Source organism: Miscanthus floridulus, chromosome 3, assembly GCF_019320115.1.
Source record: "Miscanthus floridulus cultivar M001 chromosome 3, ASM1932011v1, whole genome shotgun sequence".
Taxonomy (NCBI): domain Eukaryota; kingdom Viridiplantae; phylum Streptophyta; class Magnoliopsida; order Poales; family Poaceae; genus Miscanthus; species Miscanthus floridulus.
The window spans coordinates 66446552-66507942 of NC_089582.1; the positions used below are offsets into that span (position 1 = coordinate 66446552).

At 43.2% G+C, this 61391-nt stretch overlaps 2 protein-coding genes, 1 long non-coding RNA gene and 2 pseudogenes across 3 annotated transcripts; 4 read left to right on the forward strand and 1 right to left on the reverse strand.

Moving 5' to 3' along the window:
- Positions 1-11538: 11538 nt before the first annotated feature.
- On the reverse strand, positions 11539-13126 carry LOC136545905 (uncharacterized). Its single transcript, XR_010781183.1, has 3 exons — positions 12830-13126; positions 12059-12187; positions 11539-11765 (listed from the first exon to the last, which is right to left on the reverse strand). It is a non-coding gene; the product is annotated as an uncharacterized lncRNA (long non-coding RNA).
- A 931-nt stretch (positions 13127-14057) lies between these two features.
- On the forward strand, positions 14058-14859 carry LOC136545907 (mavicyanin-like). Its single transcript, XM_066537876.1, has one exon. The coding sequence runs from the start codon at positions 14191-14193 to the stop codon at positions 14710-14712; it is 522 nt and encodes a 173-aa protein (XP_066393973.1). The 5' UTR covers positions 14058-14190; the 3' UTR covers positions 14713-14859.
- A 138-nt stretch (positions 14860-14997) lies between these two features.
- Positions 14998-15973, forward strand: LOC136545906 (major pollen allergen Lol p 11-like; annotated as a pseudogene).
- Positions 15974-34760: 18787 nt separating this feature from the next.
- Positions 34761-35390, forward strand: LOC136543845 (auxin-responsive protein IAA1-like; annotated as a pseudogene).
- A 4242-nt stretch (positions 35391-39632) lies between these two features.
- LOC136541758 (triacylglycerol lipase 1-like) lies at positions 39633-45330 on the forward strand. The gene is made up of 9 exons (XM_066533838.1): positions 39633-39903; positions 41129-41239; positions 41433-41573; positions 41861-41971; positions 42043-42186; positions 42267-42307; positions 42394-42473; positions 44426-44521; positions 44734-45330. The coding sequence occupies exons 1-9, from the start codon at positions 39712-39714 to the stop codon at positions 45057-45059; spliced, it is 1242 nt and encodes a 413-aa protein (XP_066389935.1). The 5' UTR covers positions 39633-39711; the 3' UTR covers positions 45060-45330.
- Positions 45331-61391: the final 16061 nt, after the last annotated feature.

Below are 61391 nucleotides of genomic sequence, written 5' to 3' on the forward strand. Positions count from 1 at the left end.
ATGGTCGATAACTATAAGGAAAGAATCAGAATTAGAGATTGAATATCATTTTGGGAAGAGGATAAATTATTTTCCCTGAGCAGTCGATGGCCTTGTTCTATGAAGTCTTTTCCTAGTAATGGTTTTCTAGGTTGTCCCTTGGGCCGCCTTGCGCTTTGAAGATTGATACGTTACAATTGTAGAGGTAGCATGAGTTTTCATCAGCTTCTTCAGTGGAGGTGCAGCTGATCCTATTCTTGAGGCTGGGCATGGTGGTTGATAATCTATAGGATGCCCCTTCCTGTCCAAGCTTGGGAGATCGAATTTGGTGTCCTAAAAAGGTCTGTTAGAACAGTTGGCAGGGTGATTCATCAAATAATTTTTTTGAAAAGGAATGATAAGTTACCTCACTGTCGGAAGCAAACTCTCCATCTAGAGCTATGCATCTAGGATGGACCGACCCATAGAAGAGATGGGATTGCCATTCTTGCCACCAAGAGTCAAAAAGGTTGGAAGTGAAGTTGACTTTTATCCAGTCTTGCAAGCAAAAGGAAGGAAGATCTGATCCTAGTTGAAAGACTCTAGAGGCTTCCAATACTTCACTAATACCCTCTCTTGGCTTCAGTATATTCTTGAAGAATAGTTGAGGAGGCAGTTGACCAAGACCAAACTGATGAGCTACAAAAGAAGGGTTGTAAAACTCATAGGTTGGAAGGTTGCCTGGAAGGAAGGAACCTATAGACATTTTGCCACGGCCATAATAAAATTCGGCTAGAAGAATGCAAGGTTTGATGAAGGAATTGAAGATTATAGTTGTCGTTTCATCTGACCAGTCTGATTCAAAATGAAATTTAAATGGGAAGACCAACTCATTGTTCTCATCCTCATCATAAGGTAGCCAAGTTAGAACATCTGCATCAAACCCTCTATAAAATTTCTTGAAGAGATGGCCAACATCGGTAGCAATTGTTATGGCTAATCCAGCTTCACCATAGTTCATGCATTGACGGGTTCTTCCTTCTTCGCCTATGTATTCCTCATCAAAGTTGGAGGAGGGAAAGCTCAAATTCTAAAGATTTGGTCTCACAATCTTATGCATATACAAATTTAACCACATTTGTATTAACCACCAAGGGCCATTGATGATGTACACTGCTTCATTCTTTAGAAGCTGAGCGGCCACCTGATGCATCAAATGGTAAGATGATCCCAACAGATACTTTCTAAGAGGAATTTCAGTGCCTACTGTCAGATGCTCTGCCATGAGTTTATGATTGTAAGTTGGGCCACAAGATGACACACAGAAGATGAATCTTTCTAACCACATGTTCAGGAAGGCCACATATTCTCTCTCGCTAACAGTTGATCCATCCCTAATGTAGTTCAGAATGTAGCTTCCCATCATGTACAGTCTGATATTTTAGCCAATTTCTTCGATCTGACACTTAAGAAGTCATAAGGTTGCATTGATCCTGTTGTTCTAAGGCCGCTCAACATATAAACATATACTAAAGTGATGGTCATTGGGCCATGACAAAAAATGAAGGCATTCAGGGTGTTAGACCAGAAATAAGATTCAGAAATCAAGAGTGAATCATTCCTCTCCATTTCAGACAACGAGAGTGTCAAGTATTGATTCAAGACATAAATCTCCCAATCTCTAGCCTTTTTCCCTGATACCCTGTGGAACCAATCTCTCCATCCCCTAGGCATTTTGGGCTAGTTTCTAAAGGGAGTTTTGGTGTTCTAGGAGGAAAAATCCACTACAGATTGTTTGAAGGGGACTCGACTATTTTCTTAATAGACAAAGTTAGAAGGATCAGGGTCACCCATAGGCACAAGAAAATAGACATTGGGAGCAACTGCCGATGGAATCAAAATTTCATTCCTCATTTTCTCAAAACCAGATAAAATTAATTTGAGGAGAAAGGAAATGTAGGGCAGCGGCTGGTACTTGGAGAATGGGAACTCGAAAGCATACCTCAAGGACATGGTTGCTGGTCGCCATTGCAGCTGAAATAGGTTTGAATCTAAGGAAGATCGCTTGAATAAAAGCTTGATAGGGTAGAGGATTTGCTAGGGTTGAGGCTTTGGTGATGGCGGCGTCGGCTGTTAAGATTTGCTTGAGAAAGAAGGGGAAAGCAAATGGTCCAAGTGAGTTGAAAATGATACTATTGGGATATTATATAAGACTCAGACCGAGAAGTCAGGAGTCACGCATATATCTTAGAATAAAATGGTTGCAACATGGTAAACAGGTAAATAGGTATTTTGGAATAAAATCATTTTTATCCCAAAATTGGGGGCATGTGTTTACACCAAAATTTGGGAAGAAGAACGTGGGAACTCGAAGCTTCCAAGATTGTGTCATCAAGGAATCGATTGCATAAGGATCGATATCAGCCGATTCAGATGCGGCACTGGAATCAGCTCTCTTCGAATGACATCAGCAGATAACGACAATGAGCTACGGTTGGCATCAGGAAATACATGTCGGACTCTACAAAAAGGGAAAGATTAGGGTCTAAGTTATCTTAAGTTAGGAATGTTTTCTTTTGTAGCAAAGATTGTAATGAGTCATACTTGGGTAGGATTCATGCTTAGGTTCTGGGTATAAATATTAGACCCTGGCTATTGTAAGGAGGACATCTAATCAATCAATACAAATTACTTTTTGGCTTGACGCCAACCCTTAGGAGTAGGAGTAGTGTAGATCTCGGTGAACTCTTCAACAAGCAGGGCTACATCGGTCTGACCGATCTCCAGCTTGTCTGTAAGTACCATCATGGCATATGCTTTGGTTTGTAAGGCTACATCTGTTAAGTTCGACCTCCATTGCGAGCTCTAGCATAAGCTAGTTATCGAACTTTATCTAGTTCAAGTACGGCTACATCGGTTAAGTTTGACCTCCACTGCTCGAATTACATTAAGGTTAAGTTATCGACTCTACCTAAGAGTGGCATCCTTTAGGTAGATTCATTAAGTTACTAATCTTGCTGATGTTCTTATTGTCATTAGTTTTTAGCAACATCAACCTGCCCGGTCGAGATCGATTTAGATCAGCTTCATATCCTTTCAGTCTATCATTTGCTTTATTACAATACGATGTTTCTTACTTTGAGCGACGGGTTATGTTTCATCAGTTGTTCTATTTTGATCTTGATCATGCATAGTACACAGTTAAGGCATGTCTGATCTTGAGGAGGTTTGCTTGCTAGTTAAATCTGGTCTATAGTTCGCTATTATGGCTGTAATGATCCGGTCGATCCCCACTGATGGCACTTTAGATCAGAGGATGCTAGTTGGTAGATTTGTTTTTGACCAGGCGTGACCTCGACTGTTTGCTATGCCTGCATCGGCTAAATAGCCGATCACTCTCACTTTAATGCCTATAGTGTGTCTCCATAATTCTGTTAAATGTAAATAGATCTGTTTACTTTGAAGGTTTGATTTGTTGTCTTTATCACGGCTACCATTGATCCAGTCGAACCCCATTGTTAGAGATAGCAGGTTAAGTCTAATGAGTTCATAGATTTGTCCATGTTAAATAGTCGATTATTCACATGTTGTAGTCCCTTTTCCACCTGAATCGGCTATTTCAGCCTACCCGCTTGAGATTTCACACATATAGCATGTCTTTTGGAAAGCCTGTCAATGTATAGATGGTTTTACGGATTCTTCGGTTTTTGTTTGTTATTATCATCATAGCTGTCATCGATCCAATCAAACCTTACTGTTAATGATAACAGATTAGATTCAGAGCATTTGTAGATCTATTTGTACTAGATAGTCGATTTATTCGCATGTTATATCCTTTCTCTTTAGATTCATCGGCTCAATGCTTTACACTGCTAATGCACACCTAGCTGATGATTTTATTTATATCTACGTGCATTGTACTTGTCAACATAAAATCAATCACAACCCACGAGCTTTATAGTCCGTAACAACCGATTTCTTTGCGTATCGGCCGTTTAGTCGGTTTTTCCCGTCTGGCTGCTCCCAAAGCGGCACACTTGAAACTGTCTAGGCAAGACCGGCATGTTCCACCTTAAATTATTGATGAACTTTCTCTCCTTGTCAATTGTAGATCAAATTGACTGGCATACCTTAGGAGGAATTTGTAGGGTTGACGGGTCCTGTGATTGATGCCAAGCGGATCTCCAGGCTCATCCTAAGCAGATCCTTTCGGCTTGCTGTGTGCTAGGCGCATTGACACGTTTTTACGCTGACACCATTAGTGGTGTTGGAGGATGTGCTCATATCCCTGTCAGAGGAGTTGCTAACATGGAACTCACCATTGGAAGCAAGACCTTGCCTATGGCATTCTTCATCGCCGACGTGCAAGGTAGCTACAACTTGATACTTGGGTGTGATTGGATCCATGCCAATCGCTGTGTGCCATCTAGCTTGCACCAATTTCTCATCCAATGAGTGGGAGATGCTATTGAGGTTGTGCATATAGATTCATCAGCTGATGTTGCTACAGCCGATGCTCCTTCGCTCGGGGGAGGGGGGCACGATGCTATTGCTTGCTTGTCTAGTAGGGATCTTTCTAGCTATGAATTTATTAGTGTTACCAGGCAAGGTTTTGTTCCTGTATCTTTGAAGTCAATTGATAATCGGCTCAATATCATCATGTAATCAATTTATTGTAATGGATGCCAACATTGAATGGTTAAAACATCATGTTGAACAGTGTTAGGCTAATAAGACCAATGCCTATGAAGTTATTGATGATTTTGATGAGCTCGATAAGTTGGGCTAAGGTTTTACATCAGCTGACCCTTTGGAACAGGTTGATATTAGGGATGGCTCTGTGCCCCGGCCGATGTTTATTAATCAAAACTAGGAAGCCGATTACAAAGATGAGTTAATCGCGCTTCTCAAGGAATATGTTGATTGTTTTGCACGGAACTATACAGAGATGACTGGATTGAGCTGAGAGCTTGTTGAACATCGGCTCCCCGTTAATAAAGGATTCAGGCCTTTCAAGCAAAACCCCCACCGATTTAATTCTACAATTTATGATAGGATTAAAGAGGAGATTAATTGACTATTGCAAGCAGAGTTTATTCAGCCATGCATGTATGTGGAATGGGTCTCTAATACTGTGTCTGTTGAGATGAAAGATTCTGGGAAGATCAGAGTCTGTATTGATTTTAGAGATCTGAATAGAGCTACTCCAAAAGATGAATATCCTATGCCTATAGCCGATATGCTTATCAATGATGCTTCAGGACACCGGGTTATTAGCTTTCTTGATGGTAACACCAGTTATAATTAGATTTTCATAGCCGAAGAAGATATGTCTAAGATGGCCTTTATATGTCCTGGGTTTGTTGGTCTTTTTGAGTGGGTTGTGATGACATTTGGGCTGAAGAATGCAAGTGCTACTTATCAAAGAGCTATGAATTTGATTTTTCATGATCTAATTGGGGTGATTATGGAGGTTTACATTGATGATATTGTGATCAAATTGGCTGCCCATAAATCTCATTTGGCCGATTTGTGTCTTGCTTTTGAGAGGATGCGCCATTATGGTTTGGAGATGAACCCACTCAAATGTGCTTTTGGAGTATCGGCTGGAAAGTTTTTAGGCTTCATAATTCATGATAAAGGCATAGAGGTTGATCCCAAGAGGATAGAGAAGATCAAGAAAGTTTAGGTGCCTACATGCAAGAAGGACTTGCAAAAGTTCTTGGGAAAAGTGGACTACTTAAGAAGGTTTATTGCTAACTTGTCCAGGAAAATTATTCCTTTCACCCCTATATTAAAGCTAAAGGATGAATCTGAATTCACTTGGGGGGCAAAGCAACAAAAAGCATTTGAGAGATAAAGGAATATTTGTTAACACCACCAGATCTTCGTGCGCCTAGAAGAGGAGTTCCTTTCAAGTTATATATTGTTGCCGAAGAGAAAGTAATCGGGGCTATTTTGACTCAAGAAGACGAAGGTAAAGAATATGTAATTGCTTATCTTGGTCGCCATCTTCTTAATCCCGAGACAAGGTATGCCCATATAGAGAAATTATGCTTATCACTGTACTTTGCTTGTGCTTAGATAAGACATTATCTTTTGTCTAGTACATGTGTTGTTGCTTGCCAAGCCGATGTTATAAAGCACATGTTATATCAGCTAATTCTTCGTGGAAGGATAGGCAAATGGGCATACGCACTAATTGAATATGACTGACTTTTGAACCATTAAAAATATTGAAAGGTCAAGTTCTTGCTGATTTTATTGTTGAGCATGGTATTGATTTAGATGATGAAGTCAATTACCTTACTTTTACTCCATGGAAATTATATTTTGATAGATCGGTTTGTAAAGATGGCCAAGGTGTTGGTATTATTCTTGTTTCTCCCAGTGGTGCTGAAATTGGAATGTCAAGCCGATTAGATTTCTGTTGTACCAACAATCAAACCAAATATGAAGCTCTCTTATTCGAGCTGATCATGTTGCGTTCCATGGAGGTAAAACATGTTGAAGCTTATGGTGATTCCTTACTGGTGGTACAATAAGTTGCTGGTGAATTTTAATGTTTAGAAGGATCACTAAGAACTTGTCTTGATGCTTGCCTTGATGTCATTGACTATTTTGCTGAATTTCGAATTTGGCATATTCCAAGGCATGAAAATCAAAAGGCCAACATGTTAGCTCAACAAGCATCTGGCAATGACGTTGGAGGGCGTAATTTTCATATTCAAGAACAGCCGATGCATGAAAATTTGAATTTTCTTCGTGCAGGTATAGACCAGTCGGCTAAGCCGACTGACCCAGTCGGCTCAGTCAATTCCTTCTCTGGTTAGGCCAAGTCGGCTAGGCCAACTGCCCTAGTAGGTCGGGCTGACCCCTCCAAGTCGGCTAGGCCGACTGCCCTAGTCGGCTCAGTCGACTCCCCTGTGACTAGCCTGATCAATTCGCTTGAGAAGCTACCAAATCGGCCCAATGTAACTTTCAGTGATGTTGGAGCTGATTTAGAAGATTGGAGGACTACCTTGTCGAGATATTTACTCGATCCAAGTGTTAAGATTGATAAAGGTGTTCAGCGGAGTGCTTTCAAGTATGTGTTGCATAAAGATGAGCTCTATCAGGAGAACCTGCTAAAGACTTGCTGCTTAAGTGCTTGGGATCAGATCTGGACAAGAGTGGCTATGGGAGAAGTTCATGAAGGCATCTGTGGTATGCATCAATCAGGCCCCAAAGATGAAGTGGTTATTGCAGTAGAGCCGGTTTTTATTGGCCTACTATGATGGCCGATTGCTTTCGTTACTGCAAAGGTTGCGAAGAGTGTCAGAAGTTTGGAAATATTCAGGCTTGTGCCTGCTGCTATGCTTCATCCTATCATCAAACCATGGCATTTTCATGGTTGGGGGCTAGATTTCATTGGCCAAATACGTCCCCCATCTTCAAAGGGACACCGATTTGTGTTGGTTGCTACGGATTACTTTACAAAGTGGACCAAGGCAGTTCCTTTGAAGAATATAACACACAAGGAGGTAATTGAGTCCATTACGGAACATATTATCCATAGATTCAGCATCCCTCAAACATTAACTACAGACCAAGAAACATCATTTGTGTCTAAGGAGGTAAGGGAATTTATTGAATTATATAAGATTAAGTTGCTCAATTCATCTCCATACTATGCTCAAGCTAATGGCCAAGCTAAGTCTAGTAATAAGACTTTGATGAAGCTTATCAAAAAGAAGATTGAGGATAATCCAAGGAGGTGGCATGAAGTTTTGTCCAAAGCTCTATGGGCACATCGCATTTCAAGTCCTGGTGCTACAAAGGTTATTCCTTTTGAGCTAGTATATGGTCAAGAGGCTATGTTACCTGTCGATGTGAATTTAGATGCATATAGGCTTGCTAAACAAAATGATCTATCTGTTGTCATGTATCATGATTTGATGATGGATAATATTGATGAGGTGACTGATGTTAGATTAAAAGCTCTCAAGAAGATAGAAAAAGACAAAGCTCAAGTTGCCAAGGCATACAACAAGAAAGTCAAGAGCAAATCCTTCCAAGTGGGAGAATTCGTGTGGAAAACCATACTCCAATTGGATCGAAGAGCAATCAGTTTGGCAAGTGGTCACCAAATTGGGAGGGTCCTTATAAAGTGATCAAAGTCATATTCGGTAATTCCTATCTGCTAGAGACATTGCAAGGTGAACGTCTCACAAGAGCAATCAACGGGAGGTATTTGAAAAAGTACTTTTCAAGTGTTTGGCAAGAAGCCTAAGCGCTCTTCAAGCAATGGCCGATACATGTATCGCCCTTAGAACAAAAATGGTCGGTGTATTCATCACCCTTAGTCAAGGAGCAATCGATGAGATGGGTATCGTCGTTGTTTGGTTTTGTTTTGTTTGATTAAGTGTTTTTAGGTTCATGCATCATTCACATAAAAACGGGGGGCATATGTTGACACCCAAAAATATCCCAAGGTGGTTTTAGGCACCATGAATAAGTTATAAACAACTTGGACAAGTTTGAGGTCAAGAGGCGCGACAAAATAATGAACGAAACTCACAGAGAAGACAGCGAGCCACGGCGAGCCATAGCCAGTCGGCTTAGCCAACCCTGTTACCCCCAGTCGGCTTAGCCGACTACCAGAGTCGGTCAGCCGGCCAGGCACCCGCCCGAGCCCGCAAAAGTCGGCTTAGCCGACTCCCCCTATTGGCTAAGCCGACTCCCTGAAAAACCGAGTAGGAGACTTCCTAAAATCAGTTTTTGGTATATTTTTTATGTGGGAAACTTGGAGAATGTGTCTTAAAGATGTTTCCTACTAGGATAAGACCACCCCCTTTATATATATGAGAGGATCATGGTTGATTGAGTTTCCATCAATCCAATCGTTAAAAACACAACATATCAACTCCTTTTGCCCTAATTCCCCTCTCTCAACCCCTTCCTGCTGTTCATTGAGTTTTCCAGCGAGATTCAGTGGCATCCTAGGCGGCCTTGCTGGTCCTAGGAGATCCTCCATGTGCTCCTCCCCTAACGGGTCTTCTCGGGAGAAGTCCAGGAGCCTTTTCAGCCAAGAACGGGCTCTACATCGGCTTTATCGATCTCTAGATCGGTTTGGTCAATTACGATGTGTTCTTGCTACGTTGCAGGTTGATCTATAACCTCTTTGAGCATCCAAGGCCCTGTTGGTGTGTTGGCTTGAGGTCATCTTCAACATCAACAATATCACTCCTAATTATTATGAATAGAGATTTTGATAAAAAAAATATCCCCAACAGCTTCTCTAAATAGTTATCTAAATATAGCTATCTTCTATTGCGGATTTCTATCTAACCTAAGATAGATAGCGAAAATGGCTCTCTAAAGTGTACACGAGATAGAAAAGTTGTTGGAGAGTGAAAACATATAGAAAACGATGTTTATGCATATGGCTCTTTGAATGATGATTTAGAGAGTAAAATTTAGAAAGGCTCTTCAAGATGCTCTTAGTTTGTAATACCAAATACATAAGGCCACCTATGGGAGACGAAGAAGGGCATTGCAGGCTGCCAACTGACCAACTCCAACGTACAACCATGGGCGGAGCCAGGATTTAGATATAGGGGGACCAATCTGTAAATGTCGACAATATTTTTTTTGAATACCAGTATCAAACATTAATATTGGCTTAAAAATTACTGATCTTAATGTTGGCTTAAAAACTATAAATCCTCTTTAATCTCCTTCTTTTCTTCATCTCAGACAAGTGCTAATTCTCTAAATTGAAGATAAAAAGGGACATTGTTCACAAAACTAATGGCTCACATAACATTTCGGGTTAATTAGATTTGTGCCATTGTAATTTCACTATTTTTTCTGTGCGCCATTGGATCTCAAGATCAAGGATAATGACACTCAGTTCATAGGACACAAATTCCTAGAGTTCTGTGACAGAAAGCACATCAACGTGCGTTGGGTGTCTATGGCACATCCAGCAGACGAATGATCAAGTCGAGAGAGCTAACGGCTGCATAATACAAGGACTCAAACCACGAATCTTCGAAAGATTAGCACCGTTTGTTGGGAAGTGGAAGCAAGAGCTACCTAGTGGTCCTATGGAGTCTTTGAACGACGCCCAACAGATCAATTGGTTTCGCTCCCTTCTTCTAACCGAGCTCGACTATGGGTCACCTCGAGTGCGGGCCTATAATAAAGAGACGGCTGAAGAGGCATTGCAAGATTCACTCGATCGACTCGATGAACAGCGCAACATGGTGTTAGTACGACAAGCGAAGTGCCAACAATAGGGCTCCCCTTCTTCCTCCTAAGCCCAGCTCGCATGTGCGTCGTCCGCGCCACATTAGAGCTTGCATGCATGCCAATGCCACCCTAACCGAGTTACCCCACACATAGCCGTACTCTCCTCGGCAAAACTTGCGTGCACAGCACCGCCGGTGGAAGAAAATACTGAGGAATGCACCTGGACGTCGGTGACGCTACCATTGAGATAGGAGTAAACTTCAAAGTAAGGTGACAAAACTATGAAGTGATTTGTCCTAAATAAATGCTTGTTTGATGGCTCCATCAAACAGGCCCAAGTGGCAAGATGCAGCCCACCCTGCATCACAACAAGCATGTGGTACCCCTTTTCAACTTCACAACCGGTGTACACACGAACCACCTATTTGAGTTGAGTCAACATTTAATCGAAATCTCACACAGGATTAAAATTTTAATGTACCTAGCATTTTATATTGATTTTAAGATTTATTTGATTTTAATTAAACCAAAAGTAGATCAAATCCAATTAAATCCAAAAAAACTCAATGTCCATTTCTTTCTCTCTAACATTTTCACCGAATCCTTCACTGATCGAAGTGGATTATTTCTTTCTCTTCCGGATGTTTTTGCATCAACGATCTTTTGGCTGAGCTGGGATCAGTCATGTCAGGACTCCTTGTTTTCTCTTTCTTTTTTTTCAGTTTAACCAGTGAACTGGGTCATTAATTTCGATTCTATGCATCGTCGATTTATTTCCCGCAGGGATATACCGTAGGCTGCTTTTATACTAAATGTAAAACGGAACACATAGGTGATCACAGCCTAAAACCAATTACATTAGTTCGTATTCTGCTGCCGGGGCAACAGATGCCGCGGCTGCCGAAATCTGTTCCCGCTCGATTTGTGCTGTAGGCCCCGTTCGCGTGTCCTTAAATCTGGCTTAATTCGTTTCTTTTTTTTCATCGGCAATAGTATTTTCCTCTCACAAAATCCTCCAGAATCATCCAGATTTCTCCAGATTTCCTCCAAGCGAATGGGGCCGTAAAGGGTTGCAGTAGCGATTTGATCGACTGCTTGCTCAACAAAACAGAACCTAATTAGTTGTTTATGCATTCCCTTAGGCGTCGTTCGGTTAACCGTTGCCGGCTCTTCCATGCCAGGATTGATTCCAGCCCAGTGTAAATTATTGAATAGTTGCCGGCCAGGAATAATTCCATGCCATTCCGGGCTCCAAATGAACGGGCCCTTAGGTCATGTACAACCTACAGACAGGGGTACGTCTCTAAGCGCCTCGATTCTATCATACAGACAGGTATAAAGACGGGTCATACAACCCATAGACAGGGATCCATCTCTAAGTTGTTTAATGTTTTGCATGTAGCTAGGATCAACTGTAAATAAATTTTTGTATACCACTGTGTGGCTATTTGATAGAAAATTCATCAAGGATAAATAAGAGCAATATGATTATAATATTTTAAAAACCATCAATATAATAATCATATTATATATAGCTACAAGTCCTCATAACCCAGGTCCGCCAAAAAAACCTACACAAAGTAGTGCATACATGTATGTCAAGTTGGCAATATATGAAAGAGGTTGTTTAACATATGCAGGTTGCTCAATTTACTACATATAGGACAAAATCATTTGCAAACTAATGATTTACTAGCTATGTATAACAAAAGTCATCTAAGGACTTCCCTGTCCATGGTATAACAAAAAAAATAGTACTGGCTGAATTTTCAGAAAATAGCATCATGTTCACAGTTTCAGAAAAATAGCAGCACATTCACACTGAACTGAAAAATCAATACACGCATGCAGTCTACAGCCTCACCTTCCTGCTCTTTATTTTTTTGCCAAAATCAGATGAAACATGAGCATCCAAGCTACAACAGTCCAGCAGCACATCCTTCTACTCTTCCTCACGCCAAGCACCAGAGAACAATATCAGAGTGTAGACTCACTGCAATATGCTAGAATCAGTAATCGGCTAATAATAGTAACCTATCAGATGTTGAAGCCTAAAAACTTATATGCTTCAATTTGATCATGTAACTGCTAGGAGGAAAATACAGTATAGCTCTGCAAATGCATAATGCCTTGCCAAAGTAAGGAAAAGGGAACAGACTGCACCACTGCAATGACTTCAGTTCCACACAGTAACACAAAACGAATTTTCAGCAACAAATTGGTACTGGTTTAACTCAACATCAAACAGCAGCAACGACCAGGCATTAGTTCATTCTAAAACAACAGTAAGAAACATATATCAGGAATTAGGCATCGACAAGTTGTGTCAAGGACTCAAAGTGAAGCCACTCTGCTAAGAACATTTAGATCCCTGAGACAAGAAAAGGAATAAGTTGAGTTGTTCGGATCCATGTAGAATCATTGCCAAATACAAATCAATTCATATCTGCGATGAATATTTTCATACTACTTGCTTGATAAGTTTGCGGGGGACTTATCAAGAATAAGCAAGCAGGTCAACTCGAAGTAATTCAAGTAGTAGCGAGAGAGAAAAAAAAAGACGGACAATGTGCTGGTGAATTGGACGAGGACGAGGACGAGGACAAGGACGAGGAGCGAGGAGCGGCGTGCTTACAGGGTGGATCTTGGTACTGATGAGCTCGAGCACGACTCTCCGGCTCCGGCCGGCCATGTCCCAGAGCGCGACGCTCCCCGTCGATGCCTCCCCCACACCCCTGCTGCTGCGGACATAGGCGCGCGGTGGTAGAACGACGCGAGGCAGAGCTCGTTCGTGCCCCGGCGACCCGGCACCGGCCGTGTCTGGCCCCCGACGGAAGCCCGTGAGCGTGCGCGCCGAAATCAGAACCCCGCGCGCATGGGATCCGCGAGCCGTCGACTCGGAGAGGGTTGTCTTAGAGCAAGGTTAATAATATAGCCGGCTTGCTAGCCGTAAGATTCTTTGTAGCCTTCTCTCAGTCCACTCATATAGTAGTTAGCTCTTTACAGTTAATACATGACCCATTTGTCTCTCTCACAGACTTTCTTGGTTCTTGTGCCCAAACCGGCTGTAAGCTTACAGCCCGCTTCTCCTCTCTCTCCTCTCCTCTCTCCTCCACCTCAGCATTTAGTCGGCTTACAGCCTGCTATTATACTTGCTCTTACAACACTGCTGGAGTAGCCGTCTGAGCCTCGGACCACTGAGACTTCCCCGTCGTCTCGCGAGACGACGCGGCCTCCGTCTCCAGACTTCCACAGGGTTGTTTTTGCAAAAACTGCGACTTACAGACGGATGGAAGGGACGCGTTGTACGTGCCCTCAGCGTTACCATTGCTGTTTGTGAATCAAACGGCACCTAAAATGTATGGATGACATGTTCAACGCGGGATTGGAGTAGGTAGCATCGAAGTTAAGAGCAGCGTACCAGTGTGAAACTGACCCGATCTTGAATGGAGCCTGGAGATACGACGGGGCAAGGCGCAGACGAAAAGGTCAGCACGCCAACCACCCTGGCTAGCTGCCGATTCGCCGCGTTGAAACGTGAAACAACATCGCGGTCGGTCCATCTGCCCGTCGTGACATACGCATATTTTTTAGTCGGACCAAGTGCTGAAGTGCACGCTACTCGTATTTTTTATTGACTTGGACCAAGTATACATACTGGTGTGGCCACAACTTTAACACGTAAATTGCACAATAGTAGTCCACGACGGAAAACTATGCTCTGACGTGTGACGGTACGTACATGCGTATACCTTTTCACAACGGCATTTCTCTGTTGCCTAACGCACATGTATCTGCCACCTACCGCGCTGTCGCATGGATCACATATACACATGCATGCTATATATATGCGCCCAAATCCAGCCCAAAGGATCAAACCATCATCCAATTCACACAAGCTAATTAAACAAGCTCCTGCAACCTAGCTCCAAGAAGCTTGGCAATAGTCTCTGCCCTCCTCTGCTTAATCATCTCCCCTTCCAGCAGACGATCGACATGGCAACAAGCAGGCTTGCGCCCGTTGCCGTGGCCGTGATGGCAGCAGCCGTCCTGCTGGGAATGGCGTCGGCGGCGACCTACAACGTGGGCGAGCCGGGCGGGTCCTGGGACCTGAGCACCAACTACGGCACCTGGGTCTCCTCAAAGAGGTTCCACCCGGGCGACCAGATCGTGTTCAAGTACTCGCCACAGGCGCACGACGTGGTGGAGGTGAGCAAGGCGGACTACGACTCCTGCTCCAACGCCAACCCCATTGCCACCCACAACTCCGGCAACGACGCCATCGCCCTCGCCTCCCCCGGCACCCGCTACTTCATCTGCAGCTTCTCTGGCCACTGCACCGGAGGCATGAAGATCCAGATCGACGTCGTGCCCAGCGCCAACTCCCTCGCCCCCGCCGGTGCTCCCGCCGCCAACTCTCCCCCGCCCACGTCCACGCCCGCTTCTGCCGCTACCAAGGCCACCGGTTTTGGCGCCCTCGCCGCCGTCATGATGGCCGCAGGCCTCATGGCTTACTAGATACTCTGTTGCTTGCTGCGTATATTTAGTTTTCATTTGACATTATATATATGTTGTATTGTATTCTTTTGAGTTCGCACGACATACATGTATGTACGTAGAGAGATGAGGCAGTGCCAGCATATATACATACTACATTTATCTTTATTTTTCGCATGGTCAGAATTTTATTGGTCTACTAAATCACGACATATAGACGGACGGACGGACGGCCTCTGCCATTCTTAGCTAGCTATACTACAATTGCTCTGCATCGAACGTTCGTCTCTGCTTGCTACCACTACCACTGCTACATACAGTATATTGTTTCGGCAGCGACGATCGCACCTCGCTGCTGATCAATCGATAACTAACAACGGAGGTGTTGACGATGGGACGACCACGGTGCATAACAGAGGTGCTGCTGGCCGCGGTGGTGGTGGCGGCGGCGGCGGCAGCAGCCAGCGGTGGCCTGCTGGCCGCCGCGGCGCGGGACGACGACTTCTTCGTGGACGGCTCGGTGTACTGCGACACGTGCCGGGCGGGGTTCGAGACGAACGCGACGACGCCGATCGCGGGCGCCAAGGTGCGGCTGGAGTGCCGGCACTACATGAGCGCGAGCGGCGCGGTGGAGCGGTCGGCCGGAGGGCACCACGGACGCGGCGGGGCGGTACCGCATCGAGCTGGTGGACAACCGCGGCGCCGAGGAGGTGTGCTCGGTGGTGCTGGTCAGCAGCCCCGTGCCCGGGTGCGCCGAGAAGGAGGTGGGCCGCGACCGCGCGCAGGTGGAGCTGCTCACGGACGCCGGCGCCGGGCTCGCCACCACCGTGCGCCGCGCCAACCCGCTGGGCTTCCTCAAGAATCAGCCGCTCCCCAACTGCGGCCAGATACTCAGCAGCTACGGGCTCGGCTCCGGGCCTAGCTACTGACCTCACGGACTCACTCGATCGGTGTTAGTAGTTGCGATTAATCCATTCCTTCCTTGTTCCAAAAAAAAAAAAAATCCATTCCTTCCTGCTTCTTCAGCAATGCATTGCATGCAGCTCTTGCCATTTGATTCGCACTAGTGATTTGCGGGCGCCCATTCACGTAGACCCGTTTCACTTCATTCGTTTTGGTTTTCTACGAAGCATGAGAGTGTAAATGATATGCATCAAATGTTGTGACCAGGTTTATAGAGAAACTGGCAATAAGAGTAGGACCATTTTCCAGCACAAACAATAAAAGCATCGGGGGCAAACCATTAGCCACCACAACATCGTTGATGAAGTTTATATGTCAATTGGTTCACAGTTGTTCATATGCTATCAAGCTCATCTATTGCATGGATAAATATGGATATTACAATGATTGTTTGGCAAGTTCATATCCTAGCAAGTACAGATTTTTCATCACATAGAGGAAGCTTCTGTCTGGAATTGAGGAAGCTTCAAAGTTAGGGCTCTCTGTGCCTCAGCCTGCAACACCCATGTAAACTTTAACTGGACAGCCATTGCCTGGCCACTTCCCCGACCTACAGACTACGACACTACCTCATCTAGTTGCTCGCCAAGCTGCCTAGCTCCACACCTGAATCGGAGATTGGGATCACGAAAACTTGCTTGGATCATCAAAGAACCATTGGATTAATATCACAGTTCACTCAAACCTGATAAATTTTGGTATAAGTAACATAGGTTCCGGGTTCGAGTTGCGGTCTCCTCGTATTGCACAGGCGAGGGTAAAGCTTGCCACTACCACCCTTTCTCCAGACCCCGCACAGAGCGGGAGCTCTCTGCACTGGGTACGCTCTTTTTTAACATAGATGAGCTCACCATCTCATCTATTCATTTATACAGACAGGATTATTGTCCAAAAACCATCACAGCTAGCATGAATTTAACATTTGTAAAATGGTAGTCTAGAGGTGTAACATGACACAGCTAGCATGAATTTAACAATGTAAATTTAGCATTTTTATCCAACTATTCACATTTTCTTCAGAACACTTTTTTAGCATAACTAAAACATGCCGTTTCAGAACATTACTCTCTAATGGCATTCCAAATGCTTCATAATTCAGGAAATGTTAACTTTGAGCTAGAAACCTAATGTACAGAAAGCAAAATAAAAAATGGATTAGAGCAAAAGTTGAAAGATCATATACAGAGGATGCATACTTGGTAGCAGCTTTTTAATTACTCTACAATTCTATATGGACACCTTGAGCTAATTAAGTAAAAGCAGAAGCAACATCAAAATGCAATTAATGCATAGAAGCACACAACTTTTATTTCGGGAATTTCAGGATTTTCACTTTGCTGCTAGGAAACCCTCCACCAACAACCTGTTTTCAAAAGGTGGACCTGATTTTGCTTTAGCCCCAGACTACAAAGGACAACAAGTAATTGTTTTTTCATCTAGAGTGAGAGGCTTTTTAATAATCTTCACGTTATATTGTGAAGCCTCATCACAGTCTATTCTTATCAATGCACAAGGCACAAGACGCCTTTCACAGTCTATTCTTGAGCTAATTAAGTATAGTAACCAAGATGCACAAGCCAAACTTACCAATGCAATAACTGGATATTTAGGATTTTTCTCCACCACTAGGAAACCCTCCACTATCATCTTGGTTTTCAAAAGACAACCTGAATTTGTTTTAGCTACTAAAGAACAAAAATAAGTGATAGATCAACAAATTAATTTCAATGCAGTAATAGAAAGACTGTAGTGTAGCGACAAAATATGTCCCTTACATGTATTGGCATCATCTTGTACAGATAGATGAAACAATCAATTTGAGTTTTCTGAATAATAGTTCCCTGGTAAGAAAACATTACACAAAGGTTAACTATACTATGTACACATCATGAAGAAGAAATAATATAGATATTCTGATGGAGAATAAAAGAGATTACTCACCTAAGAGAGTAGGAGAAGAAATCTCAGGCTAGAAATGCCAATATTTCCGCTAGTTCTACTATTTCTTCCGGTTCTCATACAATGTACCAAAATAGGGTGGACACATTTAATAAGATCCTTAAAATATCCAACCACACAAACTTAACTGTAACAGGAAACTGTCACATTGTAGGCCTAGGAGAGAACACAAGCAATAATTAGACTCGACTCTGCAATTCACAAAAAAAGTAACAGAAACTGGGGAATGGAACTTACCAAGATAGTAGTATGCTGGAAGCATATTAGCTGGGTACCATGGGTGCATTCGACAACTAATTTGACACTACTTCTGCATCTGTAGAACCTTGTCGAGTTGTAATTTCAGGCACTACGTCTGCTGCCATTTGAAATCCTGAATCACTGAGTAAAAGCACTGAATCACCAATACTAATTATAAATCTAGAAAGGCATGAGGCGATGCATTAACATTACTATATTCTGTAAGTCCATAGTTAATTGTCTACTCTAGAATAAGGTAACTTAGAATACTATTGAGCAACATTGTTTTAGTTTGCTGCCATACAAGCATAGATGCATGTATCTTTTTTTCCACATAATTATTAGGAGACATGTATCTTACCAGGAACTACCAAAGCAAAACGAACACATGTATCTCAATCTCATCTGATTAGGAATTAGCAAAGCTCGTCCAATTCAGTAAACAGATGGAAGTAGAAGTGATCGCGTCAAAAGTATTCTTAAAATTCACTACAACGATGTACATAGGTGTAGCAGTACTGAATGGCAATTCTGAGATGCAACGCAACTAATTTTCTAGGTAGATAAAGCAGAGGAGTTCAAATACGAATGAACATATTATTCTATATGTACATATATTAATCTGGACATAAAAGATTTTTTATATAGTAGGCAGTACTATGTTAATATATAAGAATCCATTGTAGTGAGCCAAATATAATTGGAAGTATAGAACAGAGAATAGAGGGAGAAAGAACACTGCTCTATCTGCTCAGCTAACTGCAGAGGCAACCAGTATAATTTTCCCTCTTAGCCTTGGAAAAAACACTTGCTATCACAATTCTAAATCAGGGAAGAAAACATTCCATTTCATGCAGACTTACCAAGGGTTCTTGTTTTTGGAGATGCAAACCATCTTATTTCTCGAGCGCAGTGGATCACTGAACTCTAGACCTGAATAGTTACATACAAAGCTGGTTAGGGTTCTTGTTTTTTTTCTATGCTGCAGATCGACACAACGTAAAATCAAACGCTTTTTCCGTCCGGACACGGAAATCACCAAACGAATTACCTAGATGCATAAACCGCAATCTGTCATTTTAGAGGAATCCAAGCTGGATGAAGCAAGAAGCATATGTGCATTTGTGCTGGTACAAAAGAAAGTTCCTAAAAAATGTGAACACCAAATCAACCAAACAAGAGACAATCCATCACTAATCCCAGCGGAAGTGTGGAACCTCGACCTGCAACACGCCCAAACCCCTGACCACGAAACCAGGGGAATCCTATGGCAAATCATGATGGAGGAAACATCGTTGCACTGGCCGACGCACTGTGAAAAGCATGGAAGGGCAGCAGGTTTTTAGGGGTGGCGAGATGGGGGTGGAGATGGAGGTGGAGCAGTGTCGGAACAGGAACCACGACATCATCAAGGTCAATAGGATAAGACAGTGAAAGTGCATCTAGCCCTTTAGTGGGTTTTGGATAATTGAATGACAACGTGATTAAAAGTCTAACCCGTTTGCTAAGTGTGGACAGGTAATAGGTTATCTCACAAGTACTTAATAGAAGCCAAAATGATGTGTTGTTGTATAAATAATCTAGTTCAAGCACAAGACAACAATGCAAATGAAATTCATGCAAAGGCTTAGATATTGTGGGATTCCCATGTACTATGTAAAAGCAAGCTCGTAAGAATTAATTAATGAGACATGAGGGATTGCATATGGAATGGTCTCATATTTAAAGCTTGCTAAATTGAAATGAAAAAGATAACAATACAAATGAATGGATGATTCAACACAAGATGTGACTTGATGGCTTGAGATGGTGAAGATAGCAAAGAAAGGCTTCGAGGTACTAAGCAAGGGTGAAGGGCAAGCGATGGCTTGGCGGCTGAAGAACCTAGCTAGGGTGAAGAAGGAAGTACTTGCATTTAGTTGAGGTACTAATCAAGCTATGATGGTCATGTTAATGTGAAGGATCAAATCACTATTGGAGTGTTTGATAGAAGTGACTTAATACATTTGGGATTATTCAAGAATTTGATGAATGGAATCAAGTCACGTGCTCAAGATGGCTATGCTCAAGTAAAAAAGATCAAAGTTGACATGTTGGCACCCTCACTTTATGAAGATTGGAATACACGGCTTCGGTTGAGCGAGATCAACTCAAAAGGTTTAAATCTGTTATACTTTTAAATTTGAGTTAATAGGAATGTCGTACTATTAAGAGGGATGCATCATGTTGATAGATAATATTTCATAAGTGCTCAAGCCAACCCACGTGAGTTTTGAGTATTTGAGAGACAAAAGAGCTAATCTATTTTTTTTGCTGATCTGGCAATACCAGACGTACCAGACGTGTTTGGTATGTGCCGAGCAACGATAAAATTCTTGTTGTTCTCTGGTTGGTTTGTCGGAAGTTCCAACGTGAGTCGGAAGTTCCAACGGTCGGGAGTTCCGATGTGTTGCGCTTAACTGACTTAGATGGTTCACTGTCCTGGTCATACCGGACGTGTCCGGTATGAACAACCAGAGGCCAACAGCTAGTTTTCAAATGCCTTGAGGGTCAGGAGTTCCGACGTGAGTCGGAAGCTCCAACGGTCGGAAGTTCCAGCATGCGTCGGGAGTTTCGACAACTCACAAACTTCAACTCAGTTACTTAGTTTTCAAATATGCTGAGGGTCGGGAGTTCTAACGTGAGTCGAGAGTTCCGGCATTCATCGGGAGTTCCGATGCCTCACATTGACACTGTAACTTAGTTACCGTTGGCGCAGTGTAAGTCATACCGGACGTGTCCGGTATGCTGTCCGGTATGGCAACGGCTATAAAATGACTAGTTTTTCCAAGGAGCTATAAATACCCCCAAACCTCCACCTTTGGAGGCTGCTAATTCTGCTGATCCTCTAGCATGTTTTTGAGCTTTGCCAACTCTTCCAACCCTCTCTTAGTGAGTGTTTGATCAAATTTGCCAAATCAAATTGTGGGTTGAGTGAAATTCAAAAAGAGAGCAATCCAACCACTTGAGCACTTGTGCATATTGTCAATCTTGTGATTCGCATTTATTACTCTTGGACCATTCGGTCCTAGATGGTTAGGCGTCGCTGGAGAGCACCCGAGAGATTGTGGTGTGCCTCGGAAAGTTTATAACGGTCTATTCCGCCGCCTTGGAATCAACTAGTGGAAGGAGGAAAAGGAGTTGGAAAAGACTCCGGCTAGAGTGACCTTCGTGGTACCCTCTAGGGCTGACCTTCGCTGGGTTGCCCGTAGCCCCCTCAATGGAGAGTAGGACTCAAACGAGTCCGAACTTCGGTAAAACAAATATCGTGTCTCAGTTCGCATTTCATTTGATATTTGTGTTGCTCCAGCTCTTGTGTAGATTCTCTATGTATATTGTCATCTCTGCAGGTGCCTGCATTTTGGTTTGAAGATAGAAATCAAAAGGAGCAAGTTTGGGGCTGATCTGCAGAAATCGTATATACCGAACATGTCTGGTATTAGAGCTCAGGGCTGAATATTATTTGATTTGTGTTCTAACTTTATGTTGCAGGGTTGTAGCTTCTAGATATATTCTTTATATCTTGTTTACTCTGTGGCTAACTTGTGAGGGGTGGTATTACTTTTAATTTGGAGTTTTCATTTTGGAAACTCCCTTTTCTAATTGTTTCCGCATTTAAAGGTGTTAATTTTCATAAACGCCTATTCACCCCCCTCTAGGCGGCATCCTAGGTCCTTTCAATTGGTATTAGAGCGAGGTTCTCACCTAAAGCTTCACCGTCGTGAGAAAAGAATGTCGACGCCCATCGAGTTGAAGCCGGTGCTTCTCCAAAATGATGGTTCAAACTTTCTACCTTGGTCAATTCATGTACTCAATGCTTTTAGGGATATTAGTCCTCTTGTTGAGCATATTGTGGATGCAAGCATACCTCTTCCTATAGTTGATTGGAGTAACTACAAAAATTTGTCAAAAGAGGAGATATGTGTGCAACTGAATGCTCAAGCTATTAATGTCATGTTGAGTACATTGAATGCAGAGGTTCAAGATGAGGCAATCTTATTGGACAACCACCTCTATAGAGTGCTCATCTCATTTGGACTAGACTTTTTGATTTATATGGAAAATCCAAATGTGATGATGCACTTGAGATCAAGTCAATGGAAAATGTGTTCCATTATGTCTTCATATAGCGAAGAAGCCTCACAAGACCTCAAGAGCACCGAGCCGGAGCAAGAAGTGCAAGCAGCGCATGACCTGCTATCTGCCTGCACATACCATACGTGTCCGGTATGCCTACCAGACGTGTCTGGTATGGCTGAGGCAGCAGAGCAGTAAGCAGTTGTTTGCAATGATGCTCAAGCCCGGTGGTGACCAAGTGATGAGTCAACCTTAGTATCTCATGATACTCATCACGTGTGTCTCATGGCCAAGAAAAGCAAGAAGAAGAGTAACAAGAAAGATCAAGAAAAGGAGAAAGCACAAGTAGATGATCAAGATGAGAGTGATGTTGAAGTTGAAGACAACTACAACCTTGATCATCTCAACCACAAAGACAAGTTCATCATCATGAAGATAGTTGAAAAGAATGACGAGCTTGAAGAATAGATTGAGAAGCAAGAGCAATCACTTCAAAAGTAAGAATTGTTTCTCATCTCCAAGATGGAAGAACTAAAGGCTCTAAGTGAAAGGTATAAAAAATTGTCAATTGAGCATTCTTTAGTTACTAACTCCTCTTCTAGTGTTTCATGACTAGAGAAGGAAAAACTTGGAGCTCAAGGCAAGGCTAGATGAACTATCAAGCAAGTATAATGTGCTACAAGCAAACTATGTTCATCTAAAGTGCTCTCATGATGAAGTAGTAGAATCAAGCATCATGCTTGAGGTAGCTCATGAGGTTGTGATCACATCAGTAAAATTTTCTCAACCTCTTACACATTCACTCACTAGTACACCATCTCAATTAAATATTTCTTGAACTAATGAATATGCTCCTCAAGTAAGCCAATCTTCGATTGAGCTAAATCTCATAGAAAATATAGAGCTCAAAGAAGAGGTGGAAAGATTAAAGAAAGATGTATTCAGTTGAAGGGTAAGGAGAAAGCACAACCTTCTCAAGATAACCGTGATAACATGGTGAAGAAGCTTGAGAAGGATTCAAACCTTGCTTCCTCCAAAACCCAACAAAAGAATCACATCTCAAGCAAGGCCAACACAGCCAAGAGCAAGAAACATGGAAAAAGGTTATGCTATAGTTGTGGTTATATGGACATGAGTGGGCCATGTGTCCACATAAGAGTTGGGTCGGCAAGTGTGAAGTGGCCAAACAAAAGGCCTCAAACAAGTTGGCCAACCAAAAGAAAAGTGATGGACAAAGCGCTTGTCTCATGAGCAAGAAATTGGGGCATCCTACCAAGAAATGCCCAATGTACAAAGAGGCAAGAAAAGAAGCCCAAGTTGCAACAAGAAGATGCTATGGATGCAATGAGATGGGCTACAAGGTTGATAGATGTCCATACAAGCAAAACAACCATAGAGCAAACAAAGGCCGCATATGCTATACTTGTAGAAGAAAGGGGCATCTAAGCTATGAATGCCCAAATGGTAACGCTCCTAAGCCTGAACACATTTGTTTATAATGATATACTTAGGAAGACCACAAATGGAGTTAGCACTAGCAAGGTGATGTGTTCACCACAAACTAGTGCTAAAACCATTTGGGTGCCTAAGCACTTGTTGACTAACCCAAAAGGACCCAACAAGAGTTGGGTACCAAAGTGTGCTTAGGTTAATGATGTAGGTACTTGGTGATGAGATGAAGCCTTCGGGGTGGTTGAGCAAGCAAATTGATAATATTCACTCAATCTATCAATCAATTCTTATCATAATCTCTTATATGGTTGACCCGAAGATAATTTATGAATATATCATTTATTTCATCTTCACCATTGGTAACAAGTACCTAAATCTTATAGGATAGCCACTTTATTTGTTTTGTGTTCAATGACTCACAAATAGGCATATTTGTGAAAAATTGAAAGTGGCTAATTAGCTTTACTTGATAATTATCATGTTTGTCATATGATGTTTTTAATAGCTCTCTAGTAGAGCAATTCATTTGTTGAGATGCAGGTATACAATAAATAATAGAGCTAAATGAAGAATCACAAGCAGCGAATTAATTATTTCTGTCCTGCACCTATCGGACGTGTCTAGTATTACTATCAGACGTGTCTAGTATGGCTAGGGATAGAAAGAAAGTGTTTCTGTTCTGTGTATTTGGACGTGTCCGGTATACCTACCGGACGTGTCCGGTATTGTAGGAATCAGAACACTAATGGGATTACAACTGAGTCTTTGATCCATATATTTTTCATATATCCTTAATTTACTCAAAATCTTGTGATTTACCAAATCCTAATGCATTGTGAGCATCTCTTGAACTCAAGATTAAATATGGTAAATTATTTGGTTGTGGTTCAAAATAGAAAATTGACTCCCAAATTCTTAAGAGAATGAAGTGCTAGATGAAAGTCATTCAAATTACTTAAAGCACTTATTTAGGGGGAGCTCAGTTTCTATTTTCCACCTTGTGGACTAAAAAATTATCTAGCATTCTTTGTAGTCCTTTGGATGAAGAATTTATTTCGTATCTAGCATAATTATTTGGCAATTAAGGTCAACATAAAGATTATCATGCTATGTATCTTCTTGGTGGTATTCTTGTGGGCTCAAGGCAAAGGTATGTATTTATATACATGCATTGTAAGTGCATCTAAGGCCCTTTATATGTTAGAATGTGCATTTGTGTGACATAGGAGAGATATTTTTCAAAACCCATAACTAGCATGTGTAGGTAGTGTGAATTTGAAAAATTATTTGAACCTTGGTCTTTGTGACCTAGCCTTGTCATGTGATAATTATAGCTCTCCTTGGTTGTTTGATTGGCTAATTACATATGACATGGCTTTCTTAAGTCCACAATCTACTATGTCTCACAATCTCTCTCTCAAGTAATCAAAATCTGTATATGCCAAATATTTGGAAAAGAGAAGTGATACTCATGGCATTTGGATAAGAAAAGTGATTACACCTTATTTGGATCAAGGACATACATGTTTTTGGATCAAGAAATGATGAAGAAGGGGATTGGAATTAAGTGAATAAAATTTGGAACCAGAACAGCTAGACCGCAAATACCAGGACATGTCCGGTATGTCCTGTATGAGCGGGGCTATAAAAACTGGTCGGTACCCCTTCGGCCCTGATCCTCTATCTCTCTTTTCTCTCCTCCAAGCCGACGCCTGCCACCACTATGTTCCACTGTATTGGCGATCGAGTGATTCAACCGAGAAAAAGAAGAGAGGGAGATTGGATCGGAGGAGATTTGCATCAAGATCGAAGGCCCCGGGACTTGGATTTCCAATCGCAGTCTTCATTCACTCTCTCAAGGTACCCTAATCCCGGACCTCATCCGATCTAAGTGGTTATGGCATGATTTTGAAATCCCTTCGGTAGATATGCTACATTACCTGTCTAGAAGCAATGCCCAGAGTTTGGATTGGATTGGTTGAAGATTGAGCGAAGGACCCTGGTTAGGGTTGCTATCCGCTCATGCATACCGGACGTGTCCGGTATGGGATAGCAGAGCAGGCTTTGCTCCCTTGTTTCAATCTTCTCAGTAGTTGATTCAGGACTAAGTTTAATTGTCTATTGTGTTTTATGAACCTTGTGACCTAGTTTGGTTGAGGTGATTGCAAAGCATAAGATAATTACCCTTATTTCTATGTTTCTACTAAAATAAGCTATCATTTGGGCATGTATCTAAAATTCCTTGCAAATCTTTGGATACAGGACAACAACCATGAGTGGAAGATAGGAGCCCAAATCCAAGCATAGGCATGATCCAGCATTAGAGAAATACAAGAAGGCAAGATAGGAAATGCATCCCAGATTTAGTTAGCAGGAGCAGGGCAGCAATAGGGGACTCTCTAGGGCTACTAGGGGTGCTCCACAGTACAAAGAGGGAGACAACAGTTCTTCCTCTTACATAGATACGGAGGAGTATAGAGTGGAGCCCTAGTACCAGAAAGAGGAAGAGCACTGACAGAGGTTCAGATGGTGGCAGCTCAGATGATGAGCAAGAGATTGAGGAGGAGCAGCCAGTACCTCTAGCTCAGCACCAGCCAGGCTAGGGTATGCACTATGGATTACTTGAGATACATCCACCTAGTGTACCTTCTTATGTGTCCCAAGTTGACTATCATGGGAAAGGCATGACCAGAAGAGCCAGAGATGAGAGGAGAATTGATCCTAGGGGCTTGCCTAGGATTCAATTTGATCATCGATTTTAGATAGCCTTTCATATGGATTTCTACACCAGTGTGATCCTCACTAGGAACCCAGTTATTGTCAGGTCTCAGTGGATTGAACTGGCAATACGTCAGAGATTTGTAGAAGGCCTCCATTGATCATGCTATTTCTATTTGCCAGCATACAGGGGTGTTTGAGATTATGGAGTTCTAGCATGACTGGAACACTGAGGTGATCGCTCAATTCTATGCCACTCTATATGTTGAGGAGGATGTGAGGCATATGCACTTGATGCTTGAGGGCTAGTGGTACATTGTTGATTATGATGCTTTTGCAGCTCTACTTGGCTTCTCAGATGATGATCTTTAGAAAGATATGATCCACACAGAGCAGGTGTTGCCTCTAGAGCAGCTCGCCTACATGTATCCACCAGGAGGTGAGAGAGGAGCAATGGAGAAGGTTCTAGGTCTTCACCCTACCTATAGATACCTAGACAGGATGTTAGGAAGACCATTGATTGCAATGGTGGAGACAAGGGCAATATTGTAGATTATTCTAGGAACCTGCTCCATAGGATGGCACCTGATGCACTGACCTTTTAGCGTCTTTGACTTCATATGGTGCGAGATCAGGAGTGTCAGCGAGAGGCCCCTCAAGGGCTATGGTTTTGCTCCCTACATCATGCACATGATTGAGCAGGTCACAAGGCATACCTTTGAGTATGACAAGAAGCATAAAGTCCTGAAGATAGTTGTAGATCTACCTGAGATTGGTGTACCTCTAGCAGGAGCAGGAGGAGGAGCAGCACTAGAGGCAGATGCACTCACGGGTGGTGCAGCAGCAGGATGAGCTTTTCCTCTACCACATGCTCCTTCACATTCTTCTTCATGTCACTGTAGTCCTCCTTCTCCTATTCGCAAGATGTTCAGTGCTATCTTTGGGATGTGCAAGGACCTACAGACCTGTCAGCAGAAGGAGAGGGAGGCTAGGAGGAAGGACACTTGGACTCTAAAGTAGATTGCTTCTAGACTTGAGCTTGATCCTCCTAGGTCTCCACTATCAGATGAGGCAGCTAGTGAGCCTGAGACTGAGGAGCAGTAGTAGGGCAGGTACGATGTAGAGTTTGTTGAGTTCCTTCAGTGACAGCAACAGCAGCAACAGGCTCTAGAGCACCCTGACACTTTACCACTACTAGGCTCGGGTGCCTACTCACTCTCAGCCACGTCCCAATGCTGCAGACGAGTATGCTTTAGACTAGTGGAGTGACCTCATGGGTAGTTTCTATGACCCATCTAGTGCGGGTGGTTCTCGTCCAGCCGGTGCTACACACTCAGATGATGAGGATGCTGGTAGAGATGAAGATGATGAAGAGTGATGTCAGAGATCAGATACAGCTTGCAGCCCCTTTGTCCTAAGTATGTCATTGTTGGACCTTTGTGGTGGTAGATGACAAAGGGGGAGAGAGACTGATTAGAGCTTCAGGATAGTTTCATTTGCTTATCTTTGTACCTGAAGATATGTACTACAGGCTTGTAGTTTGCTTCATTGATGTATATCTTGAGTTTGAAATAATTGTATCATGTGAGAGATAAGACTTACTTATGTTTTATCTTTGTATCTCTTGAGACATGATCTTTATTTATATATCAGTGGCTTGTGGACTTGAGAAAATATGAAATGAGTGCTATGTGTGACATACATGTGTTGTATTTATTTTCATAAGGACTATGCATGCTAGAATGAAAGTATTTGATGTGATGCCTTTATATTTATTCTTGTGTGATATATCTTGTCATACGCATCATGGTTTTACTTTGTCACACACACATGCACCCCACGGATGCAATGATTTAGAGGGAGTCTCCTATATATTTTAGTATGTGCAATTGACATTTGAGATCATTTTGTGAATTCTAATCATAAGCACATATTAAGGGGGAGCCTCTCATAAATCATTGAACCCAAAAGCTTAAATGTTTATATTCTTTTGTAAGCTTTAATCAAGTTGTCATCAATCACCAAAAAGGGGAGATTGAAAGTGCATATAGCCCTTTAGTGGGTTTTGGATAATTGAATGACAACGTGATTAAAGGTCTAACCCGTTTGCTAAGTGTGAACAGGTAATAGATTATCTCACAGGTACTTAATGAAAGCTAAAATGATATGTTGTTGTATAAACAATCTAGTTCAAGCACAAGACAATAATGCAAATGGAATTCATGCAAAGGCTTAGTTATTGTGGGATTTCCATGTACTATGTGAAAGCAAGCTCGTAAGAATTAATTAATAAGATATGAGGGATTGAATATGGAATGGTCTTATATTTAAAGCTTGCTAAATTGAAATGAAAAAGATAACAATACAAATGAATGGATGATTCAACACAAGATGTGACTTGATGGCTTGAGATGGTGAAGATAGCAAGGAAAGGCTTCGAGGTACTAAGCAAGGGTGAAGGGCAAGCGACGGCTTGGCGGCTGAAGAACCTAGCTAGGGTGAAGAAGGAAGTACCTGCATTTAGTTGAGGTACTAATCAAGCTATGATGGTCATGTTAATATGAAGGATCAAATCACTATTGGAGTGTTTGATGGAAGTGACTTGATACATTTGGGATTATTCAAGAATTTGATGAATAGAATCAAGTCACGTGCTCAAGATGGCTATGCTCAAGTGAAAAAGATCAAAGTTGACATGTTGGCACCCTCACTTTATGAAGATTGGAATACACAGCTTCGGTTGAGCGAGATCAACTCAAAAGGTTTAAATTCATTATACTTTTAAATTTGAGTTAATAGGAATGTCGTACTATTAAGAGAGATGCATCATGTTGATAGATAATGTTTCATAAGTGTTCAAGCCAACCCATGTGAGTTTTGAGTGTTTGAGAGACAAAAGAGCTAATCTTTTTTTTGCTGATCTGGCAGTATTGAACCGGACATGTCCGGTATGTGCCCAGCAATGATAAAATTCTTGTTGTTCTCGGGTTGGTTCGTTGGGAGTTCCGACAATGGTCAGGAGTTCCGACGTGTCGCGCTTAACTGACTTAGATGGATCACTGTCCTAGTCATACCGAACGTGTCCGGTATGGACAACCAGAGGCCAATGACTAATTTTCAAATGCCTTGAGGGTCGAGAGTTTTGACGTGAGTCGGGAGTTCCGACGGTCGAAAGTTCCAACATGCATTGGGAGTTCCAACAACTCACAAACTTCAACTCAGTTATTTAGTTTTCAAATATGCTAAGGGTCGGGAGTTCTGACATGAGTCGGGAGTTCCGACTATCAGGAGTTCCGGCATTCATCGGGAGTTCCGACGCCTCACATTGACACTGTAACTTAGTTACCATTGGCGCAATGTAAGTCATGGCAACGGCTATAAACAGCTAGTTTTTTCAAGGGGGCTATAAATACCCCCAAGCCTCCACCTTTGGAGGCTGCTAATTCTGTTGATCCTCTAGCACATTTTTGAGCTTTGCCAACTCTCCCAACCCTCTCTTAGTGAGTGTTTGTTCAAATTTGCCAAATCAAATTGTGGGTTGAGTGAAATTCAAAAAGAGAGCAATCCAACCACTTGAGCACTTGTGCATATTGTCAATCTCGTGATTCGCATTTGTTACTCTTGGACTCTTCGGTCCTAAATGGTTAGACGTCCTGAGAGATTGTGGTGTGTCTTGGAAACTTTGTAACGGTCGATTCCGCCGCCTCGGAATCAACTAGTGGAAGGAGGAAAAGGAGTTGGAAAAGACTTCGGCTAGAGTGACCTTCGTGGTACTCTCTAGGGCTGACCTCCGCTGGGTTGCCCACAGCCCCCTCAATGGAGAGTAGGACTCAAACGAGTCTGAACTTCGGTAAAACAAATATCATGTCTCAATTCGTATTTCATTTGATATTTATGTTGCTCCAGCTCTTGTGCAGATTCTCTATGTATATTGTCATCTCTATAGGTGCCTGCAGTTTGGTTTTAAGATATAAATCGAAAGGAGCAAGTTTGAGGCTGATCTATAGAAATCGTGTATACCGGACACGTCCGGTATTCATACCGGACACGTTTGCCGTTGTCGCTCGAAGATTGGCCAACCCAGCTATTTGTCTATCAGGGATTGGTTGACGGCTCCGGTCCCAGCAGCAGTGGCGCCTAAAAATCTATCTTTTGCTGGGCCTGTTGGGCACGTGCGTGGGGTGTGGTGGTGTGCGATGCGAACTAGCCTCACGCCACTGCCAGCGTAGTCCCATAGGTAACAGGCAGCGGAGGGCCCGCTGCTCAGTGTCACTTGGCGCCTGGGGGTTGCTCCTCCGCCGCGATGCAAACCAGACGCGGCGTGGAGTAAAGACGTCGCACGCCCCTCGGTCCCCTGTCGTCCTGCCGACAGGACTGAATATTATTTGATCTCTGTTCTAACTTTGTGTTGCAGGGTTGTAACTTCTAGATATATTCTTTATACCTTGTTTACTCTGTGGCTAACTTGTGAGGGGTGGTATTACTTTTAATTTGGAGTTTCCATTTTGAAGACTCTCTTTTCTAATTGTTTCCGCATTTAAAGGTGTTAATTTTCAGAAACATCTATTCACCCCCTCTAGGCGGCATCATATGTCCTTTCAGACAGCAAGAGAAAAATTTTGAGAAGCAAAAAAAAAACCTTTGGACAGATCAGACCAACTAGAGGTGGAAGCGAGGGTACCTGTCAAGATCGAAAGATGGCCGAGCTCGCCGAAGCCGCCACCTCCTCCGTCTTGGTCTTGGTGCTTCACAGCACCGTTGCCGTCATCGTCGTGGCCCCGCACGCTAGATCTAGTAGGCACTGCTTCTGGGGGGCGAGTCGACGTGCATCCGTTGCGTCCTTGGTCGGAGCGCCGCCTCCGCTCCCGTTATGCCTGCCACCGAGCCTGAGGGGGGCCCTCCTAGCAAGCGGTGGCGTCGGCTCCTCGTGGCAGGCAGTGGCGACGACGATGACCCAGAGCCGGCGAGCAGCCGCCGCCGTTGGGTTCTACGTAGGCGACCTTCCTCTTCTGCCGCCACCGCTATTTGTGCTGAGAGATCTTAGCTTCACCAGTGTTAAAAAGTGTGAGGGCGAGAGAGATAGGAGAGGAGATATGGCAGTCTACCTTGCTGGGCCACTGCGCCGTCCGCCCGCACCGCCCGGGGAGGAAAACGAATGGAAAAGCGAGGACAGGGAGAGACCGGGCGGCTCACCTGTCGCAGTCGGCAGGACGACAGGGGACTGGGGAGACGGAACCGAGGGGCGTGCGGCGTCTTTACTCCACGCCGCGTCTGGTTTGCATCACGGCGGAGGAGCAGCCCCCAGGCGCCAAGTGACACTGAGCAGCGGGCCCTCCGCTGCCTGCTACCTGTGGGACTACGCTGGCAGTGGCGTGAGGCTGGTCCGCATCGCACACCACCGCACCCCGCGCACGTGCCCAACAGGCCCAGCAAAAGACAGAATTTTCAGGCGCCGCTGCTGCTGGAACCGGAGCCGTCAACCAATCCCTGATAAACAATGAGCTGGGCTGGCCAATCTCCGAGCGACAACGGCAAAGGTGCGCAGGCCCTCTGACCGGCACCGCAGAGACTCCTGTAGCGCTGGTGGCCACGCTGAGGCCGGGCCACCGCTGGATCCAAATCCAACTGCCAACATTCTTTTCGATGACGCGGCCACGCTGAGGCCGGGCCGGCTCCTGCTGTTCTCTTGTTTTTAAATATGTTTATTTTTATTTAATGAACATTACGAGTAATCTCCATCAGCTAGCACGAGAAATTTAACCATGTCCTGTTCCTGTCTGTGTGTGACCTCGATAGAGTAATATACCATAATATATAGTCATATATACACAACAAGAATATCCCTACAAATAAAGTATTGTACGACTATTACATACAAGTATGTCATGTGTATTGCTAGCAGCTAGATCGTGACGATATGTATAGTACGTATGTAAACGCTACCTAGCGCTGCTAAAAGCGCCCAAAAATATGCCCAATTTCAATCCTCAGTATGACCTAGAGGTGTTCCGTTGCTTAATAGGCCTCATTTCAGTGACAAACTATATATGCAGGTGAGGTCATATATAGCTTTTGTTCTCATTCATATCGTACAACATATATCAGTTTCTTGCAGTGATCAGGCAACATAGGACTGCATGTCTGCATCAATATATCATGGTTTCCTAAGTGTTCTGAGTTTATGTTTTTAGAACTTCCATCGCACTCCCTATTTTTTGTTTGTTATTAAATTTTTAGCCATATTCATTATGGTAGCCTCAGATATTTAAGCTGCTTCTCATATTGCTTACATCAATTGTCTGACAGTGAGCTTGACTTTGAGATCGAACCTGAATGAATGTCTCATTTAGTTAGGTATAGGTTACTTGGATGCATCTTACAAAGTTTAATAGATTCATGGTCTATTTTTATTTTTTTGGGGTGCAGTTCCATTTTATTGTTTTTGTATTTTTTATGCTCCTATAAGAAAACTTACAAGATTCAGTTGCTTTATAGTTGGCTGCTTCCAGCACCTATTATTGTACATGTTAGTCTGTCTACCATAACTCTGAGTGCCTTTCACATTGAACTTCTGATGTGCAGGTATAGGTATATGTGCATTGGATGAATGATTACATTCTATGAACTTGTGATTCACATGTGCTCTATGCTCAGCACACCAATGCTTTTTGTACACTAGGATAAGACTTATTACAAAGAGACGAAATAAGCAGGTATAGTGAACTCAACTCCAGACCCACTTACCATGGTCCTTAGATTTCAATATGACATTTTTAGATTATATGTGCCTTCTCTATTTATCATATGGAATATCTGCTGGTTTTGAAAATAACATTTTGCATTTTGGTTTATTCTAATTTCATATCAAAGGTTGTTTTGCATTTCAGTTTATTGTAATTTTACGCCTATCACTTTAATTGGACACCATGTATACTATATGACTCCCATACATTTCTTTCTTTAATTAAACACTATTTTATTTTCGCACTTACTTTAAGGTTTAAGGTCCCATCGATCATCTTCCTGGTAGTTTTTGTGCTGCAATCTGCATGTCGTTGCTCAAAATACCAATTAAGTCCACCTTTACAGTGGTATAGGAAGTTAATCTAAGTGATTTTTTGTTTCCATGCAGCCTTGTGATCTGATTTCTTCGACTCAAGATTCCTAAAATTTCATGTTCATTTTCTTCAACTCGGCTTCCAAAACTTAGAGATTTATGACATTCCACAGTAAGTGAATTGTACAGTCATGACAGTTGCAGTTTGCCAATGGTACCTACATTGCCACCGCTACAAATAAATAGATTGTATAATACACTTGATTATATATTTTGTTTTCCTGATATATAAAACAATAAACTTGGCTTCAATGTATAATAGTTACTTAAAAAGGCTCTTGAAATTAGTTACCCTACTGTCTATGGTCACTTTTGTGACTACCTGCTTATGATTGGCTATAACGCTTGGCATGTAATTCAAAACATCAGATTTATTGTGCTACCTAAGCTGAATCTCTGCTATTACACATTGATTACAGGTTAATCTTAATTACTGATTGATCGTGACATTCTCCTTGATTGAATATTGTCTGTCATATGATAGAGGAATCATGGCAAAATAGGAAAGTAAAAAATTATTGTGCTATCCATATACACATTGCATGTTTGCATGCACCAGCATACATGGCAACGAGCAAAAGGAAAGAGAATTAACACAGAAGAAAAGAGAATTAAGACAAAAGGAAAGAGAGAGACTGCTATCAATCCTCTGCTATAAATTTTGTGGCCTCGCCATAGCGCCCACCCTCGCCAACTGAGCTCGCCCTCGCTCGCACCGACCTTCGCCCTCGCGCCCTCCCTCGTGCACCGGCTGTGCTTCGTCATAGCATGCCGCCATCGCCTTTGCCGTCTTGTTGTGCCCTCGAGGAGGATTGCGGACTGCATAAAAATACTTTCTGCTCATCCAAGCGGTGAACGCATCCAGGTGACCACCACCATCCCTTTTTCTACTCTTTATTTACTTTCCTGTGCATCGGCACAAGCAAGGCAACAAGGAAAATGATTATTTTCAATACTTGCTAATTGGAAGAGTGAAAAAATACTCAAAACCGAACTGAACTGTTGCTATGCCAAACCGAAATGAACTGCTGCTATATAGCTACACATATATGAGCTGAAACACATGCATATATTTTTAAGGCAATTTTTGCCTGTGGGACATCGCGAAAACAACAAATTGGCTGCAACACACCGCCAACACTTGCTTTTGCTGAGTACCATTATGAAATCGCAAATGTTTGCCAGTGGACACCGCCTCCATTAAAATAAGAAAAACAGCAATCGGGAGAGAGAAAGCACAGTAAAGAGACGTTTTTACCCCTACCGGCCTGAGTCCTATCATTTAGGTGGTCCGGTTGGACCAGCTCGGCTCGGCCCCGGTCGTCTTCTTCCTTCCCCCGTTCTCGTTCTTCCTGTCCCCGTTATCATTTAGGTGGTTCGGCTTGGACCAGCTCGGCTCGCTGCCTTTTCCTTTTCCTTCCCCTTCCTCGCCCTCCAGCCTCGCTCTCCCACACGAAGACGAGGAAGCCGCCGAGCGCGGAGCCCAGCACGTCGCCGTCGCCCCATGTCGGAGGAGATGGAGCGGAGCTCCACCGAGTCCTCCGCAGCCTCCGAGCTCGACTTCGAGGACACCGCGCTCACCCTCACCCTCCGCCTCCGCCTCCCAGGCTCCGCCCCCGCCCCCGCTGTCGTCGCCTCCTTGTCCTCGTCCTCCTCCTCCACCTTCCCCGACGCCGACCGCAAAGCGCGCCTCCTCCGACGCCGACCCCGACCGCTCCTCCCCGCTCGCTGCGTCCTCCGACGCTGCACCAGCACCCAAGTACGCCGCCTTCCCCGGCCGATGAACACAGGCCTTTCCTTTTTATTTTCTCCCACGGGAACTGCGTAGCGGTTGCTTTGGCCTATGACTATGACTATGAGATGGAGTGGAGTTTGATGTTGGTTCCTTGCTTCCTCCTGTGTTTTGGTGGGCAGGGCGCGGGTGGTGGGGTGGCCGCCGGTGAGGTCGTACCGCAAGAACGCGCTCGCCGACGTCGCGGGCTCTAGCAAGGCCAACCAGGCCGCCAAGTTCCTCAAGGTGGCCGTCGACGGCGCGCCCTACCTGTGGAAGGTGGACCTCCAGGCGTATGCCGGCTACGACCAGCTCCTCCGCGCGCTCCAGGACAAGTTCTTCTCCCACTTCACCATCAGTTAGTTCTCCCACAAACGAAAGGGTACTCCATATCTTGATAGGGATGAAAATATTGGAAGCCCAAGCGACTGTGCCATAATAGAGAATGCAAAGATGACTGATCAAGTGTCCACAAAAAAGAGAAAGCATTATGAGGAGGCCGAATGCTTAGTAGTTCAAACGGGCACCCCTCAACACATACAAACTTAGAATAAATCCCCACAAGTCTATGCCAACCAAGACCCTGATGAGTTTTGGGCATTTGAGACCATAAAAGACATGTCAATGAACAAGGAAGAGATGACTGAGTTATTGTGTGATTATGTCATGGCAATTCAGGATGAAGCGACGTTGAAGAAAGCTACATGCTTATTTTAATTACTTTATTTACTAATAATAGTGTGCTATCTTATATGACGAAAACCATCGTATGTGTCTAATGCTTTGCAGAAATCCTTGGGTTAAAGGTTTTCATCCCTCCATGATTGCCCTAAGTGTCAAGGAACTATAAGAGTTGTTAATGAACAATCGAGACATCTCTGAGAATTGTTTCAACTTAGGTGTCCATTTTCAGGTAGCTCGAGAGTACAATACAATAAAAAAAATACAATAGTATTATGAAGCATCACATGGACCTAAGATTCTATGTAAGCATATTTTTAAAATTCTTATCGTGCTATATTATATTGTCTTATTTGTTGTTCTCCTAATTGTATAAAGTAGGCCAAGTTATACTAATCCTGACTTTCGATATCCTTCTCTTTCAGAAAATGTGTGCTTTAACAAAAATGCCAGAATACCGTAAAAAATACACTAAGAAATAAATGGCTGCTGCGATTGGTTTATGTGAGGATATGGAATACAACTTAGCACAATGTAGATATGTAAGTCGCTTGCTCCTGCTTTTATTACTTGTTTCCTATATACTATTCTAAACGCTACCATTTTACAGTTTATTTTGCCATGGCTGCATGTTCGAAAGTATATGCTTTATGTTTTCGATCAGAAGGAGAAGATGTTTATCATGATTGATCCTAGACCTATTAAAGACTGGTGTAAAGACACACTAGCACTGATGTATGTTAGATACACTCCTGGATTTACCTTGCAGTACACAGATGCAGTAAATGTACATATTCCTGGATGGAATGAGGATGTCTTCAAATGGAAATTCAGACGGGAAGGAAATATTGCAGATGACATAGATGGGTAACTAATATAGAGTCACTATAGCTTGCAATAATAATACATACGATTTAACTATTTCTATATATCGCTGATCGTGAATCTTGTCACAGACACTTAAGTGAATATCTTATTCTACAGTATATGTCTGCGTGGAATAGATCAAAAGCCACACATATTTATACGGTGAGTATAACACTTTGTTTTAAGTTTTTGTGGAAGATTTTTCAAGAGACGCAGTATTAACCATGCGACAGGCACTAATATTGACATATATACTCGAGTCCATGTACAGGATGGTACGGAGATGCGACGGAACTTATTCGTTGATTTATTGGCGCACGAAAGAAATGGATATCGGAGATTTCTTCCTGCCGATATAAAATATTATCTTAGGCGCATCACGGAAAGGTCTATAAAATAGAGTTTGTAAGCATGTGACGCCGCGCTCTCCGTGATTGTTAATTTCACAAACTTTGCTTTTTGGATTAACTATAACTTTAACGTTGGTATTTAATTTTATAGTATTGTTATCTTATCGTGCGATCCATGTGTTTTTAGTATAAAAGTTTAGTTGTCCCGTAGCAACGCACGAGCACACTACCTAGTATAGTATATTATAAAAATTTTAAGACAACTTAAAAGAATACTTCAATGACGTATGTACCCATAGAATTATTTCAATTAAGGGTTTTCTCCTTAAATCATTGTTTCCTTTTTAACAAACTTTACCAAATTTAGGCATAGTCATTATATAGAATGCTCTATATTTAATATAAATTTTAGAAGTCACAATGCACTGTATTTCAGGACGTATGTGTCACTTATGTCTATATGAACTCTCAAATTATATTTCTGTCTCACTCATCGTGACTTCCAACTCATGCAACCTCACCGTATCATCAGGTGACTGTTTCCTCGGACAAAATATCCTATGACACTATGCACTATTTCCTCTCAAACATTCAATGGATTATCCAAAGGTTTCTGACCAACTGATCTACCGTATATTTTTTCAATTTTTTTTTGGATCTTGGACGCTCTTCCTTCATTTTATTTCTTAGCATCCATAGAACCAACGTAAACATGTTTACCATATCTTATCATGCATTATGGTTTTTTTAATGAATGAAGAATTATATTAAATCATAGTTGAGTACATCATCACGTTACAAGCACTCCGGAATACACTATGTATATCCAGAAACTGATCAACTAAATTATACACACGCTTTGTATAGCTCTAATCTCAACTCTAAACCTGTATAACAATTCATATGGATGACCGCACAGGTAAACACTTGGCAAAAGACCTAAGAACAGATGCCCAACGAACGATGACCAACATTCCTGCAGGCGAAGTGGAGAAACTTCTTTCTTATGTCTTTCTTCTTTCTGTCACCGAAGAATAAGGAAGACTGGTCTGAAAATTATTCTCCCTGGTCCTTCATCGTGTCCGATATAATCACAACAAAACAGAGAAGAGACCAGAAGACTGATCTGAAAATTATTCTCCCTGATCCTTCATCGTGGTATGGTCTAACCACAACAAAACAAAGAAGAGACCGGGGAAAATTATTTCATGGTGGCGACGTCATCTCCACCTTGATGTCACCGTCCGGAAAGCCAAGTCTCCATGTCGTCAAGCTAAGGAAATTAAAGTTGTTGACGCCGTTGTCGCCCTCATCTTCCATAGAGCCACCATGGAGAAAATGAATCCAACCTGCCCCTCGCCGTTGCCAGGGAGGAGGAGGAGGAGATAAATCTCCATTACCAAGAAACTTGACATGGAGAGACCATAATCCTAAAAAAAACTCGATCTACTAGAAAAACATATTAAAAACGATGGATCCCCACTCTCTTTGCCCTCCCTGCGAGATGCCAGAGGGTAAGGGAGGGGGACTAGCGGGGCGGCAGCGATGGTGGCGCTCGCTAGGGTGAGAGAGTTGCGAGTCTATCCTGGGCTATCATGCATTAAGGTTATGTTGTTTGTGTATGCCATTTCAACCACTAAAATCGTAATGAAATGGCATAAGAATCAGTGTTGGTTGTATAATATCTTTCAAAGATCAAATAAATATAAGTCGCTTTGACTTTTTTTTTATTAATCAATTTTGCTATGTATCTAGACATAATATTATAGCTAGAAAATTAAATTTGGAATGGAAGGAATACTTTATGAAGAATTTAATAAAATTAAATTTGATCTGATGTTAATGTTGAAGGCAATTAAAACTATTTGACTTAGGATATAAGTAAAGTGAATTGTAATTTGAAATGCAGGAGCATCGTGAACACACATAGTTGAAGTTATGGTTGTAGTGACTGTGTATTCCCTATGTCCTATAATATAGTCTATTGTAGAGATTTTAGGACAGATTGAGAGTGAACATAAAAGAAAACATTTACCCCACTGTGTTTTCTAATTAGACGCGACAATCAGCATCAGTAATAATCATTGATTAATAAATGGCAAGTAGCAATATAATAACTATTAAATTTATACAGCTATTTAATGCAAAATTGTTTTATCTCTCTTAAATCTCTTGTATGTTGTGTATAGTTTTTTGAATACTTGAATGTGCTATATTACATGACCGAGGAAGTAAGAAGAGACCGTTTTTATCTTTCCTTTTTTCTATATTTCGGGTGCCTGAATTTTAAGGTGATTTGAGATAACACTCTTATACAACCAATTAGTACAAGTAATTCTTATTTTTGTAATTTGTTATTTGTCTTTACATCATAATATATCAAAATTTTGTCCTTCTCTAACTATAGAAATAATTGTAAATTGTTAATCTTCTTTATGCTAACACAATCAGATTTTGTCAGGGTTTGTGATTTTGTCTAACAATTTTTTATTCTCATATTCGAAAACTACAGATTATGCCTACATAAGTTGTAATGAATTAAAACTGAGTATAAAATATATACAATAATCGTCGTCTAATCATAATCAAGCACATGAACTTTAGCAAGTTCTTTTAAAAAAAATAAACCAGAAATCAATGAAGTCACTATTCAACCGGAGCCGCACCCAACGGAGGTTACGGGCTATATCCGGTATCCATCCGGTTGCGTTGCGTCTGGTCGGACGGGAATAAATCCGAATCCCCCCGCTCTTGTTCAGAGGGGAGTAAAGCAAACAGCGGCGGACATGGTGGGCCCAGGAGGAGCGCTCGCCGCGGCCCCGCGCCTCCTCGTGCTCGTGTTCCTCTGCTTCCTCGCCGGTGGAGCCCGCCCATCTCCGGCCACAGACGCACTGCGCCGCGTCTCCCCGCACGCGGCCGCCGGCGGCCTCTGCCAGCAGCTGCTTCTGCCGCAGGGCTACCCGTGCACCGAGCACACCGTACGTACGCCATTCCCGCTGCCTGTTCTTGATCTTCTTCTCTCTTGCAGCCGAGAATTAATTCTTTGTTACTTTGTGCTCTATTGTTCGGGACCGAATTGTTAGCATCGCAACCAGGATCGGTTGGTTTGGGTTTGGTATGATATGACCAGCTTACTAGATTGATTGCATTAAGTTAAGGCATTGAGTTGATTTTTTGTCTCTATATCGTTGAGCGCCCAACCAAAGGAGGGACGGGAATGGTGTTCCAGTAGCCATCGCCCGTCTGGAAATCTTGTTCTTGTATCTATCGCTGAATAATGAGCTGTATCTATCGCTGAATAATGAGCCCAACCAGACGCGGGGAGGGAAGACTGGAAGAGTCAATATTGTTCCAGTTCCAATCGGAGTTGCCGTAAAACCAATGGACTCTGTGTCTCAGGCCCCTTTCCGAGAAGTGGAAAGCAAAGCCAACATGTAATGGCCTGTCTCAATTGGATAAGAGGCTTCCATTAGTAATTTCTCTACAGTCTACGGCTCTAGGTTAATCAGAGCAAAGTGGCTTCTATCCTTGCTTTCTACTCCAAGCAAAGGAGAAACTTTCTGACAGACACAGACTTTGCTTATACTTCATTACTTCTGTAATTTTAGTGTTGAGGCCCAGTCCCAAAGAACATAAGGCTTGTCACGGCACCACTATGTGCATGTGAACTGTGAACCGTGAACTAAACGTTTATCAAATTCATCTCCTATGAGCATGCCAAAATGCCTTCTTTTAGTTCTCCGGTGTGTCAAATACCTTTGATGGTTTTCTGTTGCTTATTGCTTTAACCTTTATCACAAGCTGTGTGCCCCTGCCAACTAAAGGGTTCATTACTAATAGTCATGTTAAACCATAAAGTGAACCCATTGGAATTGCTAAACATCTGTTGCTATCACGCAATGTTTTTTTTTTCTGATCTTGAACTGCAAACCCATTCTGGCAATTTGTTTTTCAAGGGGAAAAGGACTCACATATAAGCTTGTAACTGATCAGAAATAATAAATTGTTATTGAACTTAGCTTATTTTTCTTCGACGAAATTGGTCTGGAACCTTAATATTTCCAAACATCTTCTTGCATTTTTCCTTTTTCTGTCTAAGTTCATAAAGTAACAAGTATGAGCTGTAACTGAAAATTATTTGTTACTACTTTTGTTGTCTTTTCTGCTCTTTTTCATAGGGATCTTAGCATACCTTTGTTGCAGGTTCAAACGGATGATGGCTTCCTTTTGTCTCTTCAGCATATTCCACATGGCAAAAATGGAATAGCAGATAATGCTGGACCTCCAGTTTTTCTTCAGCACGGTCTTTTTCAGGTTTTTCCTTAGAACTATATGCATGTTTTTTACTTAGACCTTCTCATATCAAGATTGTGGTAACTTTGATATTTCTGGATGTTTTTTTTTGGGGATAATGGACTTCATAGCTCCATTTACATTAATAGATTACCTTTTTTCCCTGGCATCATTTCATTCTTCAATTGCGTTACTTTATTCAAATCCTGCACAGGGTGGAGATACATGGTTCATAAACTCCAATGAACAATCACTTGGATATATCCTTGCTGATAATGGTTTTGATGTTTGGATTGGAAATGTCCGTGGCACACGTTGGAGTAAAGGCCACTCTACTCTCTCTGTTCATGATAAGGTAAATGAATCCCATAGGAAGTTACACTGTAAAAATCTCCATAAACAAAAAACTATGAGATATCCACAATAAGTCTTCTGTCATTTCCACTCCCTGAATTGCATTGCTTGCAAAAATGTGATTGGAAGATTGAAGCCATTAAAGAAAAACAGATCTGCTTGTTATAACTTTGATGAGATTGTATAGAGTGCCTGCCTTTTGTGATTTAAGCAGCAAATGAAGTGTTTTCTAGCTGTGATCCTATGGTTTATTGTTGATTTAACTGAATCCTGTGGTAACTTTTGCAGCTTTTTTGGGAATGGAGTTGGCAAGACCTTGCTGAATACGATGTTTTGGCAATGTTAAGCTATGTACATACAATTACACAGTCCAAAATTTCATATGTGGGGCATTCACAGGTAGCCTGTTGCTGGTTTTGATTGAGTCAAAACCTTGCCATTGTATTACTAACGAGTATATGGCTTTGTAGGGAACTATCATGGGTCTGGCTGCATTTACAATGCCCGAAATAGTAAAAATGATAAGCTCTGCTGTGCTTCTTTGTCCCATTTCTTACCTTGATCACGTCAGTGCTAGTTTTGTTCTTAGAGCAGTTGCCATGCATCTTGACCAGGTAATATAACATGCCTAAACAAATCCACCAAATAAATGTCAATAACTTCTGAATCAATGTATGGTGTCCTTTTGCCATAGATGCTTGTTGCTATGGGCATCCATCAGTTGAACTTCCGGAGGTATGACCATATGACACTTATTTGCCTGACTTTCCTTTTTTTCCCTTGGGTGTGATTATAATAGTTTTAAGTTACTCGTTGAGCAGCGATATGGGTGTCCAGATTTTAGATTCGCTGTGTGATGATGAACATTTGGACTGCAACGATCTGTTATCTTCAATAACAGGTATGCAATGCCACAGAAATTTCTTTTTTTTTTACTTTCTGTATTTTCCATAAAAGAAAAATGAGATGTCCAAGCATGTTCTTTTGTTCTACCTAGTTGTGTTGGTGTTGACTGAGTTCATGTGTTTGCGTGTGTGTGTGTTGGGTGGGGTGGGGGATTGTTTGTGTTCTCATACCCTTTTTGCTTCTTAATACAAAGATACATAGCTCTCCTGTGTGTTTGAGAAAAAAAGATGAGATGTCCATGGTTCAAATCTGAGTTTCAAGTGAACTCTGAATTTTGTATTGATCGAGGGACCTGCTATCTATGTTTAAATAACTATGCACACTACAATGTTAACCAATAAATCAGGAAACTAGAACATCATATGCTAGAGGTACAGTAAAAGGAACAAAAAAATATTAGCATAACCTGTCTGTGAATTATATCATTCTATCAAAGACACCATTATGATGTTTTGCAGCATCACATAAATTCCAATAATTTTTATGGCATTCATAGCTATACTTGTTACCATTCCTGTTTCCATAGTAATGTATCTGCGTTTAGTGGAAACATCATTATAAGTTTTTAGAGGCTTGCTGAAGGGGTGATGCAAACAAGGAAAGTGCTTGATAACCTCTGTAATAGAGGTATATGCTGTACTGCAATGAATGAGGAGTGAACCCTGAATTCTGCCAATTTGCTCTGCTTTATGATCCATGCTTAAATGGTACACTACTTTATACTCCTATTTCAGAAGATGGGCTGCATGTGTAAAGTGTTTCCCAACCCATACATTTGCAGCTGCACTGGTATGTAGGTACATGCATGAATGCATGATGAATGGGTGATTCTGAACTTGACCAGTCTCTGTGTTTTGTTGATGGCAAATGCACAAAACCACAAACATCCTTTCACCTTAGCTTCACCTTTTGATAAATTCTACATGTGTAGTTGCATAAAAGTTGTGTCCAGATCATCCAGGCAGTTCAAAGGCACTATAGACTTTAGCCTATGGTCTTTCAACTTGGTTAAACTGCATCTTCCTGTTTTCTCCCTAAAATGTTATCTTAATGTCCCCTCAAACTTTCACCTCTAGTTAGTAGTTACTTGTCATGGAGCCATGCAACTTTACATACTGCATAAGAAGCAAATAATCTACTTCATATACACATGAGATGTGATACATCATACAATTTAAAGCTTGTACAATTGTGTGGTCTGTGCGGTAAAGTTGAAGTACTTCAGCATAGTGTGAGCTTGTCAGGCACACTTCTTGTTGTATTTTAGACTTTGCACACAAAGAACAACCAAGCGTACTTTGAAGGCTGGTGGGAGAGAAGGAGCAATATGTTTCCTTTCTTAGGAAGCGGGGTTGTGCTTTAAGCAGCTGGCAGCATTTTTGCTGAACAGCTACTATGCATGTGGACCTTGCTAAAAGGTATATGACATTTCACGGCAAGTAGCTAGTTTACTGAGCAAAATATAGAATTAATTTCCTAGTAAGCTTACTCTTCAGTATGATAGAACAAATGACTAATTTTGGATAGTTTGCTTAGGTTGCACCATAACTCGGCCACATACTTTCATGATTTCATATGAAAACTTCTCTTGATTTTGGTCCAAATATCAAATAGATATTTCTACAAACGATAAGCTCCTGGCCATATTAGGAATCTGGAAATGCTGTTCGAGTTGTATGGCACAATAGATGAAAATTTACTTTTCTTTTTCAGCATTTGTTTGATGGTGTCACACAGATTAACTTCTCAAAAAAAAAAGTCAACCGTCTATTTCAAATTGTCAATGTTTCTCTATTGAAAAGCTACTACAATATTATTGGCCATGCAAAAGCCCAAATTGATCACATCAGATAGATAAATGATGAATTAATAGATGAGAACATTTTCATGTCCTAGCTAATGTGCTGTGGTTAGTATAGTATATATAATTTACACCCTTTCTTCCAGGTCAAAACTGTTGTTTCAATTCATCTCGGATTGACTATTATTTGGAGTATGAACCCCACCCGTCATCAACAAAAAATTTGCGGCATCTTTTCCAGAGTATGTTTTCTCTCTAATTCTTAATCTTGTTTACACATATGATCTTGGAATATTATTTCAAAATTTTCGGTCAAGGTCACAACACAATGTCCTGTGTATTAGTAGCTCAATATTCTTGCTTTTTGTGGCCAACCGTTTCTCCTGAAAGCTTATTTGCCACATGGCTTATGTAGACATTCTATCCGAAATGATTTTGTTGCTCCATCATGCAGTGATCAGGAAAGGCAGTTTCGCAAAGTATGACTACGGATGGTGGGGAAACCTAAGGCGCTACGGCCACCTACATCCTCCCTCATTCGATCTAAGCAGCATACCGGAATCACTGCCAATATGGATGGGGTATGGAGGCCTCGATGCACTGGCTGACGTAACAGATGTTGAGCGCACCATCAAAGAGTTGAGATCCACGCCAGAGCTGCTGTACATTGGTGACTATGGCCACATTGATTTCATCATGAGCGTGAAAGCAAAGGAAGATGTTTATGTTGACTTAATGAGGTTTCTCAGGGCCCAGCAGGGAATGCACAGTAGCTATTAGGACGCATCGTACGCCTTTAATTGAATGTTTAATATACTATGATGACAGTAAGACTATGTAAATACGTACATAGGTATTGGCCGGCGACAAGCCCAAACAGGTCAACTGCATTTGCCTGTGTGTGGTGTGTGGATTGTTCTCCATTTGATGTACTGCTTTCTGAGTACAGTACATGTACATATGTATGACGAAAATGTAGCACAAGCAATTTGGCTTATTTCGTGCCAATTGCGTGCTTGTATATAAGATTGTTGCAGGACCTGGACCTCTATATTCATTGGCTCTTTTCTTGAAAGATTGCATTACATTGATGATCTTCATTTCAAGGTGGACGTTTGATAACCTAGCCGTAGAAGCACGGAAAGTTCTGCGTCTCCTGCTCAGCTCCTGCACTGCACCGCAATCGTCACGCTCCTGCACCACAATGCTCTTTGGGTCGTTTGGAGTGATGCAGTGACTCGTTTGTTATTTGGCGGCGAACGAGTGTAATGGTTCACTGATTTATTAAACGCTGTTAATTGTGGGTTACCAAGAAACAGCGTTTAATGATTGGATTGGAGTGACTCCATTATTTGGCTACCACTGGTGTAGTATGCATCTTGAGGCCCTGTTTGGAAGCCCAGTTTTGGGGCCGAAACCACTATAAATTACAGGCCCGAAAACTTTTCCGACCCAACTCAAGAGATGTTGTTTGGAAGCCCAGTGAGCTGATTTTTTTTACGTCCATTTTGGGCCAAAACCGACGGAAAAAAATAAGGGTCACCTCCGGCCCGAGAAAAAACACGACATCTATCGAGCTCCATCTCACTTCGCTGGCTTCACCCAATGCGGCCGAGCGAGGGTTGCTCGTGCCATCAACGGCGGGCAAATTTTTTGTTTTTTGGCCTTTTTTTTTAAAGTTTTTCACAAATATACCCAGGAGGTATGCTTTCAAAATCTAGACCCTCAGCTCAGCGTTGTAGTAATTGACGCCGAGATTACACGTCTCGGCGCCATAGTAATTGGCGCCTAGGTCTTGTGGCCACGCTGGCGCCGAGGCAGAAGTGGCACAAACGTGGCAGCCAGCTCGGCGCCATAGATCTTGGCGCTGACCATGGCACCGTAGATCTTGGTGCCGAGCTCGGCGCCTACATCTTTGGCGTCGTGCCTGCCTGACATGGCGGCTCCCTTTCCTTTCTCTCTTCGTCCTCTTCCTCTTCCTCTTTCCTTCTCTCTCGTTCGTGCGACTCCCGAGCCCGCCCCCCGCCGGTGCCGCCCCACCATGCCCACGCCCAGCCCGGCAATCCCCCACCGCCCCCGCACGCCGCCCCCGCCGTGGCCTCCACGCCCTGCGGCCTGCCCACCGCGCCGTGCCCGCCGAGCCGCACCCGACCGTCCACGTCGTGCCCGCCGCACCACGGCCGCGCCCACCGCGCCGTGCCCGCCTCACCACAACCGCGCCCGCCCGTCCGCGTTGCGCTGCGCCCGCCCGTCTGCCCGCCCATCGATCCCGTCCGCTCGCTGACCCCGTCCTCCTGCTCCCGCCGCACCGCAAACTCGTCGGCGCTCCTGTTGTCCACGTGGCAGGTCTGCTCCGCCCGGGCGCGACCTCGGCCCCTGCTCCGACGTCCACGGCCTGGCCCCTCCCCGCCTGATCGCCCGATCCCTACCGCCGGCCGCCCGATCCCTACCACCTGCCGTTCCATTGCAGCCGCTGGCCCTTGAAGTGCCGAGGGCAGTGGCCCTTGGAAAGGGACGAGGGGAGGGGCTGGTGTCCGGCTGCAAGGCCACGGCACTCGTCATGGCCGGCAAGTTCGGCTAGTGCTTTTCGCCTCCAACATCGCCTGCTCTGTTTGTTGCATTCGTCGGACTAGGTTAAAGTTGTGAATATGCAATGTAGGTACTTAGTTAGCTTGAATTGTAGCTCTAGTTTGATTATTTGGTACTTACTAGTAAATGTGATGACGTAGGTAGTTGATTTACTTAGTGAGATAGGTATGTATATAGAAACATACATAGGGTACATAGATATAGTTAGATAGCTAGTTGTATATTTAGTTATTTAGGTAGGATTAAGCTATTTAGTTACTTGATTATATCTATATACTTAGTTATTAACCTTTTTACTTAGGTTGTAGTTAGTTAGTATGTATTAGATAGGTACTATATGAAACTACTTTGGGCTAAACGATCTGTGTTTGAATTTGTGTATGAACTAATAGATGGACAACCTAGTGAGCATATATCATGGATGCACCGTGGAAAGAGATCGCTATGAATATGTTGAGTTTGTTGATATGGAAAACGTGCCTGCGTTATTCAATGAGAAGCCTTCATTTAGTGAGTTGGTTGCAAGGGCTCGAGAGGAGCTACATTGCCATGGAGATGATGGCATCATAGTTGAGGGTGACTTCACCTAGGTTCTCCTCCCAACATCCTAAGGAAGATGATCCCAATTGGGTGTGCGGATCAGTGGGAGAACTATGTGAGATCGGCTATGAAGAGCTAGTTCCAAAGTTTGGATGTGGTTGTGTGTCGGGTGGTACTTGATCGCATCCCTCATGGGTTTTCCCCAGAAATGGGTCAGCAGGCACACTTTGACCCTCCCATCCTGTAACCTGATATGGATGTGGAGGTTCCACCTACGGTTCTCGATGCTCAATCTGCCCCCAATGAGGTTGTTGGAGATGCTTGTCGGACTCATGATGTTGTGGCAGATCCTCCTCATGAGACCCCTTTGACACAGAATCATCCGAGTAAGTGTCTTATCTGCATCGTTATTGGGAGCTTACCCCCTTCCTTACATCCATTTTTCTCATTATTTCCTCGTATTTCTACTTATGTTGCAGGAGATATTCCTGACAATGTGGATGTGCCTCCTATTGCTACGCAAGTGCACTATAGAGATAGATTTCGTGGCTCCAATAGTGTTGAAATTGTGAATGATTCAGAGCCATATGAGATGGCAAGGGCTCTTGATTCTGATGATGATCGTCCTGTTGGAGAGCTGACAGAGAGTGACATTGAGATGCTGAGGCATATCTTTCCCGACCGTCGTAATCCAAGAGTTCACGAGTTCAGCGATCTTGCTTATTCTGATCAGGCGTGTGCAGAAGGACGTGATGATTTGCTGCTAGAAGCTCCTGAGGCTGGCCCTTACTGTCGATGTTTGACCACCGATAGCCTGCCACGGGGGTACCCGGGGCAGTTTGTTCGGGCTTCAGCGTATGTAGAACTCGATGGTTAACGCAAGAGACAGTCGATTTATCCTGGTTCAGGCCCTCGATCGTAGATCGAGTAATAGCCCTACGTCTAGTCGGTGTTAGCCTTTGTGTTGGATTGATTATGAAGTGTTGTGTTGTACAATTGTTGTCTTGAACTCCTATCGGTTATGTGTGTCTTGATCTAGGGACCCCTGCCCTCCTTTATATAGTTCAGGAGAGGCGGGAGTCCTTAGTCGGTTACAAAGTAGAGATCCTAGTAGGATTATAGAGTAATACTGCTACTAAGATTACAAGAGAGAAGAATCCTACCTAGACTAGGTCTTCTCTCTTCCTAGCGGGATATCCCGTGGGTCCCACACCGACAAGCCCCCGAGCACTTCATGGTTAAGTTCTGGAAGCCTCGTCTTGTTTCTTCAAGTCTCGTCGAGCAGGAACAAGCATCATCCGAGTGCTTTCTTGAGCGAAAACCAGTGTAGCGCTCCGTGAGATCTTTGCGTGGTGTGTACCTTTTTGAAGAAAAAAGTACCCCCATTTGGATGTAGCCCCCGAGCCTCTTGTTGTTTGGCACAAGGAGCTTGAGGGTCTTTTCTTGAAATCTTCCTGATTCAACGTTGAAAGGTTCCCTGGCTTCCTTGTTAAAAAGAGCTCTGATTTAGCTGTGTTCGAGTTCTTTTTATCTTGTGGCCTTGAAGTTGTCTGTCTTGAAGAAGTGTTCTAAGTGACGTGCGCTTTTTTGAAGAAAAAAGTGCACTCACTGAGTGTAGCCCCCGAGCCTCTTGCTATTTGAAACAAAAAGTTGGAGGGTCTTGAATCTGAGTTGTTCGATAGAACTGTATACCTCTCCTTTTGTAGCCCTCGAGCATATATCCGGGTTGTTTTTGTTCAGGAAGAACTCGAATGCAGAGTCTTGGCGTATTCTCTGGTAGTCTGTTGTTGTCAGATGTAGTTGTATGGTGGTGGTTGAGTGTAAATGCCTTTTGTTCACGGGTTGTACTTTGTTGGTATATTCTTCCGAATATGCTCATCTTCGAGTATTGTTCCCTCTCGTCTGAGTCTTCCATTATTGAGTCATGTCTTTTCACTGTGTCCTTTGGTAGGCTTATTTCGTTGGTACAACTAGTCCATGTGCACCGCTCCTTTGATCTATAAATACCCTCCCGGAGTGCTTGTTTTCATCCATTGAACATTCTGTTAAAACCTTCGTGGTCATGAACATGGTAGTTTGTGAAGTAGAGCAGCCCCCGGGCGTGCTTTGTAGTTCTTGTGTGTCTTGTCGTAGCTGGAGGAAGTCTTGTGATAGGGATTAGAGGTAGGCTAATCCCGCAGCAGCATTGTACCAGGATGTACGTGGCGGTAGTTGGAGGAAGTCTTGTGATGTGGGCTTCGTTCCTTCATCTGGCAGTTCTGGGTTGATCCTTGTCGCCTGTCTTGAGATTGTCCGATGTAGATCAACACCATATCCAGCATCACATCGGTCTTGGGTAGACAGATGCCTACCGGCCTTCTCTGCTCCATGTTGTCCTATCGTGCTGCTGATTTCCACCTTGGATGCACTGCATTCGTCCTTTGAAGAAAACAGTGTAGCCGATGGTGGTTTGTCCTTCCGAGTAGCAATTTGGGGCACGTAGTCATTCCAGAGCCTAGCCATGTTCGTGTTCCTCTTTGCTACTTTGCTTTTTGTGGTACCGAGTACGTTGGGTCTTGTAAGATTTGTAATCTTCTATTTTTGAAGTCGCTTGTAATGGAAAGAATCTTGTCTTCTGAGTTGTCATTTATTTTTCTGCTGTAGTTCCGGTAGTTCATGAGATTCCCGAGTTCTTTCCGTAAGAATCGAGTTCTTATGTTCCTTGTGAGGTAGCCCTTCTTTTCTTCATGGTTGACAGGTTGTTTTGTAGTAATCTGATAACTCTACAGTAGTGTTGGACGGATAAGTCTGAAATCTGCCCATTGAATTGTACCGTTGTGTGGATTTGTGCCCTCCATCATTTTAGTTGTGTCAGTAAATGGACCGTTGCGTTCTCACACGGTGCTTTAACGGGCCTGGTGGGCCGTTTTTATCGCTGTAAGATCTATTTAAAGACCCTTCGTCTTCTTTTTCTTTACTGCCCTTCTCTTGCCTTGAAACCCTAGCTCTAAGACGTCCGCCGTCGCTATTGCTACCGCCGTCTTAGCGCCGCCGTCCAAGCTTTCTCTTCCCCTAGTTGCTTTTTTGCCTCCGTTAGTACATGGGTAAGAAGAAAACTATGAGCAAGTCCCAGTCAACCTTCGTGGACGAGGAATCATCACTCTCCGTGATTGAGAATTAGGAGTTTGTGGCCATGAGGGCTGCCCAGAAGTCTTGGCCAGCTCTGACGACGACTGAAGAGCAGCTTCGCGAGCTTGTCAGCGACGGCTTGATCCCTGCTCCCAGGTCCTAGTGAGATCGTCCTCTTTGTCTCCTTTGTCCATGCTAGACTCTGCCTTCCCGCTTCTGCCTTCCTCCATCGATTCCTTAACTATTTTGGGATTTGCCTGAATCATCTTGCTCCTAATGCAGTCCTTCACCTTTCTATCTTTGTTCATCTTTGTGAAGCTTTCCTTGGAATTCCCCCTTCTCTTTCTCTCTTTCGCTACTTCTTTCGTCTGAAACCCCAGCCTCGCTGTGAAGACACCAGTGTTCTTGGTGGCTGTGGGATTCAATTTTGCTAGAGTCTTAAGAGCAAGTTCTTTGACTATGACCTGGTTGATTCTATGAGGGATTGGCGTGCCGACTGGTTTTATGCCGCCAATCTGATTCCTTCTCTTGTTGTTCACTCTGGATCTGGTCCCTTGGTTAATGACCAATGGGATAAGAACCCTATGACGACTGCTGAGGTTTAGGCAATCCAGCCATTCCTTGATAGGATCAGTATGCTGAAATAGTAGGGCTTGACCAGTTTCGGCATTGTCTCGAGCTTTCTTCGTCGCCGAGTTCAGCCTCTGAAGGAGCGAGAGCACCTTGGCTTCGAGTACTCTAGGGCTGAGGATCCTTCACGCATGGTCCCAGCCCTTGAGTTGACCGATGAAGAGGTACTCGAGCGTCTCCAGAAGATGCTGAAAGGAGCAAGTGTTGTCCCACTTACTGTCTCTGAGTTCTCTGCCAACAACCTGCCTCCAGCTGTAAGTCATTTTCTCTTCATTCGGGTACTTTCTATATTTTTGTTGTATCCATTTTTGCTTAACTTTTCCTTGTCTTGTTGTTTTATTCTTTTTCGTAGGAATTTGGGCGCAACTTTGTTGACCTGATCCCTCTTGATGTCCTCCCTGCCGTGGCGAACACTGGGGAGAAACTTGCTAGGGCTTCTGCAACCAGTAAGTTCCTAATCTCCACAGTGTTTCCTAGGGTTTCTTTCAGATTTGTTGATGTATATGAAGAATATGTTCCTCGTCTACTCATAGTGTCTCGAAGAGGAAGCGAACGAATGGTTCTTCATCTGGTCTGCCTGCTTCCAAGAAGTCTTGCAAGCCAAGTACTCGTCTAGGTACTCCAGTTGTAGCTAGCATGCTCTTAGGTGAGCATATTAATACTCTATGTCCCTTTGTTTTCTTGTTTTTATCTTGAACCGAGTACTTTTGTTCTTTTTTTCTTCAGCGGGTGCCCTGGCGGCCTTGGTGGAGACCGAGGAGGAAGAGGATGATGAAGTACCCCTTATCATGCGGCGGTGAGTTGTTTTCATTTTCTCCTGCCCGTTGAAATCCTCCTCTTTGTCTTGACTTTTAGTCTTGATCTTTTTGTAGTAATCGGACGTCGGATATGGGTTCTTCTGAGGCTCCTGCGCCGGTTTCTTCTGTAGCTCCGGCGTTGAGTTCAGTACTGAGTTCTTCTGGGGCTCCGGTACTGGCTTCTTCTGGGGCTCCGGTACTGGCCAACCGCTCCTGCCGCCAAGTGGCGGGGATGTTTTTGCTGCCAGTGGTCCCCCATGTGAGGTCCTCTTTTTGTTTTGCGAAGAAGAAGATAGCAGGGTGAGTGGATTCTGGTTTCGTTTCTTTGCTTCTATTTTCTTTTCTCTTGTTCTCATTGGCGAGTTCTTTTATCAACTTTTAGGCCTTCGCCTTCTCGTGTCCCCCCATCGACTTCTTCTCAGCCCTCTGTTGTGAGTACTAAGCCTCAGGACTCGTAGCACACTGCTAGTGAAGTGGTTATGGGGGTGACAAGGTTTTCTGGCGATGATGCCGCTGCTGACTTGGTTGCCCCGGAGGTGACCATGGCCATTGCGGTGGGTCCTTCTAAGGGATTGGCCCTGGCTTCCCAGGAGATTGCTCTGGTCATGCCTTCTTCGCCTCGGTCGGCTTCTCCTTCTCCTTCTCTTGCCTCTGGTGGTCCTCCTTTTGCTGATGATGTGGTGCAGCAGTTTGATGCCACTCATCAGTTATCAGAGTTAACTGCTGCCTAGGGAAGCTTATCGTCCCTTGCGACTTCTTTTGGAGAAAAGCTCCAGGTAAGTTTTTTTCGCTGTTCCTTCTTTGGATGTTCGCTTTTCTTCTATCCTCATTCCTTGTTTTTCTTTGTCTCTTCTTGCTTAGTCCTTCTCTCATGATCATATCGGCTTCTTTTTCTCGTCTGAAAATGAGAAAAAGTTGTCTTCCGAAGTGAGCGCCCTGAAAGCTGATCTTGACCTCCTCCAGGCCGAGATGGAGGCTGAGCGTCAAACGCATGAGGAGGAGGAAAAATCTCTTCGTGCCTAGGTTGTTGAGACCTGAGAAGCAGAGGGATGCTGCTTTCCAGGAGACTCAAAAGAATTCGGAGGCCATGAAGAATTTGGAGGCCATGAAGAAAGAGTGCAACGGTATTGCAGGTTCTTTTTGTTTCCTTCTGCATTCAAATTCTCCTTTCTGCTGACTTGTTGTTTGTTGTCTTGTCCAGCTCTCCGGGTTGAAAAGCAGAAGCTCTCGGAGGGCGTTGAAGAAATGAAGACTCTTGTTCGTACAAGTCACAACAAGGCTGAGGAGGTAATTACTCATGCTGAAGAGGAACTCACGCTTGCTAAGTTGATTAGGCATGGAGCTAATAGAGATCTTGTGCAGGCCCAAAAAACTATTGAAGACTTGTCTGGCAAGTTGGCGACGGCTACTGAAAACTGGAAAGCTTTGTGGAAATCCTTTCATTCAGTAGCCGACGTTCTTCGAACTCTAGCGGATGATGGGCAATCTTGGGCTCAGTTGATTCCTTGAATTCCGACTCGTTTCCAAGAGTTTGTGAAGAGGTGCGCTCAACTATGTACCAAGAACGTCCTGGCCCAGGTCCGAGTTCTTGCTCCAGTGGCTCCTTTGTCCAAGATAGCAGAGGAGGCTGACAGTCAAGAATACATTGATGCTGTTGAGAGGATGGAGCCTGAGGTTGAAGAATTAGCTAGTAGAATAGTAGATAATCTTAATATTGTTATCTCTCCTCCTGATGATGAGGCTTGATGTATTTGACTTTTATGCCCGTGCCTTGTAACATGACATTATGCTTCTTTTGAACGAAGATTTTTGTTGATGTCTTCTTTGCCTGGATGTCTTGCTTATTCCTCGGATGATTTGTCCGATTGGTCAGAGTTACTAGACTTTGCTGAGTACTTTGTCTTTCTCTCGTCTTTGCCTTGTAAACAATTCTGCGCAATATTTTGACAAATTTTCTTGATCTGTCGAGTACTTTTCTACCCATTTAAACAACTCGTTATATATAGATCTTTGTGTTGATGACCTTTCTTGATCTATTGAGTGCTTGTCTGGCCTTCTTCCATGCCATGTAAACAACTCGTTATGTAGGTCTTTGTGTTCTTGGGTATCTCCAGTGTAGCCCCCAAGCCTCTTGCTATTTGAAACAAGTAGCTGGAGGGTCTTGTCTTGAAATTGCTCTGGTCTATGCCCAGGCTTAGTTTCAGTCATTTTGCTTTTATTTCGGGTTTTAGCTTGTTAGCTACCCTCATCGGCGGGCTCAAGCGTATTTTCAGCTATTTTGCTCTCGGCCGGGATGCTCAGGCGTATTTTCAGCCATTTTGCATTTTATTTCGGGTGTTAGCTTGTTAGCTACCCTCATCGGCAGGCTCAAGCGTCTTTTCAGCTATTTTGCTCTCGGTTAGGATGCTCAGGCGTCTTTTCAGCCATTTTGCTTTTTATTTCAGGTGTTAGCTTGTTAGCTACCCTCATCGGTGGGCTCAAGTGTCTTTTCAACTATTTTGCTCTCGGTCGGGATGCTCAGGCGTCTTTTTAGCCATTTTGCTTTTTATTTTGGGTGTTAGCTTGTTAGCTACCCTCATCGGCGGGCTCAAGTGTCTTTTCAACTATTTTGCTCTCGGCCGGGATGCTCAGGCGTCTTTTTAGCCATTTTGCTTTTTATTTCGGGTGTTAGCTTGTTAGCTACCCACATCAGCGGGCTCAAGTGTCTTTTCAACTATTTTGCTCTCGGCCGGGATGCTCAGGCGTCTTTTTAGCCATTTTGCTTTTTATTTCGGGTGTTAGCTTGTTAGCTACCCTCATCGGCAGGGCTCAAGTATCTTTTCAACTATTTTGCTCTCGGCCGGGATGCTCAGGCGTCTTTTCAGCCATTTTGCATTTAAGAAACAACTCGGAGGGAGCCATGAGACATATGTTTAAGAGATAATCATCTTTATTGATCATAAATATTGATGTGTTACAATGATACATAGCGCTATCTTTGTTGATCATGAACGTTGATCTCTTGTGTCATGTATACATATTTTCCCTTGAGTTGTTTTTATGCGTAGAATCTTCGTAGCTGACTGATGTGCCATGTATTGTTGACTTCCTTTCCTGTCTTCAGTTATAAGCTTGTATGTGCCTGGTCTGATGACTTTTGTGACTATAAAAGGACCTTCCCATGGACTGAGTAGTTTGTGGTGTCCGTCAAGTTTTTTGTACTCTTCTTAGTACTAGGTCTCCGACTTGTAATGATCAAGACTGGGTATTCTTGTTGTAGTGGCGCCTTAGTCCTTGGAGGTATCTTGCTGATTGTAGGGTAGCATTTACTCTGACTTCTTCTGTACTGTCAGAGTTCTAATCTTCATGTGTGTTCTGCCTCTCCTTCGTCGTATTGCTCTATCCTTGGTGACGTCCAAATCAAGTCTACGGGTAATACGGCTTCTGATCCATACACTAGGAACAAAGGTGAGTTTTCGATGGCTCTGCTTATTTGAGTCCGTAGCCCCCATACAACCTTGGTTAATTCTTCAATCCATTTTGATCCGTAGTCTACTAGTTCTTCATACAGTCTTGGTTTCAATCCAGCTAGTACGAGTCCATTAGCCCTTTCTACCTGTCCATTGGCTTCTGGATGTGCGACTGATGCGTAATCAATGCTGAAGCCACAATCCTATGCCCAACTTTTGAATTCTGTAGCTATGAAGGGAGAACCCAAGTCTATGATGATTCGATTGGGCATGCCGAAGTGGTGCATAATGTCTTGGATGAACTCGACTGCTTTGGTTGCACTGTATTTTGCTGAGTGGTTTATATTCGATCCACTTGGTGAACTTGTTAATTGCTACAAAGATGTACTCGAAACCGTTCTTTGCTTTTTTGAGAGGTCCTACTTGATCCAGCCCCCAGCAGGAGAAAGGCCAAGCAGGTGGAATGCAGATGAGGTTGTGGGCTGGCACATGAGCCTGTCTTAGTGAACATCTGACAACTTTTGCATCTTCTGATGAGTTCTTCTGCATCTTTCAAAGCGGTTGGCCAGTAGAAACTAGTGCGAAATGCTTTGCCGACTAGTGTTCTTGAAGCGGCGTGATTTCCTACAGCAACCTGAGTGTATTTCGTCTAGGATTTGTTTGCCTTCTTCAAATGAGATGCACTTTAGGAGTACTCCTGATGATGCAGGCTCTTCTGTATAGCTTGTCTCCTACTAGGACGTAATTCTTGCTTCTGCGAATGACTCGTGTGGCTTCCTATTTTTTTGCTAGGCAACTTATTCTCTTTGATGTAATCAATAAAAACCTGTGTCCATGAAGTGTTGACCACCAGAATCTGGTTGCCTTTGGCTGTGAGTTTTGTGGTTATCTCTTCGGGTTATTTGATAGAAGGAGCTGATAACTCCTCTATGAATATGCTGGGTAGGACCTTTGCCCTGTCGGATCCAAGCTTGGTAAGAACATCTGCTGCAATGTTGGAATCTCAGCAGGACATATAGAATTTCTAATCCTTAGAAATGTTTTTCGAGTTTTCGAATTTCAGCACAGTAAGCACCCATAGTTTTCTTTGGTGCAATCCTAATCTTTGTTGACTTGGTTGATGACTACTGCCGAATCAGCTGTATACGAGTAGTCGCTTGATTCCGAGGGTAATAGCTACTCTTAGCCCGTGTATGAGAGCTTCATATTCTGCTTCATTGTTGGTAGCTTGCCATAATATCTGAAGGACATACTTTAGTTGTTTTCTGTCTAGAGAAATTAGGAGGATGCCTGCACCTGGCTCTGCCTAGCTTGAGTGATCCATCAAAGTACATCTTCCAATGATCAAGGATGGCGCTTGACTACGGGTTGTTGAATTTCTGTCCATTCGGCAACAAAATCAGCAAGGGCTTGAGATTTAATTGCTTTCCATAGGGTGAAATCGATGTTGAGAGCACCGAGTTCGACCGCCCACTTGGATATGCGTCATGTTGCGTCTTTGTTGTGTAAGATGTCTCCTAGTGGAGAAATCTGTCACCACGGTAATCTTGTGGCTTTCAAAATAGTGACGAAGCTTACGTGAAGTGATCAGTAGGGTGTAGAGTAGTTTTTGCACATGCGGGTGACTAGATTTTTTATTCTGACAGTACTTCACTGGTGTAGTATACTGGGCATTGTACTTTATACACACGCCCTTCTTCTTCCCTTTCCACTACTATCGCCGTGCTGACTACAGTAGAAGTTGCTGTAATGTATAGCATCATGTCTTCAGTCTTTATTTGGAGGTGTGAGGACTGGTGAGGAGGTGAGGTATGCCTTAAGTTTCTTGAAAGCTTCATTGGCTTCTTCCAGTCCACTCGAACTTGTTTGTCTTCTTTAGTAATTTAAAGAAAGGCAACCATTTTTCGCTGAGTCTTGATATGAAACGGTTGAGTGTCCGCCATGCAGCCTATTAGTTTTTGTACATCTTTGACATTTCGAGGAGGGCCCATCTCTGTTATGGCTTGAATTTGCTTGGCGCTTGCTTCGATTCCATGATGACTGACCAAGAATCCAAGTAGTTGTCCTGAGGGAACTCCAAATACACACTTGTTTGGGTTCAATTTCCACCTCCACCTCTTCAGATTCTCAAAGGTTTGTTTTAAGTCTTCAATCAGTGTATTCGGGTTCTTTGTTTTTACAACCACGTCATCCACGTATGCTTCTATGTTTTCACCGATCTGATCACCGAGGCATGTTTGGATGGCTCTTTGGTAAGTGGCTCCAGCATTCTTAAGTCTAAACGACATGGTCCTATAGTAGTAGGCGCCGAATGGAGTGATGAAAGATGTCTTGCTTTGGTCCTATTCTTTTAATGTGATCTGGTGATATCCAGAATAGCAATCAAGAAAGGATAATAGGGCAGATCCTGCTATTGAATCAACTATCTGATCAATTCGTGGTAGCCTGAATGGATCCTTTGGGCAGTGTTTATTAAGATCTGTGTAGTCAACACACATGCGCCACTCGTCCGTGTTCTTTTTCTGTATCAAAACTGGATTTGCTAGCCAATATGAATGGAGAATTTCCCTTGATGAATCCAGCTGCCATTAGTTTTGTAATTTCCTTTTTAATTGCTGCCTTCTTGTCGGGAGAGAATCGTCATAGTCGTTGCTTCATAGGCTTGGAGCCTTCATTGACATCAATTCCGTGCTTAGCCAACTCTCTTGGGACCCCTGGCATGTCGGCCGGCTTCCAAGCGAAGATATCCTTGTTGTCCTTAAGAAAGTTGGTGAGCATGAGTTCCTATTTTGCTGATAGGTGGGCACTGATGTTTGCTGTTTTTGAGGGATCACCGGTGCCTAGGTCGATTTGCTTGACATCGGCTTCTTTTGGTGGTGCTAGGATGCTTGGTCTTTTAGCCGGTATGTCTAGTTCTTCTTGGCTTATTTCTACGGCGATAGTGGCTATTTCTTTTCTTCCATCGTTTGCCTATGCCTTTGCTACAATTTGGACTGCATGTACGTCATAGTCAAATGCGCGCTTTAAATTACTTCGAAGAGAAAGAACACCGTTAGGCCCTGGCATCTTAAGCAACAGGTATGGATAATGTGGTATTGCCATAAATTTTGCTAGTACTGGGCGCCCAAGGATTGCGTGATATGATGAATCGAAATCTACGATTTCAAATTTGTTGAACTCTGTGCGGTAGTTCGAGGGAGTCCCAAAGGTAACTGGTAGAGTGATTTGTCCAAGTGGCATTGCTGCCTTGCCGGGTACTATGCCATAAAAAGGTGTGCTTGTTGGTGTGATCATCCCAGGCGAGTTGTAGTCCCATCTTCCTTAGAGTTTCTGAAAAATGATGTTGAAGTCCGGCTCCTCCGTCGATTAGTACTTTCGTAATAGTCATACCGACAATGGTTGGATCTAGAACCAATGGGTAATGGCCTATGTTTCCTACGCTGGTCCATTGGTCTTCTCTTAAGAATTGGATTGGGTACTCTGACTAGTTGAGATATCTTGGTGTAGCAGGTTCTGCTGCCATGATTGTTCGTAACGCTAGTTTTTCTTAATGTTTGCTTCTGGAGTCTAGAACCCCGGCAAAGATTACTGCCACTGTCCCTCTGGATTACTCCAAGCCCCCACCCTTGAGTCCTAGACTTAGTGCGGTACAAGGATCTCCTCTACCAAAAAGAAACCCTGACAGTTGGTCCGGAAAGAGCCGGAACCCACAACAAGAGAGCAACAAGTCTTCCAAGCGCTCATACCCAAGTATGTGCTCAGGACAATAAGTCTGTGACTTGCCTAGAGTCTTATGCAATGGCCGATCCTTAACCGACATAGACAGGAAAACAGTGTAACCAAGCCATGCCCTACGTCCACGGCGACACAACCTCTTACACCCACCAATATCCAAACTATATCCCTACCCGGTCACTATTTTTCTTTTCCACCATTTATATTTTCCAAGTGATAATAATACAGTAATATATTTCCTATCTCTCATGAGTGACAGGCAATCACTCGACTTCTACCGAAATCATGTAGCATAGCAATCTACATGATCCTGTAATACTAGTAAGACTCATAGGATAAAGGTATATATATGCAAGTGGGTTTCATTCAACTCCTTAAAACTTAATGCACAAATATAATTTAAACTGCAGAAAAATAGGGGTTATGCACTGGGGCTTGCCTGGGTAAAATATAACCAAAAGTTAGTATTTGCATCTTCATATCATCCACCATCAACTGAATAGAAAGCCCATTGCATCATCTTCCGAAGAGAATACCATTACACTATCTTCGAATTCCCAATCATCATTCAATTGATCCATTGATCCATTATCGTACCTATATGATATGCAATGCGATGCAATGCAAGAAGTAATTAATCAACTGCAACCTGTGATTCGTAAAATATGATTTATGCCTCTCAAGTTAACGAGCTAGTTCTAACGACAACCGCACTTATCTACGTATCTATGTTGTCGAATAAGGCATTATTTCTCAACAAATATTTTAGTTATACAAACCCATGTTGTTTCTCTATTTTATCCTATCGATTTAATCTTTATTCAAAATAGGGTATCATTATCTATCTAGCAAACTAATTATTCTAGAGCTACAAAAATTATAGTGAGCAGCTAATATTGCTAGGAGCCTACTATACAAATTTTAGATCCAACACTATTACCAATTTATCACAACAATTCCTACAAGTTTATATTTTTATAATATTAAGTACCTTAAATTAATTATATAGCTTCCAAGAATATTATCAAACTATGTGAACAAAATACACTAGTAGGTAGATCATGATTTTAGGAGACTAACAAAATTAGTTTCACCATTTTTGGACTCCTATGCTATTTTATATTGATTTTACAACTTTACCTTTTAAACTAACTTAGAAATTGCTCTACAAGTCGAAACGGGTCGGCGTCAATCAAACTCGGCCCAGCACGAAACGGCGTACGTGGTCTAGTGGCGTGGCCAGGCGCACAGCAGGCCGGACCAACGAGTGGCCCAGGTAGTGCGGCACCAGGCTAGCCCAAGCGGTGCGCGGCCGACGGCCCAGCGTGGACGCGCGGCGGTAACTGATGTGGTCGGTCCAAGTGCGCAGACCGCGGCCTAGCAAACCAAAAGCGGGCGAGCCCAATGGTGGCGACACCATATTGCGAATAGATCCCTATACTTTTACTTAATTCCCCCACCGGACATCAACACTATTTGTTTAAGTCATGTATTTCACAACGAGACCCCCGGAAAGGCTTCTATTAACACATTCTCACCTTTTCTCCTTCCTCAAAATAGAGCACACAGAGAGGAGGCACGGGACGGACGCGACCGGCCAAATCTTGGCCATCTGCGCACCCACCGGTGGTGGGGAGACGGCGCGGGGCAATGGCGGACCTGATCGCTCACGGTCGCCGACGACAAGGCCTGAGGCACGGCCCATAGCACGGCGGTTGGCACGGGAGCCCACGCGACCATAGCGGGGCTTGATGGCCTGGCACGGAGGTGAAATGACGTAGGTCAGGGCAGATGAGCAACGAAGGCAGAGCGGCGGCGTCCAGGGCGGTGGTGGGGCACTACGGCTGTTGTGGGTCTAGCGTGAGGCCACGACAGCGCATGAGGGCGCGCAACGCAGAAAGGAAGAGAGTGGCGTCGGTGCTGCAGGTATGGCGCGGTTAGTAGCAAGGCTCAGGCGCACGGGTGAAGGGTCGAGATGGCGACTAGAGGGGGGGTGAATAGTCCTTTTTAAAACTTAATCACGTTGGCTAACCGAAATAAGTATGGAATTAAAATTATCGGTTTACCCAAGACTACACCCCTCTATCTATGTTCACTAGCACCTTGCAAAGATACTAATCAAGCAACAAAGGTGCCGGGCTAGCTAGAGCTCTCCTAACCAATTCTAGAAGCAAGGTCACACAAACCTATGCCACTAGTACTTTAAGCTACAAGGGAGCTCCTACACATGCTAGTAAGCAAAAGCACAAAGCCAACTAAGCTCA

Bases quoted from the DNA above. Each gene is read 5' to 3' on its own strand.
- LOC136545907 (XM_066537876.1), top strand. From the start codon at position 14,191: ATGGCAACAAGCAGGCTTGCGCCCGTTGCCGTGGCCGTGATGGCAGCA.
- LOC136541758 (XM_066533838.1), top strand. From the start codon at position 39,712: ATGGTGGGCCCAGGAGGAGCGCTCGCCGCGGCCCCGCGCCTCCTCGTG. The intron at 41,574-41,860 runs GTAAATGAATCC...TAACTTTTGCAG, and splicing joins CTCTCTCTGTTCATGATAAG to CTTTTTTGGGAATGGAGTTG. The intron at 42,474-44,425 runs GTATGCAATGCC...CCTTTCTTCCAG, and splicing joins TCTGTTATCTTCAATAACAG to GTCAAAACTGTTGTTTCAAT.